Source organism: Balaenoptera borealis (assembly GCF_965194805.1).
Source record: "Balaenoptera borealis genome assembly, chromosome: 18".
Lineage (NCBI taxonomy): Eukaryota > Metazoa > Chordata > Mammalia > Artiodactyla > Balaenopteridae > Balaenoptera > Balaenoptera borealis.
The window spans coordinates 57575673-57647761 of record NC_138877.1 but is presented as its reverse complement, the minus strand read 5'-3'; the positions used below and the strand labels follow the sequence as shown (position 1 = coordinate 57647761).

At 33.2% G+C, this 72089-nt stretch overlaps 1 protein-coding gene and 1 long non-coding RNA gene across 2 annotated transcripts in view; both read left to right on the top strand.

The window, feature by feature from the left end:
• Window positions 1–11989, top strand: part of SLITRK6 (SLIT and NTRK like family member 6) — a 24291-nt gene extending 12302 nt beyond the window's left edge. The window contains exon 2 of the mRNA XM_082365855.1: window positions 1–11989. This exon is cut by the window's left edge and continues 3980 nt beyond it. The gene's annotated coding sequence lies outside the window, so the exon portion shown is untranslated.
• A 10261-nt stretch (window positions 11990–22250) lies between these two features.
• On the top strand, window positions 22251–38110 carry LOC309615504. Its single transcript, XR_014236885.1, has 2 exons — window positions 22251–23143; window positions 23461–38110. It is a non-coding gene; the product is annotated as an uncharacterized lncRNA (long non-coding RNA).
• Window positions 38111–72089: the final 33979 nt, after the last annotated feature.

Below are 72089 nucleotides of genomic sequence, written 5' to 3'. Positions count from 1 at the left end.
ATTTTCGCACTCAATACAAATAGAAATGATTTTATTTTCTTCTTTCTGATTATAGAATCAATCATACAGCAGATTTTCACAAGGCAAAATGGAATTAAGGTAATTTAGTTCTGTTTCCTGAACACCACTCAGATCCATGCACAAGGTTAGGAAGGAACATATTTCCTATGAGGAAGGATTTTTTCATTTACTTTACACTATTTTAGTGATTCATGAATATTCTATTAAATGTGTTGGTCTTCAACACTCAACTTTCTGCACTACTAGCTAAATATACATTGTTGCTTTGATTTTGAATGAGAAGACTTCCCTGTTAAAAACAGTAGGAGCCTGTGTGGCATGGTATGAAGAACAGTTATGAGTCCATTATGACATCATATCACTAAGTTTTAAAAAAATCATTGCATATATTAATATAAAGCAATAAAATATTATATATTAAAAGGTCCATTGAAAACCTAAATTTCTCCATTAACTTTTAAGGTTGGAAAGGACAAAGATGGAAATTCTTTTTTAAATTAACACTTACTAAAAGGAAATCTGGGTGCATATGTAATGCTTTACATGTTTATCCACTAAAAAATATTCAGCGCAATAATGAGTAGTAAACCCTCCAAAGCATAAATTTAAATGTTACATTCTAAAGAAAAGAACAAATCAAGAGCAGAATTCATGTTATTGCTCAGTAGAGTATCTGCCAATATTTCCTGATCCTAATCAAGTGCATAGAGGTATTAGAGAGACTTAAGAAATCCCCGTGCCTGCAGGATCTTTGGAATGGATCCATGAATGCAGACAGAGACATGTCCTCGGAACATTCTTCTCTTTTGAGTGACAGAAAGATTTTTTAAAAATCTTCGTTCATTGTATATATAATATTCACTTTTCAACTTAAAATCAAAGACAGAACAAAGTTGCTTATGGAGTCATGTAAAAATATCCTCCAAATTAGGTTCAACCCCAATACTGAAACCCTATAAGAGTCTGGATATTACTTACAATGATGTAGGAATAGTTATGGTTTCCAAAGAGTAAGAGATTTTAAGGGCTTAACTGTTTAATTCATGATGAAACTTTTCTTATGTAATTTGTTTCCCTACTACAAGTAGTTGAGAGTTGGGAACTCTAGTGATGGTCTTTACCTCTTAATGGGTCTTGTGACCTGTGATAATCACTCAGAACTTTGGTTATTTTACCTGTGTTTCATATGTCTTCTCCCTCCCACTACGGAATATTTTTTTATTATATTCCCTGTTTGATTATTTACTTACAAGGCCAAGGTGGTCTCTTTCTGCAACTAATTGTCAGATTCAGAGTCTTAAATCCTAATTCACTATCCTCAGCCTTATTTACATTGTACCTGGGCATTCAAAAAAAATTAGACTTTTCATTATCCAAGGGTTCTTTTTTTTTAAAATTTAAACAGAAGTTACATTTTGTTCACTGCACAACAGGGCAAGCTCTGATTCATGTCTGAATCTTGAATGTTTGTAGTACTGTGATAGTAGTGTATAATCATACTGGATGAAACCCTTTCAATTCTGTCAATCTGTTAGACACACATTGTATTAATGTGTATTTAACAAATTATTTTCACTAAATAACCATGAAAATACTTATTGGAAATTTATCAGTGTTCTTCAGATATCTTCCATTGATCTCCATACTGGGATGATAATTTTACAATCTATATAAAAATGGATTATATCAATAATGCTGATTCTCCCTCTTGAATCAATCTCATATCACAGAGGAAAGTTTTTCCTTGTTGTTCTAATAGTAAGTAAATGGAAGTATCAGTATCATCTAAGCTGCCCTCATGCTTTGATTCAATTACTTTAAAACGTTTAAACTTTAATCCAGGATTGAAAAAAGTGATATGACTATCCCCTTGTCATTAAAAAGCAAATTTTTAATATACTGGTTTATATCTTTACATATATTGGGTTGGCCAAAAAGTTCATTTGGGTTTTTCCGTAAGATGTTAGAGAAAAACCTGAATGAAATTTTTGGCAATACATACATAATTATATGTATAAATATATATGACTACATATATATATATTTTTTGGAGAACTACTAAAGATGAAATAGATAATGATAGTCTCATATGTGTAATTTATTTGTATTATTTATTATTCTATGATAACTAATAGAGGTATAATCAAAGGTACTTTTAAAAGAAGAAGAATACTAACAACTTGCAGAATTGTTGGACAATAATCTGTTTTTTTTTAACACAATCAAACAAATATATATCTAAGGGAAGATCACAATATTTATTATATATAAGACATTCTACATAATTATCTTTGGAGGAGGCTGATCTCTACGTGAAAAGGAGTATCCATGTTCAGAAAATCCTGACTATTTAGAGAAGTTTGGATCTCCTGGTAATTGGAAAATTGTTTTACAATGAATTTGAGGTTTCTTCTCTATTTCTTTTCCCTGAACACTTTGTTGGTTCAAGCATGAATGGCTGCAGTTTTCTTCCTGAGAAGATGGGATATCATACAAGCACAATCTTTTATAATAGGAAAGGAGACAGTTACAAGAAGGAGTGGTCCTATATATCTGGGCAGCCAAATCAAGAATGATCTCTTTGATGAGGAGCACACATGTGATTAAAAATACAATGTTTCTTTGTGACTTTTCAATTCCATACATGCTGAAACATAGATATTTGTCCAAATATTCCCTGAGACTTATAACTATAATAAATTATAGGACATAATAGTTGTTTATCATTGAATTATAAGATGATTATATTATTAAAATTATATTATTTAACAACTTTCTGTCTTATATGGAAATAAACTCCATTATCTATTTTCTAGAACCCATCTAGTTTTTTTAAGTTGAATTTATATTTATTATACACACATCTATTCTTATGTATATGGAACATAGAGGAGACTGCCAGATGTAGAATCCTTTCCTAGCTGCTTTGAAAGTATAAACAATTAGACAAATACTCTTCTGTTAGTGAATGTCTTTCAACAGATTAGTGAATAAAGAATGGAAACAATTCAAAACAACAAACTGCACACACATACACAGAATCATTCACGTATTTCCAATTAAAATGATTTGAAATTGCACAATTTTAAAATAGAGAATTATTTCAGAAATGTGAAATATGGAAAGCAGAAGACCTGACCTTCCACAAATAATTATTGCCTCTTACATCTCTAAGGCTCTACCAGTGAGAAAATCGATTCTCTGTAAATGGTAAGGTATTTTGAGTTGCCTGTGTAAATCTCCAGGCGTTTCATTGTCTTGTCATCATATTTGGTGTTATAAAGTTCTTGAACAGATGCTACACACAAAATGAATCATTTTGTTGCCAAGATGAACATGTTCAATTTTAAATTCGTGGTGTTATCAATGATGAAATTATCATTAGTGAATGGATGTTAAATGTATTTCCATCCCTTTATTTGGTGTTATGAGCAGTCTAAAGATATATAAGTCCCCATTACTTTGTTTTCATGACTCATACTGTTGTTAAGTTAATATACTGATACATGGTAGAATAAGAAAAGGAACAATAAAGTTCAGAGGAGTCATGATTCTGGAAGAATAATTTCAGTTTAAGTGCTACATATGATTTCATCAATTAAGGCTTTCAGGGACATGTTTTGGGCCTATTCCTAGCATTCTGAAGTATTTTGGCTTAGAAAATATATATCTGAAGACACTGTATTATGATGCAGGAAACACAATTCTGAGATATCAGCACATCATAAACGTCTAGAGTTTATTCTAATTTTCTCATTTTACAAATAAAGGAGTTTGCCTTACATTACATAACTAGTAAGAGTAAGAAGGCCAGAATTGGAATGCTTTCTTATTGTTGTTGTTTACTTTGTTTTGTTTCATTCTCAGGGCACTGGTCTTCACCAGACTGCCTGTCATGACAATTAATATTTACAGGCCATATAGAATCATAGAAAATGTATGTCTTACCCTTGCACATACTTTGCTTCTGTGTTTAGGTAGGACACTCAACATTTCATGGAAGAAAAAATAGATGTTTGAGTAACTTTAGACATAGGTTACATAATTCTAAATTGTTCAAAATGGTATAAAAGCACATTTTAGATACAGCTAGAAAAGTGCTCAATGAGTTAGTGAATTAGGACAACACACACATGTGGCATACAGAAACTTATTATGCAGTTTTTTATAAATTCAGAATTACTATTTATCAATATTCTTATATTTTCCAAACACAATTTTTTAAGAATGTAATTTCTGTCATATTTCTTAGAATCAAGCATAGACAAAAAATACAATGGGTATAGTTCTCGTGATATTTCATTGATTTAAAACTTCACGTACACACAATATGTAATATAAGTGTTGTTAGAATTTGATACATATAGAGATTACGGTATCGGGTATTGGTATTTTCACTATTCCATTTTCTAAGATCTCTGCCTGAAGTGACTACATCTACGTGGTAGTGCTTGTAAGTTAAAATAAAGATAATTATTTCAATGAATTTATCATTGGAATACTAGAAAGACAGCTTTATAACACTAAGGATTATATTTTTCTTTTTTAGTAAATTTTATTTTAGAGCAATTTTAGGTTCACAGCAAAATTGATCAGAAAATGCAGAGTTCCCATATACCTGCTGGTCCCACAAAAGCCAAGCCATCCCCAATGTAAACATTTTATACCAGAGTGGTACAGTTTTTATAATTGATTAATCTACATTAATACATTTTTATCACCCAAACTCATTAGCTTACATTAGGATTCACTGTATATGCTGTACATTCTATAGGTTTTGACAAATGCATAGTGATATGTATTCACTATAATGGTATCATACTGCATATTTTCACTCCCCCATAAATCCACTGTGCATTGTCTGTTCATCCCTCCTTGGCAACCACTGATCTTTGAACTGCTTCCAGAGTTTTGCCTTTTCCAGAATGTCATATAGTTGAAATCATACACTATGCAGACTTTTCAGATTGACTTCTTTCACTTAGTAATAAGCATTTACAATTCTTTCATATGTTTTTGTGGCTTGATTCCTCATTTTGTTATAGTGCTGAATAACACTCAATTGCCTGGATGTGCCACAGTTTATTTATCCATTCACCTACTGAAGGACATTACGGATGTTTACAAATTTTGGAAATTTTGAATAAAAATGCTATAAACATCCGTTTGCAGGTTTTCATGTGGACATAAGTCTTTGACTCATTTGGGTAATACCAAAGAGCATAAATCTCAGATCATAAGATAAGAGTATGTGTAGATTTGTAAGAAAACACCGAACTGTCTTCCAAAACGGCTGTGCCAATTTGGAGCCCCTCCAGCAGTGAATGGGAATTCCTGTTGCTCCACATGCTCACCAGCATTTGGTGTTGTTAGTGTTCCAGATTTTAGGAATTCTAATAGCTTTGTAGTGGTATCTCATTGTTTTAATTTGCCTTTTCCTGATGTCAAATGATTTGGACCATCTTTTCGTGTGCTGTTTTGCCATCTGTATATCTTCCTTGATGGGGTGTCTATTAAGCTCTTCAGCCCATTTTTAAAATAAGGTGGTTTCTTTTGTTGTTGTTGAATTTTAAGAGTTTTCTGTGTATTTTGGATAATGCATCGTTATCAGATGTCTTTTGTAAATATATTTCCTAGTCTGTGGCTTGTCTTCTCACTCTCTTGACAGTGTATGTCACAGAGCAGACATTTTTAATTTTAATGAAATCCAGCTTATCAATTATTTATTTTATGGATAATGCCTCTTGTGGTATCTATAAAGTCATTACCATATTCAAGGTCACCTAGATTTTCTCCCATGTTATTTTCTAAGAGGTTTTTGGTTTTGTGCATTATATTTAGGTCCATGATCCATTTCCATTTTGAGTGAATTTCCATGAAAGATGTAAGGTTTGAATTCAGATTCTTTCTTTTTTTTTGGCATGTGAATGCCCATTTGTTGAAATAACAATATGTTGGGTTTTTAAAATCACATGCAATTTAAAATGGATTGTTTCATTTTTTACAATATAATTTATTTTAGTCTCTATATTTTTAATTATTTATTTATTTAAAAAAAAATTTTACTGGAGTATAGGTGATTTACGATGTTGTATTAGCTTCTGCTATATAGCAAAGTAAATCAGTTATACATATACATATATCACTCTTTTTTAGATTCTTTTCTCATATAGGCCATTACAGAGTATTGAGTAGAGTCCCTTGTGCTATACAGTAGGTCCTTATTAGTTAACTATTTTATATATAATAGTGTGTATGTGTCAATCCCAAACTCCCAGTATATTCCCCCACCGTACCCCCTGGTAACCATAACTTGTTTTCTACATCTGTAGTCTCTATATTTAATCCTTGAGTGCCATTAACACTACATATTATGTCTGACAAGGCATAACATATAAGAGAGAAAAATGTCAAGTTATAAAGATTAGGATCATTGGGTCTGAATTTCCTGAAGCCACAGTGTTGAATGTGAATGTAAAACAGTGAGCTTAGCAGGACTCTTCTTAGCAGTGTCCTTTATAAGGTTTGTATTATACCCAGGAGTTTTTTAGTACAATTTTGTACCTTTTTGTTTCAGCTGGAATCATATGGCAAATATGTTTCTTTATGATTCATCTCTTTTGTATATATTCGGATGGAAACCAGGCAAAATATTCACAATTTGGAAGGAATATGAGAAATATATGAGAGTAATACGAGAAAAAATGTCACTCCTCAGGAATGCTACATTTAGTGAATTAGGAAAGTGTTTGCTCTCCGCTAGAAAGAGTGCCTGCACTATTGATGCTTAAGAGCTGTATGCCACTGCTGCATATAATACCAAAAAGCCTGGAAAGAACTGATCTCTAAATCACAGAAAATTATTTTCTTTCCAGCTCTCATATTGAGTTACATAATCATGGGAAAAGAAGCCATCAAAATAGGAATGTAATGATTCATAGTGCCAGTATTGGGTAAAAATGTTAGTCTCAGCATTTCTAGGGAAGACATTAAAAAATGAAGCAGCTAGCAATAATGCACATGCATATATGTGTTAATGTATAAAGACATGTAAAATAATCTCAAAATAAATTTTCAAAATTATATTTATGCAGTTCACAGGTCCAAAAACACATTACCAGTGATGCCTAAATGATTCAAGATGAGGTAATGTCCAAATCCATATCACATTACATATCCGGATGTGATTAGATTTCAGTTTTACTATAGGGTCATAGTTCACCAAACAATTTCCTGTTGCCTTTGTCAAAGTTAATACTGCCTTTTCTGTATTGCTACTACCCTTCTCTGAAAAATTCCAGATTAAAGGGGTACATTATATTTGAGTTTCTTTAGCTGATTTTTTTCCCTCTGCAATACATTTTTTTTTAACCCTAGAGGAATAGAATTCTAAAGGAAAATAATTACAAATGACCTTGACCTTTTCACTTGAAAATTAACTTCTCTGATAATCAGTCCTTTTGCTTTGGACTTCAGTAAAATAATAATGCAATGACACGCAATTGTGTAATTAGTATTAAGTTCAAAGGAAAGATGAATTGATCTAGGACTAGTGTTTCATCCTGGGATATTTATTCCTTTCAAAAGCACATTTTTGTTACCCTTTTCGCTAGTGTATGAGTCACACATAGTTACAGCAATAAAACTTCAAATAGAATTTTAAAAAAGCATTTAACTGTTGAAGCTCTCAAAAATTGTTGATGACTCAACCTTCTGTGTCTCAATTACAAGAAGAGAGGTTATTAACTGATATGTGAAGATATGTGAGGATCTTATTTGTAGATCTTGTTTAGAGAACAATTATTGTTTAGAAAGATTAGATGAATATAATGCAGCATTTTGGCTGGGAAGAAATATATGTATGTAATTCACAGAGGTGGCAGATTCTGAAGGATACTTCGTCAGTCATTGTGACTATGCTAATTAAAGATGAGAAATTTTTAAAAATCTAAAATAAAAAGCAAAAGAACAATAAAGTTTATTGTTTAAATTACACAGAAAGTTTCAGGAAAAATGATAATGAGAGTCAGAATTACCTGCAATCAATTCTGTGAAATTTTAGTGATTTTTTCATTGTCATTATTTGGAGCCAGACTTTAATTCACTGGATGTTTAAATTGCGGTAATAAAAGGAGTCTCACAAATTGATCGCAAGTGATCTGCAGAATAAAGGAATTTCCAATCTTTCATTATTCTTACGAGAAATATTATTGGATTAAGTGAATCTATTCCCTCAAACTTAATTTTAGTTCATAGCATCAATTTTATAAACAAAGACAAAATCTTAGCTGCTAATAAAACTGTCATTGACTGTTTTATGTTTGATCTCCTCTTATCCAGAGTTGAATATGCTATACAGATAAAAGGAGGTTGGCAAGAAAGAAAGTATAAACATACAGATATTAGCCTGTGAAGACTTTCAAATGAATCATCCTTTTTCTAAACAGTTTTGTCAAGATATCTGGTTAGTTTAAGAAAACAATATCTAGATATACTGAGTGGTAAAATGGAAAGTGTATATACTATCCAAGGAGAATTAATATTTGTAAAAGACAAGAAACACATTGTACCTCTATAAAATCCAAAATGATAATTTATACTGTTTTAATAACTTTGGAAATATTATAATTTTTTATAAAATAACAAAAGATATTCTAATCTAATATTAAAGAAAAATTAAAATTATCATACTTCTTAATTGGAGAGGAGCTAATAAAGAAATTGCCATTTTGACTATACCCACTGCTGTGATAAACAAGATTTAATGCCTCTTTATTTTATTCTTTTTAATTTTGAAATCAAAGCCAAACTCTTAAGTAATATGCATGTCAAATGCAAACTATCTCATTTACATTTCATTGAAGCAGTACTTTTCTCACTATTACATTGCTATTGCATTTGTCTGGACAGGTTTTTTCATTTCTGTTTCACTATTAAAGATGGTGCTTGGTCCACAGTGACTGAAGTAATGAGCACTTAAGAATGTGGACTTTGGACGGTGTCAAATGGTTAGCACCGCTGCTGGCAATAGTATGAGTAGATGACTGCATTTACTCACTTTTTGAGACATTCCTCACACATATATTGAAGCTGTTCTCTCCTGGGTACTTAGAACTTTATGCATACAACGTGGGTGAAAAGGAAGCCTCAGTGAGGCTGCTGGGAAGACTTGTTCATGGCAGGGTCACCAACGCAGCAAGAGCTGGGCTTTCTGACCTGGATTTCAAAATCAGCTTCCATTCAAGCAATTCCCTTTAACCTTGAATGACCTGAATTCTATTAAGAACCTAGGATCCTTCTAATATGTCCTTAGATCATGACTAAACTGAGAAAATAAATGCAATGCAACAGTTTGCTCCAAAAGGAACATGTCTTTACATAGCAGTAAGGCCAGTTGATCATAGAACATATTAGCTAGGAATACCTGGAAATTAGAAGAGTTTTTATGAAACAGAATTTATTTTTATGTAGGCATTTACTGACATTTAAGTATATCCAAGGGTATGGAAGTTTGATTTTAAAATGTAATTGAACTATATTAGTTCAATAAGTCCTACTCACCTTATTGAGTGCAAATTATAGGCTGAAGCACTATAGAGTATAAAATGTTTAAAAAAATAACAAGTTTTATTCTTCCAATAGCTTTTCATTTTATAAGAGAGACTTAGCACCCCATCCAAAATACATAACTAGCTATGATTAATTTTGTATGAGCAATTTACTCTATGCAAGTGTCTTTCAAACTTCAGTATTACAAAATTCCCCAACCACTTTTTGATCATTAATAGAAAATTGAAAATTAGATTATATATGTTTCAGCAGCTAATCCAAGTCTTTTCCACATTTCTCAAAATTTAAACACAGATTAATGAATAATTTATTTTGCACTGTATTCAGAAACTCAAAAACTGACTCTTCTTTAGCCAAAAGACCTATAGATTTTTTCTGAGCATTTTGCACATATTCCTATATTATATCTTTGGTTTATGCTATTCCTTCTGTTTCTAAAAGGCTCAGCCCATGACATCCCTTCTCAATGAGTCTTGCCTTAATAGCCTCAATAATTTTCATTAGACACTAGAATATATTGCCTTATATAGTTATCTTTCTTGTTATTATCCAATCTCTGTGTCTAGATTGCAAAGCCTTTGATGTCAGGAGGTATATTTTATACTTCTTTGTGTTTCCACATTTAGCTGAGGAGTATATACATGGCAGGAACTCAAACATATATCCATAATTATGTAATAGGTAATTTTTGTTCTTTGTCAAACTCCATCAACTGTTTGAGAAAAATGTTTTTTCTTTGGAATATCATCATTGTTGAAAATCTGTATTCGAAATATTCTTTAATCACTGAACCCATGTGTACTAATTCACTAGGAAATATTAATTTAATACTACCACTGTCATCTTCTAAGAAATGAAAGGAATAGGAATTTGTTCCTCTTAACATGTATATTCTATATTCCAAAATCTAATTATTGGACAAGAAAATTATAAATATTCTCTGGGAATGTTTGATTAGGTCATTAAAAAATTATTATAATGAGAACACTTAAGATGAAATTTACCCTCTTCACAGATTTTAAGTATATAACGTAATATTGTTAACTATAAGCAAAATATTGTACAGCAGAACTTATCCATCTTGCATAACTGAAACTTTATACCTCTTGATTAGCATCTCCCCATTTCCTCCTCCTTCCAACCCCTAGCAACCACCATTTTGCTCTCTGTTTGCTTCTATTAGTTTGACTATTTTAAATACCTCATATAAATGAAATCATGCAGAATTTGTCCTTCTGTGACTGTCTTATTTCCTAGCATAATATACTCAAGATTTGTGCATGTTGTAGCATACTGCAGGATTTTCTTTTTCAAAGGCTGAACAATATTTCATTGTGTGTATATATCATATTTCCTTTATCCTTTCATCTGTCATGGACAGGTAGGTTGTTTCCACACCTTGACTATTATGAATAGTGCTTCAATGAACATGGAGGCGCTAATGTTTTTTCAAAAATCTTGATTCCAATTCTTCTCGATAAATACCCAAAAGTGGGATTTCTGAATCATGTGGTAGCTCTATTTTTAGTTTTTGAGAAACCTTCATATTAGTGGTGGGAAAACTGTATATCCACATGCAAAAAAATTAAATTGAACACTTATCTTACATCATACAAGAAAAGCACTGTATAACAGATTAAAGACATTAAGGTAAGTCCCTGGAACTGTAGCACTCCTAGAAGAACACATAAGATAAAAGCTATATGCACTGGTCTTGGCAATGATTTCATAGTTGTGATGCCAAAAGCACAGGCAGCAAAAGCAAAAATAGACAAGTTGGATTTTTATCAAACTAGAATGCTTCTGCAAAGTAAAAGAAACAATCAAACAAATGAAAAAACCTATAGAATCGGAGAAAATATTTGTAAACCATACATCTGATGAGGGGTTAATTTCCAAAAATATACAAGGAACACCTACAACTCAATAGCAAAAATAGCTAATAACTCGATTAAAAAATGGGCTAAGTACTTGGATAGACATTTCTCCAAAGAAGACATACAAATGGCCAACATGTATATGAAAATGTGCTCAAAATCACTAATCATCAGAGAAATGCAACTTACAAACCACTATGAGATATCACCTCAAACTTTTTAAGATGGCTATCATTAAGAAAACAAAACCAAAAGGTCACAAGTGTTGATGAAGATGTTGAGAAATTGAAACACATCCACTATTGATGGGAATTCAAAAGGTGCAGCCATTTATAGAAAAGAAAACTATATTTAACTGAGAAATTTTAGCATCTTGGTGATGGTGATTTAAGACAATAGCAGAAGATAAAGTTACCTATAATTTTACTCTTTTTTCCTAAAATTCTTATATTGTGTGAGGATGGTGACTTATTGTCTTGCAACTTAGAATTGTCTATTTGGTCAATTGATTAAGAATGCGGGTGTTGGGGCTTCCCTGGTGGCGCAGTGGTTGAGAATCTGCCTGCCAGTGCCGGGCACATGGGTTCGAGCCCTGATCTGGGAGGATCCCACATGCCGCGGAGCGGCTGGGCCCGTGAGCCACAACTGCTGAGCCTGCGCGTCTGGAGCCTGTGCTCCGCCCGCGCACCGCGATGAAGAGTGGCCCCCGCTTGCCGGAACTGGAGAAAGCCCTCGCACAGAAACGAAGACCCAACACAGCCAAAAATAAATAAATAAATAAATTTATAAGAATGCGGGTGTTGCAATAGATTGGTTTTTAAAGAAATTGAGAAAAACAGTTTATTCTGTTATATTCCAGTCATATTATAGCATCAATCTTCTCATGTTAAAACACTAAGGGTTTTAATTTATTAGCATATTACCTTCAGATTATTATAGATTGTTAAAGATCATAGCAAGAAAGTATTTTTGAAGACAGTAGTCACATCAAGGATTGTGTTTTATTTATAAACTAGTTTTGGAGAATTTACAAAATAAGGATACACAGCAAGGAAGAAAAAACTTGTGAGAGTGTTTTAATTGAAGTTCTTTTAAAATGTTTGATTCAAATTTGCCAAATTGAACAAAGATGTCAATGGACAAATGCAGTGTAAATAGTTCTATACTTTAATGCATTCTGGAATTGTTGATGACACACCTGCCTTCCAGGGAAAGGTATAAAACATAAGAAAAATGAAAAATTATTCCAGAAATTGTTAAAGCTACTAGTCACTGATGTGTTAGGATCAGTATTAGTGAGAGGTCATAAGGTTATTGACAAAATATTTGGAATCAAAAGCTGAGAAATAACAATGAGTTGGAAGAGACTGAAGCAAATGTAGGAAAGGTATTTTTTCAGGTTACCCACAAGCAGTAAATACAAAATCTGATAAATAACTTTCAGCCACAAATAGTTAAGCCTACATGTAAAACAAAAGTAATTTACTGTATCCTAATATATTATATAATATTAATACTGTGTTGAATTAGCTTGCTATTAAATCATAAAAACATTGGAATATAAATATCTTTGTTTCTTACTTTATTATATAGTTATTCTGCACTTGAAGAGCATTAAATTTCTAAAAACCATGATATGAGAAGATTTTCATATATGTCTATTAAATTTGTTATAATTTGTCTTCTTAGTGTGTAAAGTCTTAATTTTAAGTTTTTTTTGGATTGATTTGCCTTGAGAATATTTTGAAATATTTTAACTTTCTAACTGGGTCCAAATATTTTGCATATTTCTAAGTGATAAATTATAATAGGCACTTAAGACATTTTTATTCACGATTTTTTTTTGCAGAATACAATGGGGTTTATTTTTATTTGTTTACTTTGAGTTTTTTCAAGTTTTTTAGTAATCATTTGATTATTTAGAGATGCCTCATAAATAATGTGATATGTTCTCAGAAAAAAAAATACAAAGTCTTGATAAAGTCACTTGATAAAGTCACCTGGGTTAAAATACATATTTGAAAGACTGTACAAAAAAAAGAAAATGGTCAGAAGAACCTAGGGGCAAGACGGGAATAAGTATGCAGACCTACTAGAGAATGGACTTGAGGATACGGGGAGGGGGAAGGGTAAGCTGGGACAAAGTGAGAGAGTGGCATGGACATATATACACTACCAAACGTAAAATAGATAGCTAGTGGGAAGCAGCCGCATAGCACAGGGAGATCAGCTCGGTGCTTTGTAACCACCTAGAGGGGTGGAATAGGGAGGGTGGGAGGGAGATGCAAGAGGGAAGAGATATGGGAACATATGTATATGTATAACTGATTCACTTTGTTATAAAGCAGAAACTGACACACCATTGTAAAGCAATTATACTCCAATAAAGATGTTTAAAAACAAACAAACAAACAAAAAACAACAACAAAACACAAAGTGCCAGTCAGTGAATGCAGAAAGATGCTAAAAATGATTGCACTGAATAAATATTATGATCATTATTTTGGACTCATTGAGCATGATGCCTCTTTTTCTGCAATTGATTTCTGTTTCCTACTAAAGTTGTTTCAATGTCCTTCTTTTATTTAAATATCCCATAATAAAAGCATCATATCTGCTGAACATTCTTGCTGTTATAAATTGAAACGTTCCTTGTATTCATCATATCATCGTAAGTTATGCTTATGATCCATGCTGACATGGATCTCAGGACATCATTAACACTCTTGATGGGTGATAATGGCTCTAAAGAGAAGCAGAGATACCTTTTGGTTTTTAAATTAAATTTTTATAGTAGCAGCTCCTTGTCTGTAAATTGTGTTCTTCTTGTAGGAGGTCTATTTTCAAGATTTATTTGACTTTATTCTAAGTTGATTTACATTTCATTTTCTTGGCTTTTTATGTTTTCTTGCTAACTGACAATTCATGTCTAGCCCTACTAGTACAGTTAAGAGGCACTGTTCATGAGTGATCATTTATGATTTAAATAGGTCAAATATACCTGAGATGCTGGAAGCGGTTAACAAAACTATTAAATACAATATGTGACATTTCCAAATTATTATTATTATTTTTTAAACATCTTTATTGGAGTATGATTGCTTTACAATGGTGTGTTAGTTTCTGCTTTATAACAAAGTGAATCAGCTATGCATATACATATATCCCCATGTCTCCTGCCTCTTGCATCTCCCTCCCACCCTCCCTATCTTACCCCTCTAGGTGGTCACAAAGCACCGAGCTGATCTCCCAGTACTTGGATTTAACTGGAGGTTTAGAGTCAGTATAATTTTAAATGTCTCAGTTAAAAGACTCTAAAATCTATACTTTTTCTATGCCTTTAAAATATATTTGCCAAAAAGGTTTTTTCAAATGTTATTATAGGTATTAAAATAAAACACCTTAATAATTAAATGTATTGTCCTTTTATTTTTTAACACGATAACTCTTTAAAAATAAGGCATCTTTGGTAGTTGGCCACAATCTGTTAAACATTCTCCAGGAGAAATTTCTGGAGTTAGATTTTTTTTTCAAAAAATGTTATTTCTGGTGTTCTCTACTCTCACTTTTTTTTCTGTTCTGTGACATTGGCCTGCCGATTGTTTTGTCTACATCACTGCTATTACACACAACATTTAAAATGAACTTTTAAAAAATGTCCTTGGACAACTGTGGTTCCAAAGGTTAATTGTTTTTTTTTTTTTTCAAGATGTAATAAATCAAAATAAACAAAGCCCCTCCTCCTTCCCCAGTCTGATCAGATCTGATCTTCAGACTTTTTACACTTGACTCTCTCTCTGCCAGAAAATACTTCTCTCTTCACTTTGAATGGACAATGCTACCTCATTTATTAGTTCTAACCTCAGACTTGCCCGAAGTTCCACCCTGGACAAAATCTTTGGGTGTATACACTCACTTAAGACTACATACCCCTTTTCAAGCACTAATAACACTTATACTTTTATACTTACTTGTGTATTTGCTTGATTAAAACCTCTTTTTCCCTAGTAGACTGTGAGCTCCAGAAAGTCATATTGTTTCTTTTCTTGCTCACTATTTTATTTCCAGAAGCCAATGCAAGATACAACATTTAACAGACACTGGATGAATGTGTGAAGAATGAAGGAACAAATGAAATTTAAATTTTTCAGAAAGCAGGTTTCATTAGGCATAGAAACCTGGCAAAAAAATATATCCAAAATACAGAAATTTTAAAACCCACAATTTTCGTATTACTGGAAAGACAGCTTTGGAACATAATTTATGGCTAAGATGAATTCATGTCTCCTGTGTGCTGGTTGAGTAATTCTGGTCAATGTGTTACTAGGTGGAAACTCTAGCTTCCTTATTTCTAAAATTGGAATAAAAAAACACACTCAGTGCTGAGTAGGAGGCTATTATGTGTGTTAAATGAACAATGTATGTAAATATTTAACATCATGTCTGCTGTATAGAACTTAATAGACATAATCTATTAACATTTTCACCAATGCTCATCAAATGTCAATATGAGCTAGCTACTATGTTATATGGATAATAAAGATTGCCTGTCTTTGACTTTAATGAGGAAGCTATGACTTAATGAATAGTTAAATAGTAATGAGATTATAAAAAATACAGTATAACCTCATTTCTTTGGGAAAAGAAAAAAAGTATCTATTAATCATGGAAAGTCAGCAAAGAATACAATGAATAAATAACACATATGACTTCCCTTAAAAGAGTAAAACAGTATTGTTCGCGTACTGAAAAGTGCCAAAATGTTTCACATAGTAGGAAAACAAGCGTATCTTAGAGAGAAATTATGAGCAACAGAAATCGATATTGTTAAGTGGGTTGAGCCCCAGCGTCATTATGCCATGTTAAGCCAAGTACAACTGTGATGAAGCACTAAGCGTGGACCAAATGCTCCTCACGTTATCACAGAAACGTGGTTAGCATAAACATATTAGAAAAATGTCAACAGAATTTAACAAACCAATAATTAGCTGGTTCACATGAAATAGAGAGTGAAGTCCCAGTTTACTATCATTTTCATGGAACTATTCACTAAAGGTCTGGTATTAGTTTTCTATTATTGTTCAACAAGTTATCCCCCAAATTAGAAGCTTAATACAGAAGGCATTAATTATTCACTGTTTCTGTGGGTCAGGAAATCATAAGCAGCTTTGGCTCTGGGTCTCTCATTAGGTGACCTCAAGATATTGACTGGGGTGCTGTCCTTTGAGGGTCTGACTGTGACTGGAGGGCCTGCTTCCTACATAGCTCACTCTACATAGCTCACCCTTGTGGATGTTGACAGGATGCCTCAGTTCTTTGCAATGTGTCCTTCTTCGTGGTCTATTGAAGGGTCCTCACACCAGCTGGCTTCCCCAGAACAAGTGATGCAAGAGAGAAAAGTGTACACCACAATGTCTTCTATAACCTCACCTTGGAAACCACACACTGCTATTTCCTCAATGCCCTAGCAGTTCCATAAGTCAGTCCTAGGTAATATGGGAGGAGAACAGAGAATGGTGTCAGTATTATGAAGCAGTAATCAATGGGAGTCACCACAGTCTTGGATCATTTAGCAGTTATAGTTACAATAAAATGCAATTAGTGATATAATTTTGGAGATTCTGAATTGCATTCTACTAAAATTACCTTATGAAATGAGATTCTATGGATTATTTTAACATTAACAGTAGGATAAATAATGTGTTTATTTGTACTCATATTTGGTAGTCTTAATTTATCAATATTCCATTCCATTCTCCACGGTCCACTGAGAATTATCTTCAAAGTTATAAAATAAACATTTTCACTTCCTTTTTGTGAAAATAAAATGCACTCAATGGCTTGCCATTCTCAGATGAACTAATTATGTATTATCAATTACCATCCATATAACTGAACTTGATAATATAAGGTAGTGAAGGGGATTCATGCTTTGTATTCCATACAACTCAATGTGTTCACATACTAGACTACTGAAAGATGTCTGTGGAGAGTTATAGCATGTGACCCTTCCTAACTCACTCAAGCCAATTACCAGTTGAATCTAAGGGTAGATTAATATCTTCCACTAAGAACACGTTTTATTCTAATTGGTTTAGAAATAAATGTGCTGCAAGTACAGGATAAGAATAATAGTGAATGAGATTGCCAGCTTCCAACCAGCCTAGCTAGCTAGATTCTTGGTATTTTTTGTTTGTTTCCTTCTTTTCCCTCATTATTTCAGAAAGCTAAAATTCAAATTGATTTCATTTCTTCCTAAGAAACAGCCTGAATGTGACGACAGCAAACACTTAAAATTTCGGTTGGTCAAGAAGCCTCAAAAAATCTCACCTAAACGATCATCATCATGTGTACCAGGGTATTCATCCCCATGTTGATCTGAAGTAGTGCAGCTTTGAATACAACTGCTTGAATTACAGGTCTTCCATTTCTAGGGAAAAAATGTGGCTTGCATGTATTCTTATTGACTTTCTCTATGCAATTTTCTTCAGAGGCATTTCATCAATACAGAACCTTTGCAGAGTAACAGTATATATCTCAGAGTTAGGCATCTCTTTAGGATCCATAAATATTAGAGTGCATGCTTCTGGGTGCAGGCATATTTGTTAAATGGTCCAGTTTCTTTGATCTAGAGGTCTGCTCTAATGCTCTGATGCCACAAGATGTGAAGCATCTGTTACTATTCATCAGTGGCTAAGAGGAATTATGGCTTTCCATTAATCAACTGGAAGAGAGGTCTATTTATTCACTTAGGTGGCAGGTCCTCTGTGATTACAAGAAGCACATGAAGAGAGGGAACACAGTTTCAAGAGAGCAAAGCACAAAGGCAAGTAAATGACTGACAAATAAGTAAGAGGGAAATCATGTAGCATTACATCCCAGGAGGCCTCCCAGATTTTTGCTTTTGTAATAACTTCTTTACATAAGGAAATATTCTTATAAGACAGTGATATATTAACTCTATCACTTTCAACTTTCATTTTTAAAGAGCTGCTACATATGTAATTCCTTAAAGTGTTTTCAACATTTAAAAAATAACTTTTTTGTTAAAAAAAGAGGAAGCCTGAAAGCCTTGCCTTTCCACTTAACATAACTACAGATTAATTTCTAGCTACTTCCTTTTTTATTTAAGAGTATAAGAAATTTGTTGAGAGGATACACACATGCATGCACATTTATTTGGTGGCTAAAAGTTAATACATTTTAAATATTAAAAAACAACAAGCTAATAATAAAATAGAGAAATCATAATATTATTTATTACTTTTTAAAAACAATCTCTACAAGTGGGATTTTTTTTCAGCTACACACAGCTGGTTAAGCATTCAGAAATCAATTAAGGTAATCCATCAAATGAAATGGGTAAAGAAGAAAACACATCATATGGTCGTATGAATAGATGCAAAAAACATCATTTGAAAAAATTCAAATTCCATTCATGATAAACAACCTCAAAAAACTAGGAAAAGGGAGAACTTCCCCAACTTGATAAAGAACAACTAAAAAATCTATAACTAACATCAAACTTAATGGTGAAAAACTAGAAGAAGGAAGAAGTAAAACTGCCTTTTTCACAGACTATATGATTTTCTATTTAGAAAATCCCAAATAATAGAAAACAAAAAACACACAAAATCCTCCTGGAACTAATAAGTAATTATTTCAGGTTGCAGGTTATAAAGATAATATACAAGAGTTAATAGCCCTGTATAAAGACAAGCAATGAACAGTAGGATTTAAAATTTAAAAAACACAACATCATTTACATTAGTAGAAATGATGGAAAGGAAGGAAGGAAGGAAGGAAGGAAGGAAGGAAGGAAGGAAGGAAGGAAGGAAGGAAGGAAGAAAGAAAGAAAGAAAGAAAGAGAAAGAGGGAGGGAGAAAGAAGGAAGGAAGGAAAGAAAGAAAGAAAGAGAGAGAGAAAGGGGGAGGGAGAAAGAAGGAAAGAAGGAAAGAAAGAAAGAAAGAAAGAGAGAAAGGGGGAGGGAGGGAGGAAGAAAGACCTAGGTATAAATTTAATAAATTATGTGCAAGGTCTATAAGAGGAAAATGGAAAACTCTGATGAAAAAAATCAAAGATGATCTAAATAAGTGCACAGCTACTACAGGTTCGTGCATGGAAAGATTCAATATTAAGATGCCAGTTATTCCATACCTGATCTATAGATCTGATGCAATCTCAATTAAAATTCCAGTAGGTTATCTTGTGGATTATCAACTGATTCTACAATATAGAGAAATAAAAAAGATCCCAAATAGCCACCAAAATGCTAAAGAGAAAAAAGCAGAGATTGGACACTACCTATCTTCAAGATTTAATAATAGGCTACAATAATTAAGACAGTGTGGAATTGGTGAGAATGAACATACAGATAAATGAAAGATAATAAAGAAGCCAGAAACAGATCCACACACATATAGTCAATTGCTTTTTGATAGATGAGTAAAAGAAATTTTATAATGAAAGAAAAATCTTTTCAACAAATGGTACTGGAACACCTAGACATCCAAATGTAAAACAGTGACTTTAGATACAGACCTTACAGCTTTCATGAAAATGAACTCAAAATGCATCACAGACATAAATGTAAAATGCAAAACTGTAGAACTTCTAGAAGATAACATAGAAGCAAATCTCAGTGAGCTTGCTTTTGGTGATAATTTTTTAGAGAGACAAAACCTAAAAAGCTCAGTCTATGAAAGAAAAAATTGATACTTCGGACTTCATTAAAATTTAAAAAAAACTGCTCTTCAGGACACTGTTAAGAGAATGAAAAGAGAAGTCACAGACAGGGAGAAAATCTTTGCAAAACACATATTTGATAAATACTGTTATTCAAAATATGCAAGTAACTCTTAAAACTGAACAATAAGAAAAACATTAAAATGGGCAAAGTTCAGAACAAACATTTCAGCAAAGAAGATATACAGATGGCAATAAGCATGCAAAAAAATGTTTACCATCGTATATTATTAGGGATTTTCAAATTGAAACAACATTGAGATACTACTATAAACCTATTAGAATGGCTGAAATCTAAAACAATGACCCTAAATCTTGATGAGGATGTGGAACAAAGGTACTCTCATTCACTGCAGATGGGAAGGCAGGATGGTCCAGCTACTTTGGAAAATAGTTTGGCAGTTTCATAGAAAGCTAAACATAAGTTTACTCTACAATCCAGAAATAATACTCCTTGATATTTGCTCAAGTGAGGTGACAATTTATGTCCACACATGAACCTGCACCTAAATATTTATAGGAGCTTTATCCACAATACACACACACAGCTTCTGAAAAAAGATAAATGTCTCTTCCATCTGAAAGAGCATAACCAAAACAACAGATAAAGAACTTAAAATATAAACAATGATATATTGAGCATTTATTTGTATTTTTTGTTGTAAGAGGTATAAAGCAAGAGGGATCAACTCTCTCCATTGCTGACTTCACAAAAATTAGAAGTAACCAAGATGTCCTTAAATAAGGGGATAAACACACTGTGGTACATGCATACAATGGAATATGTTTGGGGGGATTTCCCCCTACTTCTTTTGGTTCTTTTGGCTGCTCTAATAATTAAATGGGCACAAGGCAAGTTAACAGGAGAAAACAAACAAACAAATTTAATTTTGTACATACGGAGAGCCCATAGACATGGAACCTAAGACGTGATAAAAGCAGTCTGTTTATATACCTTTTAGACAAAGAAACAATACATTTGTGAATATCTGACAAGACAAAGAAACTTAGGCTTGGGTAACAATTAGTGAAGAAACTAAACAGTTTATTTCTACAGTCTTTTAGGCCTTGAATTCCTTCTCTTTGGCCATAAGGAGGTCTCTCTACCTCCTGGCACAGGGAGGGTACTTTTCATATGCGAGATTTATTTCCTGCTTTCAGGGGCACAGAGAGGAGGGTCAGAGTGTCCTGCTTGCATAAGCCATTTCCCAAGTAATTTTAACTTAAGATAATCAATATGCTTCTTTGACATATTTGGGGGTGGCCTGCTCTGAGTCCCATCAAATGTTATTCAGCAATAAAGAGAAATGAATTATCAAGTCACAAAAAGACATGAAGGAACTTCAAGTGCATATTGCTAAGTGAAAGAAGGCAGTCTGAAAAGGCTACATACAGAGTGATTCCAACTATATGACATTCTGGAAAAGGCAAGACTATAAAGACAGTAAAAAAAGCAGTGATCACCAGTGGTTCAGATGAAGGGGAAGGGATGAGTCAGTGGAGAACAGGACATTTTTTAGAACAGTATTATACTGTAATGGTAGATGCATGGTGTAATGAATTGGCCAAACCAAAACATTACAACATCAAGTGTAAATCCTAATATCAACTCTGAACTTTAATTAAAGTCATGCATTAATATTGGCTCATCAATTCCCATAAATGTACCACACTAATGCAAGATGTAAATAATAGTGGAAATGATGTGGAGAAAGAGAAGGAAGGATATGAGAACCCTCTGTTCTTTCTGCCCAATTTTTCTGTAAACTTGAAACTGCTCAAACAAATAGTCTATTAAATAGTCTATTAATAGTCTATTAAAAACACACTTTTATTACTCTCACTATTAAAACCATAAAATTATATTTGTAGGATATTATTATAAAATAAAATAGAAGATATCTATTTTTTCCTAGAAGTGTAAGACATTCTGAGACATTCTGAGCTAATTATTTACACATCAACTTCCAGAGGTAAGGTTTTGGGCTTCATCAGAGATTTTTAAAAATCTAATGTGATTTTAAACTATTGCCTTGGATTCTATTTTTATTGACATTATATTTATCATTTTAACTCTTTATAAAAGTATAAAAACCCTAAACCACACTGCAATGACACATATAATGCCTGAAAAAAGATGTGTCATTTTCATCTGAAAGAGCACAACCAAAATTTATATATACAGCCTAAAAGATAAACGATAATTTATTGAGTGTATATTCACATTTTTCATTGCAAGGTATAAAGAGGTACAAAGTAGGAGGAGCCCACTATTTCCATTAGTAAATAATTTAATTGGTTAGACTTAAAACAGGACATTCTGAAAATCATATTTATAATATATAAATATATTAAAATATATAGTTTATGTTCAATAACATTATGGTTTATGTTCAATAATGCTGTTGAACATTATTATTGAATATCTTTAATGATGTTATTGAACATAAACAATAACATTATTCATCCATTCACTCCTAATAGCCAACCCCAGTGCCTGACATACAAGAGGAAACTTCTAATTATTGATTAATAGATATATGTTTCAGTCCGTTCTAAAATGTCTCATGATCCGCTGAGGTTACACTCATTCCACTCTTCACTCAGGATCATGAAGTTGCTAATTCATTTTGAAACTTCAAATTTCAGGATCATTTCTGGATAAACATTTCTTTCTGCATTTCCTGATTCAAAATTTTCAAATCCTTCACAATGAAGAGAGTGTGGAGGGGGTAATTATGTCTCCCATAGACAATATTTTTTTAAATTAATTTTTATTGGAGTATAATTGCTTTACAATGTTGTGTTAGTTTCTGCTGTACAGCAAAGTGAATCAGTTATAGATATACATATATCCCCTCTTTTTTAGATTTCCTTCTTATTTAGGTCACCACAGAGCATTGAGTAGAGTTCCCTGTGCTATACAATAGGTTCTCATTAGTTATCTTTTTTTTTTTTTAATTATTTATTTATTTATTTATTTATTTATGGCTGTGTTGGGTCTTCATTTCTGTGCGAGGGCTTTCTCTACTTGTGGCAAGTGGGGGCCACTCTTCATCGCGGTGCGCGGGCCTCTCACTATCGCGGCCTCTCTTGTTGTGGACGGAGCACAAGCTCCAGACACGCAGGCTCAGCAACTGTGGCTCACGGGCCTAGTCTCTCCATGGTATGTGGGATCTTCCCAGACCAGGGCTCGAACCCGTGTCCCCTGCATTGGCAGGCAGATTCTCAACCACTGCACCACCAGGGAAGCCCTAGTTATCTATTTTATACATAGTAGTGTATATATGTCAATCCCAATCTCCCAGTTCATCCCACCCCCGCACCCCCTTGGTATCTATATATTTGTTCTCTACATCTGTGTCTCTATTTCTGCTTTGCAAATAAGTTCATCTGTACCACTTTTCTAGGTTCCACATATAAGCAATATTATACAATATTTGTTTTTCTCTTTCTGACTTACTTCACTCTGTAAGACAATCTCTAGGTCTATCCATGTCTCTGCAAATGGCATTATTTCGTTCCTTTTATGGCTGAGTAATATTGTATTGTATATATGTACCACAACTTCTTTATCCATTCCTCTGTTAATGGATATTTATGTTGCTTCCATGTCCTGGCTATTGTAAATATTGCTGCAATTAACATTGGGGTGCATGTACCTTTTTCAAATTATGGTTTTCTCCAGGTATATGCCCAGGAGTGGGATTGCTGGGTCATACGGTAGTTCTATTTTTAGTTTTTTGAGAAACCTCCATACTGTTCTCTATAGTGGCTGTACCAGTTTACATTCCCACCAACGGTGTAGGAGGGTAGCCTTTTCTCCACATCCTCTCCAGCATTTATTTTTTGTAGATATTTTAATGAGGGCCATTCTTTCTGGTGCGAGGTGATACCTCATTGTACTTTTGATTTGCATTCCTCTAATAATTAGTGATGTTGAGCATCTTTTCATGTGTTTGTTGGCCATCTGTATGTCTTCACTGGAGAAATGTCTATTTAGGTCTTCCACCCATTTTTTTCATTGGGTTGTTTGTTTTTTTGATATTGAGCTGCATGAGCTGTTTGTATATTTTGGAGATTAATCCCTTGTCAGTTGCTTCATTTGTAAATATTTTCTCCCATTCTGAGGGCTGTCTTTTCATTTTGTTTATGGTTTCCTTTGCTGTGCAAAAGCTTTTAAGTTTCATTAGGTCCCATTTGTTTAGTTTTGTTTTTATTTTCATTACTCTAGGAGGTGGGTCAAAAAAGATCTTGCTGCGATTAACGTCAAAGTGTGTTCTGCCTATGTTTTCCTCTAAGACTTTTATAGTGTCTGGCCTTACATTTTGGTCTTTAATCCATTTTGAGTTTATTTTTGTGTATGGTGTTAGAGAGCGTTCTAATGAAAGAAATCAAAGATGACACAAACATATGGAGAGACATACCATGTTCTTGGATTGGAAGAATCAATATTGTGAAAATGACTACACTACCCAAAGCAATCTACAGATTCAATGCAATCCCTATCAAATTACCAATGGCATTTTTCACAGAATTAGAACAAAAAATTTTTACAATTTGTATGGAAAGAAAAAAGACCCCAAATAGCCAAAACTATCTTGAGAAAGAAAAACGGAGCTGGAGGAATCAGGCTCCATGACTTCAGATATACTACAAAGCTATAGTAATCAACACAGTATGGTACTGGCACAAAAACAGAAATATAGATCAATGGAACAGGATAGAAAGCCCAGAGATAAACCCACGCACCTATGGTCACCTAATCTATGACAAAGGAGGCAAGAATATACAATGGAGAAAAGACAGTCTCTTCAATAAGTGGTTCTGGGAAAACTAGACAGCCACATATAAAAGAATGAAATTAGAACACTCCTTAACACCAAACACAAAAATAGACAATATTTTTTTTAATAACAACCCCTACTCCCTACAAATTGAGGTCCTGAATAATAATTACAAAGCAGGCTTGATTTCATGATTTATCTTCTTTTTTTCGTGTTTGCTTCATTGCCAATATACTTTTAGTTAGAAGGAAATTGTGATGTACAGAGCCATGGAAACATTAAAGTTCTTTATGACTTCCTATGTAACCTTGGAAAAAGTATTCTAGTTCTAAGAATACATCCATTTTTATGGACTATCGATATGTTTATCACTTAAACTTTACCAATTATCAAAGTGTAGTCATGTTAATTAAAGGGAAATATTGTGGGAATTTATTAAATTATTAAAATATTTTAATGCTATATGAAAACATTTGACTTTCTTTTGAGATCTATTAGTTTTATAGAACAGAAAAAAGAAAATAAAATATTAAATAAGTAGAATATTACCCAATTCTGGGTTAATAACATTATTGGGAGGGTATGTTGAAAGAAGAACATCTGTTTGTTCTAACTGTAATATATAGAATTCACTGAGTTAATGTATTTAATTCTATCATCCTTAAGAGGAAGATAAGCAAGCACCTGTGAAGTACAGTACAAAGATAAAAGAATATCTGGAGAAAGAGTTAGAGCAAGAACCAAATTGCAAATCAACTTCAAAAAAATCACGTTTGTTTAGATGATAAGACATACAAACTTTAAAGTAATAAACACAATGCAATCTTCAGAATATCACCTGGAAATAACAAAGACACAGACAAAATGGGAGAAGGTAAACATTATGAAAAGAAAAAAGAAAGTCATGTTTATAGGACCCAAACTTATAAATACCACATCAAAGAGATGAATGTCAATTTGGAAAAATAAAACAGAAATCAAGGAAAACTAAATGTTTCAAAAGGTTCCATTGTTTATTAACAGATTTATTTGACTAAACATCTAAAAGAACAAATACTTATGGTTAATCTGAAATCAGTATCTACATAACACTAAAAGCAGCCACCTTCCCATTGCCCAGGAACAAAATCTGCACTGGACTTGATCAGGAAAACCTCTGTGTTCCACAGAAGGGTTCAGGTTAAACAGTCAGTCACAGCTGTGGATGGATTCAGAGGAAGACTTAAAGCACAAAGCCAGCAGATTAACAGTGCAAATATTTCAAAATAGGATGGAAACCTGTCTTACTCTGCTCTCCTTTTAGGAGAATGAAAGGAAAAGTAGAGAATTCAGATGATATGGGATCATATTTTAGCAATGATAATAGCCTAGCAAGAGTCTGGTGAGAGGCATTGGGAGATCAAGCACACAGCATAATATTGCAAATATTAAAAGAGAAGACTATGACATTACTTGTAGCATGAATACAATTTTGTTTGTGTATTATGAACAGTGTAAGACATGTCAAAAGAAGTGAACTTGTAGTAGAGTCCCCTGTTGCTTTTTTATACTTTGTCCTCTTTCAACCTTTCTTCTAACCCAAACTTCTGGAAATACTCACTTTCCTCTTTCTTTTGCTCCAAAATTGTCTTCATTATCTTAATTTTCAATGGTATTCCCATAAGAATCAAAATTTTTAAAAAACACTTTTAACTTTTGAGTCTATATAGTGTCAAGATGTTAAAATACATTAATCACTAACAAGCATTAATTCCTCTTTTAAATGATACAATTGAAGCTCACAAAAGTTAAGATGTAACTTAATTAGGAGTAACAGCCCAGAAATTAAAAGACAAGTGTGCAAATTCAAGTCTGCCTTGGTCATGCTTCTAAATGATCCCTTTTTCTTCTCTCACTCTATCAGTGCTTGCATCATCTTTTTCTTCTTCTATAGCCCTGATAGATAAATAATATATTAATGTAATTCACTCCTATATATTAACTTATAATATTTGATACATAAAATTCTACCCTTTTATTGGAGAACAACATGAATTAAAAGGAATATTTGAAGAAACAGGAGTACTCTGAAAAAAATATCAACAAAAAGGCACGTAATAGGCTGAATGTGGTGAAACGGAATATTTTTTTCTTACAATCATGACGTCAAACAGGCCAAGCTCCTTGCTTGAGAAATCGTCCACATATGCTAAGGCTCTTTAAATAGCTCTTGGTGCAGAACAGTCTTGAGACACTGGGGCCATTGTCTTTTTGAAATCATAGTAAATAAGAATGGAATCCGAATTGAGTCATGCCCTCTAGAATCTTTGATACAAATATCTAAGAGTTCTCAATACACAGTTCAGTAGTTATTATTTATTGAATTTACTGAATGAATGTTTTTAATTACTATCCAGACTTCCCTTTACTTATTTCAGGGATATACCTCTATCAAAATTCTAAATCCGCATCCGACCTTATCCAAACCCTATACATATTGCAAGAATTGTATTACCATTATATATACTACGCATGCTCTAAAGGATTATTAGCTCTAATTTCTAATTTCTGTCTTGCTTCTGAGTCTATGATAGAAACGTTCCTCAACCACTTCATTCCTTAAATTTTAATTTGTAAAATAAAGCACATATGACCCAGGATCAAATTAAGAACTTTCATTTTCCTTCGACCTCAGGCCCATTGAATACAATACTTGTGAAACGAAGACAGTGCCTTTTATTATGTTAACATAATAGTCTTTGGAAGCTGAGCATGTTGGTCAAAGTCTGTATAACATCTCAAATTACTTAAGATTTACTTAGTACAGTTTTCCTTTTTGTAACATTCCATTATTATGAGTTCTTATTATGAGATAGAAGACGTGAATTATAAGCTACAGAATAGCAAACAAACAAAATAGGAATAAGAAAAAGATAAAAGATTTACAAAATAAAAGTCAAACAAGCCTCACCTGTTTTATTGTGGGTTTTATTAGCAGAGGGCACTCAAAATATGTCTTAATCTCTAACCATGTTTTCAATCTTAGATTTCAAAATAAAACCTTCTGCAAAGGAGCTTTTAAAAAAGGTTTGTAATAGCTCTTTTCTTATTAGGGAAAACAAATACAGTGCCAAATCAAATTTTAATGTCTTTTTCTGGCTATGTTCACATCAGCAAATGTCTAATCACTAAATGTTAAATTATTGCATAAATAGGTTTCATAAAACAATCACTAACTTATGACAAGTGTCAATAAGACTTAATGCAAGCCTTGCTGATAAAGTTCAATGTAAATTGTGAAGTGGTATAAAATCAAGTCTGCCTCTGTTAATAATGAATCACTGAAGTAACAGACTTTCTTCCCTACCAGCAGGATATATAATCAAGAGATAGAAAACTATCTTGATTAACATCTAATAATTAAGTTCAGACATTAAAAGATATAATACATGTTACTCACTAATTTTAATGATCATAAATTAGATGTGGCAGAGAAGTATACCAAAATAGTGATGATTATGTTATTATTAAAATTTTCAAGGAAATTACTTAAAAACTTAAAAAAATAGTCTCCCATTACGAAAACACTTAATAACACTATATAGAATGAGTAACTCAAGTCTTCCAAAAGATACCATGTGCATACTTCGTGAAAACACTAAAAAAGAGTCTCTATAGTCAAATCATCCTAATGTCTAACAAGGAAATAACATCATATTATTCCATTTTTCTGAAGATAAAGTTCCAGAAAATCAGGTTGACTTCTAGTTATCCTGAAAATTGATATTGCTGATGGAGATTCGATCTTCACTACACAAAATCAATCTACTCTATATATTCTATCCTCACTTTACTTCTATAACTTTGAATTCTTCAAGCAAATAAATTTCAAATTTTTCAAATAAATTTCAGCATTTTCTCTCCTGTGATTTCTATGCTGTGTGAGAACAATTCTCCCAGATTTGCTTAGTATTAACACTGTTAAATTAATTAGACAAAGAAGCCATTAAACTGAGGAACCTCTAATGCCATGACAGCCTACATAAGGAAACCAAAATATAAGCCTGTAAATGCCTCAAGGTTAAGAAACTGAAACCTAATGATAACCAGTCACAAACAGTCAACGAGGCTTAAGCTATAGCTACTCAATAATTTTCTTAATTTGCTTCCCGCTTTTCTCTATAAAAGTCTCTCCCAGAGCTCCTGTCTGTGGAGTGTCCCTAAATACTTCCAGTTTGGGGCTGCCTGATTTGAACTGATATTTGCTCAAATCAACTCTCGAAAATTTTTAATATGCCTTAGCTTACCTTTTTTTTAATTTATTTTTTATTGAGGAAACATTGGTTTAAAATGCCATAGTTTATCTTTTAACAATTCATTCTGTAGGAAGTATTGGAGTAGACACTTGATTTACAGACCAGCGTGTGTTTTGAATTTTGAATCACGGTGGTTGAAAAGTCATAAGGCATTAAGAAAAACTAGTGAAATTTCTTCAATGCCTCTCAATGTAGTGACCAAAACAATATTTGATACCAAATGCAGTTCCTCCAACCCTCTGCAAGGAGTGACGGACCAATAATCTAAAAGTCTATGCTCTCAAGCAGGTACTGCTAACTGGGTCACTGGGGAACAGATGCCAGGAAGTAGGAATTAAGAAAAAGGGAGAAATCAAGGATGGGAAGCTGTTTTACAGAGAAAAATGGGATGATATTTTAGATTACTTAAGTTACAAAGAATTGAGCCTAGAGACTTTTCACCATATTTGTCATTCTTCCACAAATATTTGTTAAGCTCCTATTAAGAACAAAGCACATTTCTATATTAATGAAAGGTAACATTTTAAAAAACGGAAAAAAATTCTTGTCTGCCAAGCAAAAAGGTAATCCATTCTTGGTGTTACTAAACCCTTTTTTAACCAAGGGACCATTAACTTATGATAGAGTTTATATCTTTCCCTGATGTATAAATTAAGAGTCAAGAGTCATGTTATAAATTGGCTATTTCAGGATACCTTGGAATGTTGTGAATTCAAATATATTAATGATTTAGAAGCAAAATTGTTGACAAGTTTTATTTAAGGAAATCACATTTTTATTCTTAAAAATTATCAAAGAATTTATTGTTCTTCATGGAAAGTCTCTTGAGAGTAAAGCAAGGGCATTGATAGGCAGAAATATGGAAAAGCCCAAAATATTTTTTTTTTAATCCATAAACCCATAGCAAGGCTTCATGTTTTTTATATATCTGTCTCTTTCTCTCTCTTTCTCATGTCTCTGTTTTTACCTTTGTCTATCTGTCTAAATTAAAATTTAAATACTCAATCCTTGTAAAAAAGCATGCTGGAATATATTAATGGGATATGAAGATTATGCTCTCTGAATTTTTCTCTTTGTCAGTGTTTTTTAAAGGGCTTAGTAATATAATTCATTCATATTACACTCTGTGTCTTAGCTGTATATTTTGCATAATTGCAAGGAAGAAGAGGGTGAAAATATGTTTACTTTTGACAAATCAACCTTATATTTTGAAAAAAAAACATATATTGAAAATATTGTTTTATATTTTCTTAAACAATAAATCAGACCCTTAACAAAAAATACTTTTATTAATATTTTCTTCAAATATTTGTATACTGGTAATCAATATACAGTGTTTTACTATGGCAAGGCTACTGATTATCACTGGTAGCAAACCACATTTCTACTAGTTTATTCATTCATAAAATTTACTTATCATATATTAAACAAACTGGAGGTTGTAGCTTCTATGAAAAAAAATGCAGTAACAAAATCATTAATATAGTTTTCCAAAGCCCTATATTTTCCAGTATCCCTTAAATGTTTCTCTTTTGTTGATGTTGTGGATGCTACTTTCCACAAGAGATTTGATACTTCAATCTTGGGGAGGAGGGAGTATTTATGCAACCATTAAAAGCAAAATGCAATCTTGTGTTTAATGTCTTGAACTTCAAAACTTCAGTTGCATTTAATTAGAATTAATTCTACTGTTTTTGATATTGCTCTGTTTTACTAATCCACTAAAATGCATAATTAAACTATTACTTATGTTCAACTATTAAATGTGGATATGTACCTCTCTGTATGTATTTACCAAATATATATAAATCTTTGTTCACAGCCAATTGATAACATCCTAAAATACAAAATGTCCAATTCTGTGAGGCTTTATTTTTACTCAATACTCATCTAACTTTGGTTCCATAAACAAGATATATTTAAGAAAAAGAGTAAAATCCATAATAAAAGTAATTTTATGTCAGTAAATACTCCTTGATACACTTCTGAGAAATCAAGCCAGTGAAATATTCTAATGACTAGGTAATAAATTCTTTGCAATTTTGTTTTAAGTGTGAAGGAAAGCTTAATTGAGGTCTCAGCTGATAGATCACTATAAATATTTTTGTTATGGGTAATGTTAAAGTACGATTTCTAAAATGTAAATTCTTAACCATCAGACAAATATAAAATGAACTTGTATCAAGAATTTATTTAACTCATTAAAGAGGAAACTGGTAAGATGCTATGACCAACTCCAAGAGAAACTAAGAAGCTAGTATATTTATAGGCCATTTAACAAAAAACAAGTTAGGATAATAATTCCAAGTTAGATATAAAACTGATAAATTCCCTGTAGGGTCATTAACTTTGGGTTATCTGTACCATTGGGCAGAAATAATTTACATTACTAGTAAATCAAATTAACGAAGTAACTTCATTCAATCTGAGTCCTTTAATAAATAGTAAACTGTGAGAGAAACTCAGTACCTTACCCTGATAATCTTTCTGAAGATTTTGCCCCCATAAGGCACTGAAAAGGTGTGCCTCCAACTTTCCTGCTTTATGTCCAAGCTTGGGATAATTTTTCCAACTGATTACTTAATAATTGGCGTATAACGCAGAATGCGTGCAGAGAACTGAGTGACTTTGCAAATTCTTATTAATACAATAATATTTCACACTGCTTAAATCTTAAAAAAATAAATAAAAATAGACATCTTTTTTTGAAGCTAACGGAATTAAATCATCCACTGAATGACTGAGACTCACAAACTCCATCTATTTTACCTTGAGATACATTTCCAATGAACTGATTATGGGAAATTAGTCAGTGAAACTTTCTTTTTAATCTGCATACAGATATTTTTCAGGTGTGTATAACATGGTCATAAATATAAGACTAGCATATTAAAATAATATTATATTAGGATAGCAATCTCTGGGAAAAATAGAATGGAAATGTGAGTTAAAATATAAGATGCAAGTATATATATATATATTTTTCCTATTTTACAAGTCTCGTTCATGTTGTTTTCAAAAGGATATTGCAGCATTTACGGGTATAACCTGTGTTAGCTTTGGAATTCTGTTGCTCATAATTTTTAAAAGAATGTCATGGATTTATTTGACAAATTTAGCAATATATTTATAGTTGCAATTTTGTCATTTCATCATTTTATATTAATTAAACTTAAAATTTTTAAATATTATAAACACAATCTAAAAAATGGTCAAGAAAATACTGTGGATTAAAGTTAGGTATTTAGTAAATATGTGACCCCAAATGTTTGAACAGTACTAATAACAGGCCGTGTTAAAGATTTTGGACTTATAATGAAAGCAACTGAAAGTCAGGCAAGAGTTTTAGTGGGTTACTTGTAATTACTGTGTCTAAATAAATTCTGTGCTAAAGAAATCATTCTCAGTTTTATAGCAACAGAAGATATGATGAAACATTCTTTGAAAAGTAAATTTTGGAGACTATGCTTCAATCAACAGTCTATCACTACAATTATGAAACTTCCTTGACAGGACACACACAAAATAGCATATTTTTTAAATGGTTAAAGCAAGCATATTGGAGTGTGTACATCTCTGTTTCTATTGTAGTTTTTACTTCTAATAAAGATAATGTATGTGATCCACTATCCAAAGTTAGGTAGCAGCATATGTTACTTCAATAAGCATAAAGCAATAATACAGTTCCCTCCATGATCTTGTCTGTGACTCTCATTTGAGTTCCCCATGTCCTAAAAGCCAATTGTCACAAGTTTGTCATACTTGACAAGTTCACAATCATGGGAAATTTATGTTTTAAACGTACAGAAAATTTTAATAAATCAATTACCAGTACCTCAGTATTTTAGAAGAACCAGACTAAGAAGGCTAAATAAAAACAGAAAGAAATTTCAGGTTAGCAGCTGAAACAAAGTAGAAGACTAAAAAGTTTAAAGTAAGCAGAAAAAATTCAGAAAGCATAGAAGTCTGAATCTAGTTTTAGAATATCACCCATCAGTAAAAACCTCAAAGATATTACTTAATTACACTGTATTTGGGTTTTCATAATGATGACTTCAAGTAATCATAAAACACAAATTATGGTCATTGTTCTCTTTTGAAGATAGCAAATCATTATAAAATAAGCTGTAAAAAATAATCAAAAGGATTATGTTTTTAAAATGTTTCTTGCTGAAAGTCTTAAATTTTTATTAGCTGGAAAGACCAAGCAGACAGTATTTTACTAGTTCCAGGATACATGGAGCTCATTACAACTTAAAACACTTGAATGGATATTTTTATTCCAAATTCATTTCAAGAAAACTGCAAGTTTCAGGAGCTTTCAAGAATTGCCTGCCAAGAAGGAGAGTGTTTGACATTTATAGCATTAAATAATTTCACTGCAAAAGATGCTCATTATCTGCTGTTTCTGAGATTGCACATTTTCTAAATTAGCCAATTCATCTGATGTGAAGTAAAGAATAATTTACATATATAATGAATATTTAATAGTATAAATTTAAGATAACTTTATGTTATCAGACTGTTTGGGCTAGTTCAATTGGCAATGAATCATTTTTTCCCCTACCATTTTACAATAATCACTTATTTTTTCTGTATATGACAGAATGCAGCATTAGAACTCACCATGTGTGTACCAGTAATACAACATTAAAACAAAAAAAACTCTTGCATTTATTTTTAATCAATTATATCTGATTTATGTTGAAGACAACCTATTTAAACACAGCAGTTTAACCAATAAACTCAATTACAACTTTATAAACTTACCATTAATTACACAAGTTAATGTAAACATGAGTATACAGGACATGAAGCAACATATACATCAGAAATCTCTCAATTTGTCATTTTACTTTACTTAATATTAAAATTAGATTAGCTTTTAGGCATTCTCTGTGGAGACTGAAAACCAAAATGGATAAAGTTTTGAAGACCTATTTTTACAATATTTAAAAAATATTCAACCTAAAGTAAATAATGACTCTCCTGACGTTAATCACATGAAATACTTTAAATGGCATCCTGAAAAGTCTTTGGAAGTAGTTGCACATTTGGTGAAGTAGCGTCTAAGAAACGAAACAAAATAGGAAACAGAAACAAAAGTTTTCATGAAATACAACCAAACCAGTTCCTCAAGAGAAACTTTACAAAGAGATATCAGAAAAATATGACTCATCAATCCTGATAAAAGAGAACATGATGTAATCTTGTGGACATATGGCTTTGCTAACATAATATAAATAGAGTAACATTTTTTGTATGAATGTTTCCTATAATGTCTCTCATCAAAGGCCAATGGCATAACCAAATTTCATCAAAGCAACTCTAAAAGCAGCCAAAACAGGGTAGTTACACTACTGTCTTAGTTCCAGATGATCATAGGTCATTATGTACGTAACTGAGAATAATGGTGCCACTGTACATGCTTCAGGAGACTCTTCAAGATGACTGACTCTTGCAATAAAACTTTAAATAAAGAATTAGGGGCTTCCCTGGTGGCGCAGTGGTTGAGAATCTGCCTGCTAATGCAGGGGACACGGGTTCGAGCCCTGGTCTGGGAAGATCCCACATGCCGCAGAGCAACTAGGCCCGTGAGCCACAACTACTGAGCCTGCGCATCTGGAGCCTGTGCTCCGCAACAAGAGAGACCGCGATAGTGAGAGGCCCGCGCACCGCGATGAAGAGTGGCCCCCACTTGCCGCAGCTAGAGGAAGCCCTCGCACAGAAACGAAGACCCAACACAGCCAAAAATAAATAAATAAATTAATTAAAAAAAAAAAAAAAGAGTTAGACAGCACAGAGTTTAGGGTTATATTATCTGATAAAAATCTGGAGTGCAAATATGATGCAGATTTAAGTCAGGTCCATATACTTTTCCAATTAATGAAGCAGGGTGCATGAAGATGCTGGTGCATAAACAGAGAATGAAGTGAACTAAGCAAGGGCCTGTGGGTGGAACTAAGACATTCTTGAAGAATGGAGTCCTTAAAGTGATAAATAAAGTGATGTTATTAGAATGTTGCATAGGCTCTAGTATTACAGAGAAACAGTCAGCTTATTCAAGATGTCATGAAATAACCAATGTACAAATGGACAATGGAGAACCAAATTAAGTACACCTGAAATTTTCCAGAACATGTTTACTTGCCAAGATCATAGTAGTTTGTTTTTGTTTGGTTTAGTTTTTCAGGACCACTGACCAGATGATATACAAGAAATATGTACAAGTTGGTCTATTTAAAATTCTTCCATAAAAACAAAGTTTAAGAAAATATCATTGAGACCATAAAGTATACAATTATATATGAATCCACGATTATTTCTCTATACATGGAGTGCCAGTGGAATATGAGTGGTAATTAGAAATGAGAATCCACTTGGGCTTATTTAGCTTAAAACTACTTAAAACTAGATTAAAATAGTGTACAATTTTCATGGAGAAAAATGGTACATGTTTAACATCATGATTATTAAATTAAGGTTTATAATTGGTTTTCATTTCAAAAATAATCCTTTCTGAATCAAGATAAAACCACAAACCCTGTATTAATAAAAAACTGTTAGAAATGCTGTTTTACTCATATTCTGACAAGAAAGCCAGATGTGCTTTAAAGTTTTCTCTATTTGTAACTTTGCCATCAATGACAATACATGAGAAATATTTTCTACATCCTAGACAATTGAATCTCATTATTTAAAACCTTTAGAGCTGTTGATTTTTGTATATAAAGCAAAGAATAATAAATCTTAATAAATAATAATCTCCCAAGTGTTAATCTGCATCGTGACTTCTATTAGTTTCTTCACAAAATGCAAGTCACAGGAAATATCCCTATCTTTTCTCATAAATTATTACCACCTGTCACTATTATAAGGACTCATCCCTGAATTTTGTGTGGAAATGAGAATTTTCTAATAAAAATTTAATTTCATTTTGAAAATCCAGGTATTCTTTATCTAAATTGCATGCTTGCATCTTGCATATTTTCTCTCTGACATGAAGATAGAGGGAGTGTGTGTGTTATTAAAGCTACTTCAAAATCCTTGTCAACACAGGTACAAGACAAATGAGCACCAGGTTTCCACAAACACAGACATGATGAAATTAGTTACTTCAACAAGGTTTTGATAGGGGCAGTAAGGCAGATATTGCTCCCAAAACATCCAAAATGTTTTAAGAAATACTTAGCTCTGCATTCATTAAAACTTGTTGTATAAGCATATTCATGCCATTTAAAAGATGCTATAATAACAAGTGAAAAAGCTGTTCACAAACCAAACTATCCATTATGATTATCGTTTTAAAATGATTATTTCTAAAGTATATCTGGTAAATTATAAAGCGAAATTATAAAAATAACTATGCATAGTAAAATTGCAAGTATTTTTCTGTTTTATTTAATTTCCTATATTTTCTAAACTATACTTAATAAGAATTTATTCATTATGAATAGAAGAGGAAATAAATAAATGTGAGGCATTTAAAATGTTACCAACAGTTAAGTTTTTTTTTACTTCATACATAATGCACCTCGTGCACAATCATGAGTACAAATGCCCATTAAGGTTGCTCTGATGAGTTAAGAAAAGAAAGAAATAGCAATCAGAAATGGATAATTTTAATTTAGTTTATGAGACCAGCCTAAAATACAAATTAGAGTATAATTTCTTCCCATTTGGTACTATATGGTGCAATTCTGTATCAACAGATTTTGCCTGTAAACATGGTGAGTTACAATTCTCATTCAGATTAACACACTGTAGTGTAGTTTTTAAGACTGTGGAGTTGACATGGGTTGAATCTAGATTCTGCCTTTACTACTTGTGTAACCTTAGCAGATCACTAAACTTTTCTTCCTACCTCTATTTCTTATTTATAAAATGGGAAATATCTCATAGTTGTGAGGATTACAGGAGTGAATACAAGTAAATCCCTCAACACACTGATTGGCAGGTTATGAGTGCACAGTTACATTAACAAATATTATTTTTGTTTTTTGTTTCTGTTGTTGTGTTTTATCTGCTCCTAGTGAAATGAACCAAAATTTAATTGTGCTTTCTTTACTGCAGTATCCAAGTATTCCTGGTAGGACTTCTTTTTAAATTTGACATTCAAATTCCCAAAATAATGAATTCCACACTGTGGGTTACAAGAAAAAATGAAATTAAAAAAAAAAAAACTAAAAGTAATCATTCATTCAATAAGATAGTATTGCTCTGCATTTAAAAAGAATGATAAATATGGATGTTTGTTTTTTATAAATGTATGTGTAATTCATTTATCAGATAGTTAGAACAGGATTTGAGATTAGAAGTAGGACCTGAAAACAATTCCTTTTATTAAAATTGGAGATTTCAAAAAATGATACCATGAGTTTGAAAAATTTAGTAATGTTTTGCAATAGTGATAATTCTTTGAAGGCTGATATTTAGCATAAGTAATATGATACAATTATAACATTAGCTAAGAAATGGTAAACATTTAGAGTGGTTTAAAAATTCTAGTTTAGGGGCTTCCCTGGTGGCGCAGTGGTTGAGAATCTGCCTGCCAATGCAGGGGACACGGGTTCGAGCCCTGGTCTGGGAAGATCCCACATGCCGCGGAGCAACTGGGCCCGTGAGCCACAACTACTGAGCCTGCGCGTCTGGAGCCTGTGCTCCGCAACAAGAGAGGCCGCGATAGTGAGAGGCCCGCGCACCGCGATGAAGAGTGGCCCCCGCTTGCCGCAACTAGAGAAAGCCCTCGCACAGAAACGAAGACCCAACACAGCCAAAAATAAATAAATAAGTAAATAAATTAAAAAAAAAACAATTCTAGTTTAAAATATTACACCCTGTTAATCATTAGTTTAACTAATGTTTCCTTTCTGTTAACTTCTAAATAAAATCTAACAGTTATGAGAGGTGCAGCAATTCCTAAATTACATGTATCAAGCTTTCAGCTCTTTAATAGTAATAGTGAATTTTTCTCTCTAAGGCTGTCAATCAAGATGATTTAACTTAAGGAAAAAGGTTCGGAATGATTAGAAAGCACTCATATCTTTCAAAAACCTGGCAATATAAAATTTAAAGTCAGCAATCTAAAATCCCAAGTATCTGTTTTTCCTAAAATGTAGATAGGTTGTAAGTAGAATTAAGTTTATATAGAAGAATAGAACATTGATGATCTTTTGTTTAAGATAAGGTTATATTACAAGATAATTATTTCAGCCAGTGGAGTGCCACTTCTCCTGTTATGGAAGGGGATTGGATGGGTGAGTTACAGGACACAACACATTGAATCATTTGTCATCTTCCTAAACATAAAAGTCTTTTTGGGCGCCACAGCACCAATTCAGAAATGACTGAATTGCTCCTTTCTTGTAGGTTAGACTCTAGAGCCCTTATTGAGCCAGGTAGATACTAACTGTATCAAAGACAATAAAAGCACAATTTGATTTTGGCAGCATTCTTTTGTGAGATATATTTTGCTTTCCTATTTTAACTTACAGAAAAATACTCAAGATGAAGAATAAAGAAACATAAACTTTGAGTTCATTGTTCAACAACTTAATTTACTTAAGTCAACATGTCCTCATTATCTGGATGTGCCACATAAGGCATCTCCGTAGTTAGCCTTGCTTTGTTGCCCATGCTTTTTAATGTTGATAATAGCAAACAAATGACATAACAATTAGACAATATCATTAAAGTCCACTAGCAAATCATCAGGATAAAAAAAAAAAAAAAACTCAACAGAAAAAAATGAACTGAATAGAAAAATAAATCCAAACGCATAGTTAACATGAAAAAATTCTCAGCTTTATTCGAAGTCTGAAAAAAAGTACATTCACAAAAGACATCTATCTCTGATCACTATAGGCCAGAAACTATACTGTAATTGTATTATCCCATTTAATCCTCACAATAATACCTTATGAGGGAGATAGTATTATCCCCACTTCACAGATGGGTAAATCGTGGCAATGACAGGATAGAACTTGCCTGATGTCAAATAGCTTATAATTGGCAGAACCAGGATTTATTTTCTTGAGGTTTATTTCTGTAGACACACACATGCACACACACACACACACACACACACACATCCCAAGGAAACAAACCAAAAAATAAAATCTACTATGCTTATTACAATGCTATTTGTGCTAGTAAACAATTGGAGCCAACCTAAGTATCCCATTACTAGAAGAATGATAATATAAATCATTGGACATGCATAATATGCAGTTACTCTGAACTTGTTAAAGAATAAAAGTCTGTATGGATTGTCATAAGTATCTATGATATATCTTTGGCTAAAATAGCATGTTGCTAAACAATATAGTAAAATATAAATAAAAAACTATAAATAAAAAGTATAAGTGTATGTATGTATACATGCATACACACATCTGTATACAACTATATACAATTATATGGAAAAATATCTAGAAGAATACAAGTTGTTAAGCTTGATAATGATTTTGAGGTGTGTTTTACATGAGGCAGAGCAAGAAAAGTGTGGTGGAGATTGGACTTCCTTTTTACACTTATGTAGAACATGCATTATTATGAACTTAAAAGAATGGCTTATTATTATTATATTTTACCAGATTACTCTTATACTATTAAGGTGTACACTTCTATGTGGCTTTGCTTATGGAATCCACACAGAATCTTAACTGAAAAGAACCAACTGTAATTCAACTCCACCCCATTTCTACTTTGAAGTTGCCAGGTAAATATATAAATGTCATATATAACTATATAAATGTCAACAAGAATTGCTATTAGCTAGGTCAGACTGGGTGTTAAAGTGCAAAGTACTCATCACTTCTTTACATGAAAATTCATTTTGGAGAGTAAAGCCAAGGTTGTGCTTTACCTTAGCAATGGTATGATGATGGGAGAGAAGACCCCACAATATATGAATGTTTATTTATGAGAATAAAACATCTTAAAGGACTTAAATGTGTTTATTTACTGTGTGAATTCATTTTATTCTGTTGGCATTCATTAGGAGATAAGGTGACATTTGATATTATTAATTTACTTGTAGGATTGTAGGAAAGCCCGTTAGTATGTTTCCTTTTTTTTTTTTTTCAAATCATAGCATCAGATTCAGGAGATGTTGAGCAATCTTGAGAACTGTAATCCTACTTCTTACAGTAATTTACATTTTTACATCAGATAAATTCATTTGGTCTTTTCATTCATAGCCTTAAATTGAAGAGTTTTAAATTACAGGTTTTTTTTTTACCTGGATATTTCATAAAGTGATTATGAAGCATTTTTATAGCATGATAAATTTGAATAACTGTTTTCATTATAATCATTTCACTCAGGTTACCTAACACATCACAGAGCAAATCAGTATCCTCACTCAGTTTCATTTTCCACTTTCACACAAGCCAAATGTTTATACAAGTGTTTATATTTTGACTTGCACGAAAGAAAAAATATTAGTTTCCTAGCATTATATATCCTTATTTGGAAAAGCAATTGTATATTTTTGCCACTATTTTTTCTTGACAAACGATAGCCATGAACTCTTTACCTTTTGGTTTGGTTTTTCTTTCTGAGGATACTTCGTAGTGACATATCAAGTACTTTTTTGGTGCACTCACATACTATCTATATTATTTCTTATTTAATTGTGTTTTTTTCTCTTGTTGGTTGTTTTTCATCTCAAAAATCTGTATTTATATTTGCAAAATATACTTATCTATGTATAGATAAGTATACATACATATACATACATATTTAATCATGACTGATTAAATATGTAATTTTAGATAAAGTGAATGTTCAAAAGTTGACATCAGAATGTACATGATATAAATGGACAAAAAATACAAGCTTTTAATAACTATATCAATTTTAAAGCATACTTAACCGAAATGATCTTGATATACCCTCAATCTCTACTATGAACTTCAATGTATGGTTATATGCATTACATATTATATATATGACATATATTTCAATATATTATCTAGTTTCATTTTAGTCTATATCCAAACTTAAACCTCATTTTAATAGTCCTTAATTTGAACTTAAGAAACGCTTACATTTTCATGTATAATCACCAAGTAATGCCATTACCCAAGTGTATTTATCATTCTAATAGTATTGAAAAAATTAAAACATTCAGTGTTGCTTGTTCCTCCAAAGTTCGTAAACTCAAGATTAGTATTATATTTCCTTAAACGATAAATAAGAAGTAATATTATCTATGAAATTTGCAAGCATACAATATCAAATTACCTTAATTAATTCTCAATGCAATACTGAATCACCAAATTTTTTAATTTTTAACCAAAATTTGAAGTAACTAACCATTTTGACTTTGAAATCACTAAACTAGTTCATAATTGTATCTAAAATGCAAGATTCTCATGTAATTATAGGTAATTTACATAATTCACATATTATCCAAATGATTACTAAACTTAAACTTAACATGAACTATTAATATCTGAGCTTGAAATATTTCATCTTTTTATTTATAGTCACATATGCAATTTGCCTACTCAAAATCCCCATTAGGATGTCTAATAAACAACTAAATGTCTTAGCAGATCCAAAAGTCAGCTTCTCCTCCCTCCCTTCAACCAAATCAGCACCTATATCAATATTACCCATCTCAGTAAATGGGCAAGCGTGTTCTTCTTCTACGTTCTTAGCCCCAAAACTTGGAGCATTTCTGTCTTTTCGTTCACAGTCTATTACCAAACCACAAACTACCTCTTCTTTTAGAATCTAACCACATTTCACCAACTTCATTTCTTTAATCTCTCATCTGTAGTATTATAATACTCTCCTAATTTGTCCTTTTCCCTCTTTATAAGACTACTCTCACATCATCTGAGTGGAGATGCTATTTCCTTGTTCCACGTACCCCACTTGCTTCCCCTTCTTAGAGTAAAAGCTTAACTATCTATGGCGGCTTCCCAGGACTTACATGATCTCTTTCTTAACTCTCAGCCCTCCTCTCCTATTTATTTCCCCATCAGGTATTACAGTCACACTAACTTCCAATCATACTAGTCTCCTTGCTATTTGCACTTGCTTTTCTACCTGGAATGTTTTCCCCTGGATTGCTAAGTAGGTCATTTCCTCAACTCCTTCATATTTTTGCTCAAATGTCAGTTGCCCCACTGAGGCAACCCATTCCCCAGGTCTCATTACACCCTAATTCTGGTAATTTTTCTCCATATTACTTATCTCTATCTTATATGTGTGTATTTCTTTCCTCACTGTCTGCATCACCTCCATAGATTGAAAGCTCAATAAGGACAAGAAAGTGTTTTGTTCTTTTTTTCTATTTATTCACTGCTGTATACTCAGTTCAAAGAAAAGTGACACATGTTGAGTTTCCAGAAAATACTATTTTATGGAATAAGTCATTTTGAAGTTCATCAGATGTACATCTAGTAATATACCTGAGTATAGGGATGAGGTGAACTAGAAACCTTGCACTAGAATTTTATTTGCACATGGTAACATTTAAAAATATGAATGTACTTTCTAGAGGATCACTAAGGTCAGGAGATGAAGATAGTTATGTTACAAATGATATAAAACATTCTACTTTCAGTTCATAATGTAGTAATTGTGACTGAAAATAAGGGTGTATGAACATACACACTCATTTTATGTAATAAAAATTAAAAATAAAATATCATTGAGTGAATACATAGTGAGAGGCTCATTTCATATAGAAAACAAGTATTAGAAAGCTTGTTTTCACAATATCTTTTAACTTACAGTAAATGAGGTGATAGTAAGTATTAAGTAAATAATTAGAAAACAATATGTATTTATTGAGGTATGAGCACATAAAAGGAAGTTAAGGTATTTATTCTCAACAGTAAAATTAGAAAAATTCTTAGAAAATCTACTCTTTAATATCATAAGTGTACTTTCTTGGTCAACTTTTATACAAAGAAGCTCCATATTATACCTCAAAGGAAGTCCAGGTAAGATCATTGTGAAAATGTTCAATATTAAGATATATATCTCACATCCATATACTATACAAACAATTTTGTTTCACTTGCCTATATTCAGGTCAGTTAAGAGCTATAAAACATTGAACTGGGCTTCCCTGGTGGCGCAGTGGTTGAGAGTCTGCCTGCCAATGCAGGGGACACGGGTTCGAGCCCTGGTCTGGGAGGATCCCACATGCCGCGGAGCAGCTAGGCCCGTGGGCCACGATTACTGAGCCTGCGCGTCTGGAGCCTGTGCTCCGCAACAGGAGAGGCCGCGATGGTGAGAGGCCCGCGCACCGCGATGAAGAGTGGCCCCCGCTTGCCACAGCTAGAGAAAGCCCTCGCACAGAAATGAAGACCCAACACAGCCAAAAATAAATAAATAAATAAATAAATTAAAACATTGAACTAAATGTTCTCTACTGTGAAGTGGAAAACATTATCAAGTCATAAATAATGTTATTGATAATGAGAAGGATTCTTTTTTTTTTTTTTTTTTTAAAGATTTATTGATTGACTGATTACTATGTTGGGTCTTCGTTTCTGTGCGAGGGCTTTCTCTAGTTGTGGCAAGCGGGGGCCACCCTTCATCGCAGTGCGCGGGCCTCTCACTATCGCGGCCTCTCTTGTTGCTGAGCACAGGCTCCAGACGCACAGGCTCAGTAGTTGTGGCTCACGGGCCCAGTTGCTCTGCGGCACGTGGGATCTTCCCAGACCAGGGCTCGAACCCGTGTCCCCTGCATTGGCAGGCAGATTCTCAACCACTGCGCCACCAGGGAAGCCCGAGAAGGATTCTTGACATAATATATTGAGGTTAAGTCTAAGTATGGATTTAATTTCTGGTTCCTGTTTACTTACTATTAAAGTTCACAATCAATCAATATGATAAATAGACACTTGGATATGGGATAGTATTTATAGTTTTAAATCTCCACCTTGGACCTGAATGTTGATGCTAACTGTATTATCTGAAACTCTGACTTGAAAATAGACCACATGGGATGAAATGATTGCTTAATAATAAATTAATAAATTGGAATTAAAATTAAATACATAAAAAAATACTCATTGTGATAGTTAATTTTACATGTTAAATGGGATAGGCTATGGTGCCCAGTTGTTTGCTCAAACATTTGTCTAGATCTTGATGTGAAGGTGGTTTTTTAGATATGATTAATTTTTAAATTAGTAGATTTTAAGTAAAATAGATATCCTTCATAATGTGTGTGGGCCTCACCCCATCAATAAGCATTTCAGGTCATGATAAGTGCTATAAAATACATTTTAAGAAAGTAAGGGGGTTGAGAGAATTAGTTGAATTGGAATGAGGTCTAACTTACATTATGGTTAGAGAAACTCTGTTGGGTGATACCAGAGTTATGAATAAAGTGAGAGTTATATATAATGTGTGAATATAGGAGAAAGGCTTCACGGGCTGAGACAAGGGCAGATGTAGAAAAACGGTTGTAGAAAGAGGCAAATGTAGAAAAAAAAAAGAAGGCTGGGACTTTTGGGGAATAAGAAGGCTGATGTGACTGAAGAAAGTAGTAAAGAGGAAAATTACAGGATCTGGTTTGGAGAGATATGCAGAGGCCAGTAGAATTGGCCTGCAGCCACAGTTAGATGTTTTGATTTTATTCTAAGCCTTTGGAGTCTCTTGAATAGGGGAATGATTTAATCTCAAAATGGAAAATCCCAGTATGACAGGCTAGCACAAATCAAATTGCAACTAATGAGCCCACTACATGCTGAAATTAATCATATGGTGAGTTGTTATGAAAAAAAAGGGGGGTGAAGTAACATCTGTGCAAAACAACTACTCCATCACAAAGAGGGGTATCCACACATTGTTACCTTTTCCCAGACCTTCAAGCCAGTGAATGCTGTCTGATTTGGTGAATCTATTTAGTAGTAGTCTGATCTCAAAAATATGTAACCTATCAAAGTTCAGAGGTTATTTCATGTGAACACTCATTTCTTTTTAATAGATACAGACACAAAATCCTGCCTTGTAAGCTTGTCACTTTATCTATGGATAGATGACACAATACTGCCGTTCTTGCAAGTATAAGTCTAGACTACTCCTATCTTTCCAACTGATACATCTCAACTGGACAAATCTCCTTCGCTGCTTCCCTTAGGATGATGACCAGAGGAATTCTGTTTATTTTCTTGCTTCTAATGGTTCTTCTCCTACTGCTTGAGAATCTTTCTCCTCTATACCCCATGTCCAAAGTTCCATCTTAATGATGGAAAATCTATTTCAACTTTTTTTAACACTGATGTGAGGAGTAACTGCTGAAATACCATGGACTGCAATGAGGAGAGATAAATAAGATGAAAAGAAAATTAAATTCCCATTACTCTATTATCTCCTGTCAACACTGGGCTTTACCCGCAGCTTTCTTCTCACCTACACTTCCTTCTCTTCCTCCTATTCCTTCTCTGAATACTCTATTTTTGTCCTTTCCTCAGAATTCTCATGCAATTTCTGTGGTAAAATGCCCAGTTGAGCCATCATTTTAAGGAGGAGGAAAAGGAGGGGAATTTGGATAGCTTTTTGAAATGCAAATGAGTCTTAATTTAGTTCTTTGTATTTAAAAACACCAATCACGATTACCTGCACGACTGTTATTTTAGACATACTGTCTCTGGGTTGCAGTCCCAGGCTGGGTTCTGCTAGAAGCTCAGAGGTAAAGATTACTAGGAAGCATGACTGCAGAAGGTTTACTAGGATTTACCCCTGGAATCAACACCTGTGAAGGGAGGGAAGAGGAAGAGCCTGGGTAGAGGGAGTTGATCTGTGAAACAATCCCAACCATGACTATGGCTGACCTCTCAGGGTACTCTGGAAATGGAGGGACCCTTCAGAAGTGTCATGAGTTTGATCTAGATGGCTTGGCCTCTATAACTCCCCATTGTCAACCACTGGATGTGGGCCACTCCAGGAAAGTGGACCTGATAGGGATCGCCTTTGTAGCTGAGGCATTTCAGAAAAGAACTGAAAATTAAAGGTAGTTTTATGACAACATTCTCAGGAGCTGAAGCAACAAGTTCTTCAGTCCTGAAAAGAGATCTGAGCACTGCATCATGACATCCACCAGAGAGGGGAAAGCGTCCCAGTGAAGAGGTGCAAGGTTACCTGTCCGGATGAACTGTGGCCATGATCCCTGGGAAGAAAGAGAATTGAAGGGACACTGATAGGAACAAAGAAGCGGCAGGGCCTGTATCTGTAGGATTAGGTGAAACCAAGACAGTTTTTTCTATGAGATTCTTTTTTTACTTTATATTCATTTTTTCTCCCTTCCTGGCTCTTTCCCAAATAATCAGCTATAATAGATAAGTCAGAAAACCACAAAAAAGGTTGTATGCTTGCCGTAGGCATAGGCAAGGAAGGTGGAAAGTGTGGGATATTATTATATTTTTGTATGTGTTTGGGCCTGGGGAGGAGAAAGACTGCTGGCAATGGAGGGAAAGGAGGTCAACCCCCCAGGTTCAGAGGGAGTCGGTGAATCGCTATGAAGCCTCTCAACATACTCAATATCCCCAGGAGGTTTACATTGTCAGAAATATGAAGTTTCTTACATGAAGAATCCTTGGGTTTTTGTCTCATCGCCACTCTTCTGATCAACTGAAAATTTTCAGAAACAATAGATGTGCTTTATAACTGAAGCCCCATCTGCTGGATTAAGGGTTATGGGACAGCATCCACTGTCCCTCCAGGTACTTCCTCACATCCTAAATTAAATCTATGCGAAGAAGCATTGTGACCTTTGTAATACAAACTATTATAATAGTTTTAAAATTATAGAGTACAAAAAAAGGAACCAAGGATCCTGAAAAATCAATGTAGGGAAGACACAGATGTTGAAATGTGTTAAAATATAATTCACATAATTGTCAAGAAGATCAGATTATAACTGTAACATATATATAAATCGAACACATATCAAGTATTTTAACATATTAATTTCTGGTTCAAAGAGCATGCAAGAAGCTAAAATTCTTATAAAATGGCAAAATTGGTAGGTTAGATTAAAAAAAAATAGCCGTTTAATGTCCAATAGGCCTATAAACTGCTACCTCTAGGGTTATTTGCTCCAATGGACACAAATTATTTGCATCTCTACTGGAGAAAAATCCACAAGTGAACCTGTGGGTCCTCTAAGTCTGAGCTCTTTAAGCAACAGTAAGTAGGGAATAGAACTAAAAATATTCCCCTGGAATCTGGATAATCCTAGGGAGATCTCAACTCCCACAAATATTGAAAGACGTTGGCCTGACTTTTTGTCTACGTTCAAGTTTCAGATACTTTTTTTTTTACAACAGTTCAATATAAAATATAGAGGAATACTTTATTTCAGGTTTCAAGAAGAGCTAGTTAAATGAGGAGTTAGGAAGCAACTGCGATCTAAAAAAAGAAGTACCAAAGTTGTATCTGAGTGATAAAATAAAGATTAGGAGAATTATCTTTTAGAATATACGTTCTCTAACTGAGCCTTTGAAGAATTCTAGTTAACAATTTACTTAATGTTTCCATTAAGTACCTACACACCTGTTCGCTTGTGCCCAGCAGCATTTAGAGTGCCATCATTCTGATAAGTATTTACCAAAGGGAACATGGTTACTGCTCAGTATTAAACCAGGAGATGAAGAAAAAAGAGGGCTGTGACTGGAAAAGAAAAAAACAGGTGTAGGGCGGTGCATGGGAAGGAAATAGCAACCAAGACATCTCTTAAAACAATGAAGAGCCAGGAGTGGAAAGCAGGATTGAAAGTAGAAGAAAGAATAATTTGAATATTAACTCATATTTTATGTCATTTTCACTCATTCAACTCTGCTAATTTTTCAGATATCACCTCAAATCTTTTCTCCAGAAAAAGTCCTTCACAGACCATGTCAGCCCAGAATGAATTTTAGATTTCATAAAAAATCAATTTGACTGGTTTTGTCTTTGTTATTCATTCAATTATATAAAGGTTGACATATTTAACCCTCTTTTAAACCATCCTAAAGCATATTTTTATTTCCTTGATTTGAGGAATGATATACTTTTGTATGTATATCAAAAAATTAACAGAGTAGAATTTAGATTAAAAAACTTGTTTAATTACTGGCATGTAAACAGTTTAGCTCCAAAGAGAGAGTTTCAGTGCCTGGGTATAATTTATGGAGAAAAATTGGAGTTGAATAAGAAAGTAAGGCCAGAATGTTCATGTAAAACATAGGAGAATACCAGACTAAACATATCTCAAAAATAAGTAATCAACAATGTTGATCTCTAAATAGCATTGCTTATTTTTTCTCATGCTTTATTTTCTGAATCTGACTCTCTCTATATATTTTTTCAATAATATGATATAATGATATAATATAGTTGTGAAATAGATTTGATGTTGTCCTTTAATGTCTTTATCTGATTTTGTTTGAGACCTTTGTGTAGATTCCTTTGCTATCTATAGAATGCCGTGTGTTTGGGAAAGGTTCAAACAAAATAGAACTAACTGGAAGAAGACATTGCCACACATTTTATGAAAATACAAGCATGTATGCTCTTGTCAGCATATGTACACATGCACACAGACCAACACATATACACACAAGCATGCACATATTTGTTTACATAGAACAATAAACTCAATGGCTAAAGAGTAATAAAATCCCTGATAAATAGAAAGATCAGAAAATAGTCACTTGCACAAATGATGTCCTTTCCTTTTTTCTTCTAAATGATAAAATGTTCTGTGTTCTATCACAAACTATTCCAATTCCAAGTCAGCTGGTGAGATAAATGAAAAAGATACACATTTCTAAACACTTGCATTGGGAACAAAAAAAAGTGTTTAAAGAATGTAATTTAAAAATGATTTAAGCTATGCTTTAAGGAAAGCTGATAGCAGCAAATTAAAATATTCTATATTCGAAGTGCACTGTAGATATCCAACCACAGAACAGTCATTCCTCAAATTTTTATTGACTTCATCTCAAAATAAATTCACTATTTTTAAAGGGATATTCTAAGCCAGTTTCTTTAGGTTTCCAGCTTCGTTTTTAGAAAAAGCTTACTCATGTGCATTTAAGATTTTTACCATTTCATCTCTATTAATAATAAGGAATTTTACTTTGACTATGTGCTACATAATAAAATATACAGCTTTTTGTGTTTGTTATTACATCTGATCATCACAACAGCCATATGAGAGAAGTTTCCTGAATTTTCATCAATTTATGGATAGATGGACCCATGTAAAATTGTTAAATAATTTGGCTAAGGCCATAAAGCTAGTAAATGAGAGAGAAATTTTTTGAAAAAAGTCAATTCCTAGGCCTGTTGTTACCATAATTGCCCCAACTCCAATGAATGGAATTTAAATGTTCCATATATGTTCTTTTTCATGTCGATTGGCTAGTTCACTGCTACAGTCATTATTCTATTCCTTTGAAAAATACCAACATATTGAACATGTCATTTTTTCATTGTCCATGATTGTCATCCTGTCCTTAATTCTTTCCTTATGAGATCCTCTCTTGCGTATACATGCTCAGCTCTTGTGGTTACTTGTGCTCACCAATACCTGGTTTTCCTCTCTTGTTAGCACATCAACTACTGCACTTCCCAGTGGTCTTTTGAGTGTGGTCTGGACAAATTAATTGTTCTAGTCAGTGGTTTGTAAATAGAAGTGACATGAATCATTTCCCTGTTGAAGCATTTCATGCCAGTGTGGGATTCCCTAGCAGCTCTTCTTCTTTGCTGTGGTGACAGAAAGGCTGTATCCCCAGATGGTATAGTCAAAGGATAATGGATGAAGCCCTGTTATCTTGAGTAGCTAAATGATGATTCATACGTTGTAACATAATTGAAAAGTACATAATTTTGTGTTAAGTCTGTGATTTTGGAATTGTATGCTTCTGCAGCATGATCTAGCCAATTCTAGTATAACACTTTTGTAGATCTCTCCTTTTTCTTGTCACTCCCTTAGAAAAACCTCTGTCTTCTCTGCTTACATGTACCCCAGTATTGCATGAGGTTTAAAGAAATACACACAGCCTCTGTGCCCGGCTCCCATCACTTTTCCTGCTTATTCTTCCATTATAACACACCGCTGGGGCCACTTTACCACATCCTGGTTCATACCAACTTTATCAACATTTCCATTAATGCCAAACTAAACTCAGTGCAGTCAATGATGGACTGTCTGTGTGCCAAGTGTATCCCTTGGATAATTGCTTGTGTAATGGCAGAAGTATCAAGTGGCTCTAAGTATTGCTCAGGATCAAAGATTTGAATGATTATGAAGCACACACAAAGGAACTTATGCAGATGACTGTTTAGTACAGAGTGTAACTCAGGACAAGTGTTACACTGTGGCCACAGTTGACCGTGACAATAAACAAAGAATCTGGAAGATCCCTGGAGTTCCCATCATGTACATTTTAACCTGAGGTAAAACACTGAGTGGATACCAGATGATTACAGAACCCCTTGGTTCTAATTCTTATAAGACAAAATTCTCTGCCATCCTACAACTGACTTTTTCTGTGGCCAATTGACTAAACATGCTATAGCATGAATTATTATTCCGCTCACCCATTTACTTTGTTGTAAGTAGAGTATGGTTAAATATATTCACTTTTGATACTGAAAAAATGCATACCCCACTTTGTAAACTTAAATCTCAAATAGGTCCTAAAAACTAACCATCTAATATATTACATGTCTTTTTCAACTTTATCTTCCATTCTCTGAAAAAGTTGGCTACATCTCCACCTCTCCTTGTAAAACTACTGCCCTCCCCATCTCCACATTTTCACCTGATGACTTTTCTTATTTCCAGAAATATAGGGACAATTTGACATAAACTACTTCAAATTCCTACAGTCACTTCTCATAATGGGTAAACTCATGTTTCAGGAAACTCCAATCCGCTTGATTGCTCCACTGAGTGTCCATTTTCCACCTCTTTGCTTCTTCTTCCTCTTCTTTCTCATCCTTAAATATTTGAGTTCCCTGGCATTAGTCTGTGCCTACTCACTATCTGTATTCACTTAAGAGGTGATCTCATTAGTTCTTTAAGTTTAAATGTTATCTTTCCATATACATATCTCTGGAACCCACCTGTGTGTGTCTGTATCACATATCCAGTTTATAAGGAACTACATCTATATTTCTCCATTTTGATGTAAAATAGATGTGTCAACCATAAATTATTGATCCTGTCCCTCCTCAGTATCTTCATATACATAAGCAGCACCTCCATTCATCTAGTTGTTTAGGACTAAAAATAGTGTTGTCTTCTTTCTTTAGACTTCATTTGTATTTTCAACCTCATTTGTTCTTTTGATGGCCAAACTATACTCCAAACTGGCCTAATTTTTGCCTCTTCTTCTTACCTCTTCTTCCTTTGTATGGAAATCTGAGCCAACATTATCTTTGGTTCCTAGACCATGAGAATGGATTTTATCCTAGCATCCAGTGTGGTCTCTGCTTATATAAATCATATCATACGTTCAACTAAGCAGAATCCTACAACAACTTTCTTTACAACTAGAATAAAACCAAACCTCCTTACCATTGACTACAAAAACCTATACGTTCTGGCCCCTGCTTACCTCTTCAACTAATTTTTCTACCATGGTCACCCATGCCCAGTCAGTTTCTTGAGTACATTATGCAAATTTCTACCTCTAAGTTCTTGAACATACTATTTATTTGACTAGAATACTCTTCCTCCAATTTTCTTATTGCTTTTTCCTATGCATTTTTAAGTCTCTGTTCAAAAATCTCATTCTGAAAAAGTATTTCCCAAGCACCCTGTCTAAAAGTCTTCCAAAAACACACCCTCAAATCCAATACCTCATCTCTCTCCATATTCTGATGCTGCTTCATTTTTCTTTGGAAAATGTATTCTTTTCAGAAATTATACACACACACACACACACACACACAAAGAAAGAGAATGTCCCAAATCCCTAATCCAGAGGTTTTTCCACTGAACTCTCTCTTGGTGGGCTTCTGTAAATTCCAGGACCATAACATCAAAGGAATTTTATGTGTATATATGATATTGGAGACGTGAAGGAAGGAACATGGGACAAAAGCTTTGCACAGCTGAGGGCAATAAAGTAGAGCTTGTTAACTTTTGAAAAACATATAATTTTCCCAGCAGAGCCTCAAAGTGCTATGAAAGTTTCATGGTGTATGACATCTGAAGATACTTAAGAATATTATCAGCCCACTGAGGGCTCTACCAGCCAGTAGTTCCTCGGCTCCTTCAGTTGTGGGTATTATCAATTTCCTAGAACAGAACCTTTAAGTAAGTTTCCTTTATTCGTCTATGTAGCACATTCTGATTTGCCTTTATGTTGATCTCTGCATATTTTGCTTTAATTATGAGCACCAAATAATTTTGAGTTTGGCAAACAAATTAGAATATAACTAACAGCTGTTTAATATATTTTAAATAGCACTGCATAGGTGAAAGTTCTTGAAAGCCTACATTTAAAAGTATCGTTTGCAACCTAAAATGTATACCAATGGGCACAACTAACAGAGAAATAAAATTCTCCTACTGTATTGCCTTAAATAAGTTTAAAGAAGCTGAATTAATTATTTTCTTCTTGCTAAACATATATTTCACTTTTAAAGTTTCATCGATTTAAATAAAATTAAACATAATGTGAATCATTCTTTTCTCTCCTATATCATGTATATCTATATTGGTACCTGCATCTATATCTCCTTATTTTTCAACAGCTTTCAGTTCTAAACAAACATAAAATGGAAAGATAGTTAAATTATAGTAGCAAAGAAAATTGATGAAGTTTAGAAAACAATATATCAGGGTCATACTTTTTTTTCCTTTTGAGGCTATATTATTATTATTATCATCATTATCATTATTATTATTATTGAATAACTGGTTCCTAGTATTTCCTCTATTTGGAAAAGAAATGCTATTTCATTAGTATGAAAATAAATGTTGCTTATGTAAGTGATATCATATGATATTTGTCTTTCTCTGTCTGACTTACTTCACTTAGACGATAATCTCTAGGTCCATCTATGGCAATGTTGCAAATGGCATTATTTCATTATTTTTTATGGCTGAGTAATATTCCATTGTATACATATATACCACATCATTATCCATTCATCTGTGGATAGACTTGTGGAATATAAAAAAATGATACAAATTAACTTATTTACAAAACAGGAATAGACTCACAAAGTAGGAATAGACTCACAGACATAGAAAACAAATTTATGATTACTAAAAGGGATAGTGGGGTGGAGGGGGTGATACATTAAGAATTGGGGGACTTCCCTGGTGGCGCAGTGGTTAAGAACCCGCCTGCCAATGCAGGGGACACAGGTTCGAGCCCTGGTCCGGGAAGATCCCACATGTCGCGGAGCAACTAAGCCCAGGCGCCACAACTACTGAGCCTGCGCTCTAGAGCCTGCGAGCCACAACTACTGAGCCTGTGTGGCACACCTACCAAAGCCCATGCGCCTAGAGCCCATGCTCTGCAATGAGAAGCCACCACAATGAGAAGCCCGCGCACTGCAATAAAGAGTAGTGCCCACTCGCTGCAACTAGAGAAAGCCCGCGCACAGCAACGAAGACCCAACAAAGCCAAAGATAAATTAAATAAATTAATTAATTAAAAAAAAAAAGAATTTGGGATTAACATATACGCACTACTATACATGAAATAGGTAAGCAACAAGGACCTACTGCGTAGTGTAGGGAACGATACTCAATATCTTGTAATAACCTATAATGGAAAAGAATCTGAAAAAGAACATATATATATCTGAATCACTTTGCTGTGCACTTGAAACTAACAACATTGTAAACTAACTATACTTCAATAAAAATAAATAAATAAATAAATGTTGCATGTCACATTTAGATGCACAATGTTTGAAAATATCTGAATGAGAAAAAGAGAACTAGAAAAACTACCTGGAAAATAGTAAATATATGTCAAACTATAGCAAGATTAATATGTGGAAATAAAGTTTATTTCTCTCTCTCTCTCTCTCTCTATATATATATATATATACATATATAGAGATAGAGAGATATCTTTCTTCCTCATTTTATTTACATATTTTTAAACTAAACTTAGAGTGGTTACAGAAGTCAGCTGTTGATTAAATTGTACCTCTCACCCAACCTCAGGTGAAACAAGACACCATTTTCTATTGATAATGAATTACATGGGCTTTTTAAAATCCCTGAATCTTTGTACATTTCATACATATTCTACATGTTCATACATATTCCAACATTAGAATAGAAACTCATATTTTTCAATATAACTAATACCACCTAGATAAAAGTTTAATATTTAAAGCTTAATTGAACATGAAAAAGATAAGAGATAACAGAATACTCATTTGTGATCACTTTTAATTATCTTAGTTCATCAAATGTACCAGTTTATTATAAACTAATCAGACTGACGATGTTAACAATATGTAATTATTTCATGTTTTATAATAGTTAAATAAATTTAAGAGAAAGTTGAAGAAATCTTTTTGCTATTAGAGTCAAAAGTTGTTATATTGTTATAAAATTAACAAATACTATAAGCAAAATTTATAGTAATTATCATTTTTAATGTTCCACAGACACACAAAATGATATTACAACCAAGGACATTTCATGGTAGACAAGAAACTTAATTATAATTTAAACATGTTTAGTGATAGATGAAAACACATCAATTATTGTGAAAGGTGACTTTTGATCCAAAGCATTTCTTAACTATTAGTGATTGTCAAAGAAGCATTAATTTATGCCCAGAATTCAGAATTCTAAATCATTGTTATATTGCACAATATATGAGAAATCAAGAAAAACATATAAATTAATGGAGCTGGAACAATGACTAAATCTAAATGAGTAGCCAAGAGAATCCTAATTCTGGAAGTCTTTTCAAAGGAACCAGAAATCTGAAATCCAGATGTTAGGGACATAATTCAAGTTTACTGAGTGTCCAGGGCACTGTGCTGAGGACTTTCTCTTTCTTTTACAATTTAATAGGTCTACCACTGCCAGAGATCATTACTCTCACTATCAGAGTAGTTAACCAACCAAGAATCTGGATAATTAAACTTTCTCTGATTTGCAAGAAAAGCCAGGACGCAGACCCAGGCCTGTATGTCTGTAAAAACTGAGTCCTATACAGACTAAATTCTTTCCCTAAGGGCTTCTTGGCAAAGCCACAGATGCAGATTCACACACTCATGGACTTTTGTGTATGTCATACACATTTATATAGTCCCAATATTTGTTGAGATATTCCAGGAAACTTCATAGTAGAGGTAGGTCGGTTTACTTGGAGGAAAAGTAATCAAACCAAAACAACAATAACAATAGCAGTAACAACAAAACAATTTGGGGAGAAGTACTCTACTATCTTATGTATTTTACTTTATTAAATGGAATCATTAATTTCTGTATATCAACTTTCTTGGAAACAGATCCATCAGGATTCCTAATGTTTAAAGAAAGGAAAAGTGAAAGCAACAATAGCATTTTAGGTCTTTATTTACAAATTGTAGAAAGAAACTAAAAGCTGATGTGTTTCAACACATTGTCAACTAAAAATCAAACAGATTAAGATACAGAAAATGTAATGCATAATGCTTAAATATTGAGCAATTAGTTATAACTTTAATTTTTTTTTATTTTACAGACAAGAAAATAAAAGATCATACTTCTAGATTCAAAGCCAACTATGGAAGAATCTTGGCTAAAAACTTGCAAGGATTTGCTAAGTATAGTTTTATACCTGATACAAGTATACACATAAGGCAGCGTTTTGTAACAATAATTAAATTGTTTGTAATGAGCCATACGCTATGGAGGTTGATAGTCTATAACTGAATTACATATTTAGATTTTTATGTACAGGTTCTTCCTGTGACTCTGGTATTAGGTTATACATTTACAAAACTACAATTGGAAGTTGATCTGATAAATCCACAAACCTGTTTTTTCAGAGCATCCATAATTAACTTTGATCTCAAACTAATTACTTTGCATTGCATGTGATTATGGAAGTATATTTGAAATATTTTTCTTGTCTCGGAACAAGTCATGAAGTAATTTGCAAAGAAATGGAAAACCCAACCGGTTCTCACAATTTTAGGTATCAAATGTCTACAACTGTCAAGATCCTTAGACACAAGCACGGATGTGCTTTATTAGGTTGGTGGGGAGGTACTGATGCTCGCTCAGGCAGGTTGCCAGAGTGGCTCAGGCAATGTGCGTCCTCCCACTGAGTAAGGACCATAAGACACTCTCACAGTGCCTGCAATATTTCAAAGATGGGAGAGAAGAATTTTTGAGATACCCTCCTCTGTTCACAAAACCTGCACATAAGATAAGCCACTTAATTTACTCATAAGAATATTAACATTCCAAGGATCTGAAAGGGTGAATGAAGCATGAAGCTTCCCCTGTCACTTATCTAGAGTTAAATGAAGGTGAGGACAAAAATTTCCCTTTCATTTTGATGGAGAAAAAAATACAACTGTTTTCCCTCCTTTTGTGCCTTCCCAACTTTCTGAATTCGACTGCTCCTGGAATTTGTAAGGGAGGAAAAATATCTTTTACTTCTACACTTCTAAGTTTACCCTTGGGCACCCTGTAAGAAAAGACATATTAACAAGTGAAAAGCACACAGATTTATTTAAAATAAGTGCTATGTGACACAGGAAACTTCATGAGGAAATGAGGACCTCCTAAGTAGTTAAACCTGATGGGTTTTAGGCTAGGTTTGATGAAGAGTGGCAAGTAGTGGGAAAATGCAATAGGATGAAAAGGGGTATGAGCTAAGTGTAGTAAACAGGAGAAATGTAGCAAGGCCTGTTCATTCAGATTCCTGTTGGTATCCCTTTGGTCTTGGAGATAAGAAAGTTCTTGTCCTCTGGGTATAAAGCGCCTCTCACATGATGGTCTTATGACCTCCTTCCTGAGAGTAGAGTGGGAGAAGGTCAGAGAGTCATCCTTGAACTTGCTTTTTTCCTCTAATTCCTTCAGCTTAAATATTCAATACGCCAAGGTGTTATATTTTGGGGGCAGCATGCTCTGAACCTCTTCAAGATCTAAATCTCTGGGGGAACATTTCAAACTCATTGTCTAATGAGTACCACATACACAAATCTAATTGTTTTGAAACAAAGTAAAGCAATATAAGTGTTATAAAACAAGTAATAAAGATGGCTATATTGAATCCATATCCTGCTTTCAGAACTGATGTAGATGATGAGAACAATGACTGTGAATTATACAACATGGCCTCACATCTTACCACCAGAGAATTCTAGATTATGTTGCATGGGTTTACTTTTTATGTTTTCCTAGATTATCTTCTGCCATGATCTTAAAATTTTAAGAATGTCTGATCTTTTAAAATTTAAAACAGTTTCAGGTGTACAGCACAATAGTTCAACATCTGTATACACTACAGAGTAATCACCACCACAAGTCTAGTTACCATCCATCACCACAGAGTTGACCCCCTTCACCCACTTTGCCCACACCCCAACCCCCAGCCCTCTGGTAACTGCTAATCTGTTCTCTGTACCTATGAACTTGATTTTGTTTTATTTTGTTTGTCAAGAACATCAGATCTTATAAACTAATAATACTTAATGTCTCCTAGGGATCACTCTATACAATTTAGAAAAATTTTAAGTAGATTTTCCTTTTAAGTATAAATATGAAATAACTTATTAGCATTGTGGGCAAAAGATCTTCCACATAAATATTTCATTGAGAAAGCCATGAATAAATATGTAAACACTTGTAAGAACACAGATTCTGAAAGTGCTTCATCTTTTTGTGCATTATATAAATTTTTCTCTTGATAATATGATCTAATAGGTTGTAATTATTCAACTAAGATTTATTTTGTTGCTACTAGTCTATGTAAAACAACATTTCATATCTTACAATTCAAAATGTTTTTTTCTTAGTAAAGAATTAATATTTCTATATATTTTGGCTTATAATAAGAAAGTTCAGATTTCTTATTTAAGTTGCCTGTCTAAAAAATGGAAACTTTTAAAAAGTCCTTTTTGAACTTAAAGATGGAAAGGCTGAAGCGTCTAGTGAAAAGTGCACATGCATTAGAGTGAGACTAACATCAATTTGAATACTAAATAGTAGGAGTGTGACACTGGAAAGGTCATCTCTGTAAGCCTCAGTTCCAACTGAGGAAGTGAAATTACATTAAACTGATCCTTCATGAAAAAATAGTGTGACAACTAAATGTAAATCATATAGCATTATAAAATAAAACAGCTAAATCATACTTGATAAATGAACTACTAAGTAACCATATAACTGATTATTGTCTTCGTTGCTGTAATTTTTAATTTATTGTTACATATTGTTTCATAATATCAAATTGACTTTTTGTAGAAAATGAATGCTAAATTAAAGCAGACAAAATAGAGTTTTAGACTGATAGTTAAAGTACAAAGTACACTAAAATCATTTATGTTGGTCATGCTGAAGGAAACTGAAGTAAACATTGCAAAGATAATGAACATTACAAGATTTTAAAGAAGAAAAATTATTCTCTACTACTATAGACTGAAAGTGTTTGTTCCTCCAAAATGTGTATGTTGAAACCTAGTTCCCAATGTGATGGTATTTGGAGGTGGGGCCTTTGGGAGATGATTAGTCCAGGAGATGGAGCCCTGATGAATGGGATTTGTACCATTACAAGAGATTCTAGAAAGCTCTTTTGCTGCTTCCTCCATATGAGGACAACAGTCTATAAACCAGGAAACGGGCTCTCACCAGATGCTGAATCTGCTAGTGCTTTGATCTTGGATTCCCCAGTCTTCAGAACTGTGAGAAATAAATTTCAGTTGTTCATGAGCCACCTGGTCTATTGCATTCTGTTATAGCAGCAGAAGAAAAACTAAGAATAGCCATCATTCTGGTCACGTTGATTGACAATTAGCCAGCTTTCACATTCTCTCCTTCTCAAGGATCAAAACCTTTAGAAATTTGAAATGAAAAAAAATCAAGATCAAACTAATTCTTCATACAAGTGTCCTGGAAGTTGGGCTTCTCAGGTTCTTAATAATGACAAATGTTCAGTTTTCCTTTTCAATGAATTTAGCCTTGTAATATAGTTTCTTCTGAGTGTCAGCAGATTTTCCTGTAATTGTTGTTTAGAACTCTTTCTTCCCAAAGATGCAGAGCCACTCTCCAGACATCTCTGTTCCTTGTTATTAGAGCCATTGTCTACCCAACAAAAGTGTACAAATGTGAACAAAGTTCAAAAGCCAATATATTTAAGTATTAGTCTCTCCTGTTTTGAAGTTGTCATTTATCTAGGGACCATCCAAATAGTAAGAATGCCAGTGTATTTTCAGAATCCAATTAATTTCTGAAAATTTTATTGATATTTTTGATGAAACATTAATTTATAAAGAAGAATAAAAGTTTACTAATGTACAATGTTGTTTATACCTTTCCAGTTATTGACACGTAAGTGTTTGCTATTCCAGGAACATTTTTCCAGATATGAAAGCCCCAGTGAAAGTGAATTAATAAGAGTCAATTTTAAGATAATTTGTCCTGCGTGTCCAAAATTATATTAATCAAGTTGGGGCAGATTCTGAAGTCTTATTTTTACGCCATTAAAGAACAGAGATCCCCAAGTGGATGGAATACTAGAGACTGACATATAAGGAAAACTGTTCTTTGGAAATGGTTGATAACAAATAACACACCCTAGTCCACCACACTGTAGTATGGCATTCAAAATAATTAGTTCAAAAATATTCAAAAATAATTAGTTCAATTGTTTATGTTGCATTCCTTACCATTTATTAGGTGAGATTTAAGATTGATGGTGCTTAATTTCACATATTTTAACTTATGTTTTCTTAAACCTAAACCCAAGTCATTTAATATGTTAAGGGTCAAGATACGAGGACTTTGCAGCTCACAGCCCCTACATGCAAGCTGTGCTGTATCTCAAATGCTGTAGCCTCTTCTAGTCAGACAAACCTGAGGGAAAGAATGTTGGCTTTCATAAACTTTGGAAGAATATCTTTTTTGATATGTATCAGAATTGTCTGATATTAAATTTTTAAAAATTGTGGTATGTGTGCATAATTTTCAACATATTTAGCATTTGTATAAATAATCTTGGAGACAAAAAAAAAAAAGATGTAGATTTACTCTTTGAATTCTGCTATAGAACATAATGGTTTCTCTAAAAATGCCTCAAATGTAACTTTTCTATATAACTGTCATTCAGCATTTAGAACTTTGAAATCAAACATGGGTATAGCCTAGGTCACCTCACCATGATTGCATTCTCTTGTCTTTAGGACCAATAAGGACATGGGAAATTTTGGGTTTTTTGTTTTGTTTTGTTTTGTTTGAGAAATGAAAAAACTGAAATCTTAAAACTAAAGGTCAAAGAAAAGCTCCCCTCAAGTGTGGAAGCATGTGGTGCTTCCTAGTATGGAAGGGGAAGGGAAGGGAGTGTGGAGATTGTTATAGCTGCTTCCAGCTGTCTGCAGCATTCCCTGACTTGAAAGCTGAAGTCTTACAAGCATTTCAGAATAGAATGCATTTCTTTTTCAAGTCAGCAGTTCATAACAAATATCCATCTATAGCCTTTAGGCTGCATCTAAATTATTGACAAGTCTACTAACTTGCTGATCAAGCAGAGCTTTTCTGTTCCCTGACTTCTGGTATGCAAATGCTCAACTGCTCCTTCTTGAGAGTAAACACTTTTTTTAATTGCCTTTGATAATTCATCAGTAGACAATTAAAGAAGAAAAGAAATGAAAAAGACAGAAAAAAGGGAAATTACTTCTCAAAATCTCTGTGGTATGAATCACATAGCCAGATCTATTTACTTATTTATTTATTTTTCCCAAACAAAAGACAGAGCTGGTAGTTACAGATTTCCTTTCTGGGTATAAAACTGTAGAAAGAATCATTTGGAAATAGCAATAAAATTATATACTTTTAAATGATGAGATGGAAGTTTTAGAGATAAACTGGGTAATAGAGCTTATTTCAGGTACTCATAATAATTAATATTTTCTCAAATATATTGTCTTAGTAAGGCAAATCACATGTTAATCCAGTGTTCTAGATTCAGCATTAGTATTATTTGGGCATGCAGCCAATTAGCCACTACTGTATGACCAAGGAACTACAGGCTTAATAATATCTGACAAGTTTTTAAAGATACAGCATGCCAAAGAGGTTTGGAAGATAGAATCACCCCTATTCTCTAGTTATTGGATGTCAGTCAAGAAGAGGATGGGAAGAGGAGAAATCATTGCATTAGTATTTCTGTTGCATTCTCTCTATTTCAAGGTTTATCAAAGTTGGCATTAGAGACTTTTGAGCCTCATAACTCTTGGTTGTGGTGGGCTGTCTTATGCTTTATAATTTGTTCCACATCATCCTTAGCTTCAACTCTCTGAAGGCCAGTAGCATCCCTCCCCAGGTGGTGACAACCAAAAATGTCTCAAATATTTTCAGACATTGCCAGATGTCCCCTGGGCAGGGTTGGGGGAATCAAAATTGCCCCCAGGTGAGAGTCATTGCTTTAGTGAGTGGAAACCTAATTGCCAATACTAGGTGAAAGTAGAAAACAACAGTTTCATGTCCCTAAATTACAGAACATACTGATTCTGTAATCCATTGACTAACAGACTGTAAAATAAAATTATTTTTAGAGTCTGAGTATGAAATATAAATAATCAAATTATAATCAATCACAGGACTTTTGAGCCAACTCTCAATTAAACAGGAATCATATATATAGATGAAATACATAAATGATCTCCACATTTTATTTTTGTTATTTGCCATCAATTACTGCCAAATGATTTTAATTGGAGCTCTCTTATCTTTATTATTCATTTTCTTACTGAAGTGCTTATGGAAGTGCCTGAAAGACTCAGTAGGAAAAGCCAGGATAATCCTTGAAGTAGATTCTTTAGTCAGTGAATGGTGGGCAGTTGCTTATGGTTTGAAATTTTCCATGAATTTTATTACACTTGTCATTGAGCAAATATAATTGACAACCTAAGAGGTAGCTGGTTAGGTTGCTTAATTAACACAGGGCTAAGTCCCATATTGATTGATAATTTAAAAAAATTTTTCTCCAATTTATTCATTTGTAAAAGATAATTAAATCTCTAAATATCTCTAAAAATAGTATTCTTAACATTTATTTTATGAACTCAAAGAGAACTATGGTAGGGCTTCAAGACATTTAAAGTTACTTATAAGTTGGTATACTGTATAAACTTTCCATGGGTTTAGGCAGAAACGTCTTATATGTGGTGAAGATACAAGATGGAAAAAGTTACTTTTGTTAGATTCTCAGAGCAATATGTAATGCCCCAAATTCAGAAACTCTTACAGGACAGCTGATTTTGTTTTTATGCAAGATCAAGATATGGCTATGTAGGAGAGTGGGGCAGAAAGATTTTATTCTGTTATTTTGGTTTTATATGATTTAAAATACTATAATTACAAAAAGAAAAAAAATGAGGTTAATAGTTTGGATGATTTCAACTTGTCTTAAGCATCCAGCCATGAGATTAATTGAAGACTTGTTATTTGAGTATTCTTTAAACATAACTTCTTACACGATTTTGCCTCAATGTCTAAAAAGTAATACATTAACAAGCACATTAAAATGTTGTATACCCTTCTATCATTCCTGCAAGATTTGTATTTAATTCCATCTCGATATTTTATGGCCTGTAGGGTATTTGAGGTCCTTGTTGCAGAGTCCCACTCTTTTCACTGACGTAAACGTCACTTGCAAATCTTTCTCTAACTTTTCCAACGAGATATTATTTTTCACAGGTTTAGAAACTCAGGTCTCCTTGATTGCCACGGCTAGTAATTTAGAGTATTTACCTGAAATAGGCAGTCACTCACATGTTGCTTACTTTTTCACTCTTTCCTTTTAACACTATGACAATTTTCTTAATGCTCATCATTTATGTCTAATATTTTGTTCACATTCTTTTCTCTAACATAATAAAATTGTCAGAAGTACCTGCCATCATATGTGTCTCCAACCAACTTTTATAATCTTATCTCCAGCTACTTCCAATCACACTGTCCTTGAATAGGTATATGTTTTCATTTTCCTGAGTTTTTCACATACTGTATCTTCTGGCAACTATAATCTCTTTCTCAGGGATGGTATTAAATACCACCTTCTCTACACAGAGTGAGTAACTCTTTCCTGATAGCCCCAAAGCCTCATCATCGTGCTTCTATTATATAACTCAATGAGGGGATCTTCTTATTAACTTTTCTAAAGTAGATACCATACCGAAATCATTTCTCCATGCTTAATCTGCAAAACACAATCCGGCACATACAGAGTCCTCATTAAATTTTAAATCAATGCCAGAATGAATAAATAACTATGGAAGTGGCTGCTAAAGTCACACAGAGGATATTTTCTGGGTGTTTAACTTACTCCTAAAAAGTAATAAAGAATCATTGTGATTAATGATATGAGTTAATCTTACCTGGGTGATTTGGGAGGTAGTTGCCAAGAAACTGAAGTCTGACTCAATAAAGAGAGCAAGGCAGAAAAATCAAACTGGAGGTTATAGCAAAAATCCAGGCAAAATATGAAAAATTGAATTAGTTCAATGACAGTAGCAATAAAAAAAGGGAATAGAAAATAGTGTGGATTTTTATTCCCATAATCTAGAAAGAGTGTAGTGTACATAAGAGTTAATTAATATATCCAGTTATTGCAAATGGTGATTAAAATCACAATTTTATCTATCTATACATTTATAGTTTAATAAAAGCCAAGTCAAGTACTAAATTAAATGGGTTACATACTTCATCTCATTTACTCTCTAAGCAATTTTACGTAGCAGGCATCAGTAATCTTATTTTATAAATAAATAAACTAATATTTGTAGGTGAAAAGCTAATCAATGTTAGAACCGAAATTTAAAAGCAAATCTATCTCTTCATCCGAAATACCTCTCGTGAGACATTCAGTAAGTTTTAAAAAAAGGAAATTGGACTTTGATTAGACATGAATAATGTTCAGAAAACAGATAATTTCCTGTTTTCTTAATCACCTGTTGCTATAGAATATCTCCTCTAAATCATCATTTCTTCTCTCACCCAGATCACATTTTTATACTCTAGTATTTCTGATGACTCTTGAACTTGCTATTTTCACTTTATTGGGAAACTGTAGTTCATTTAGAGTAATATTTCTCTAGGCCTGATGAATGAGCAAAGCACTAAAATTTAAGTGATAATGGTGGTGATTCACAGATGTTTGGAATTCAGGAAGCATATGAAATATATTGTATGAAAATTAGAAACAAGATGAAATACACAAAGGAAAATGCCCATATAAAGTATGATAATAATATAAGTTAAGATAATGTAAGTGAAAAACCACTAACTAACCATATGTATAATAATGAATATTAAGTCTGTGGCTACTATCAATTATAAGCCAATAATAGGGTGAATATATATCCCAGTTAGTTGAAGACAGTCCCTTTTTATGCCTGTTGTACTTTTGTGTTTTGTTCAGCTGAAACTTTGTACAAAATTTTTCAGTTTTTAATGAGGTGTTATTATTAAGTTGCATTAATATAATCCACCTGGATTTGAGAACCTCCCCTTTAAAGACAGTTTTCACGATGCTAACTATTAAGAGAAAGCTTCTTAGATGAGTTCAGTTAAAAAGCATTAACTCATTCTGGTCTATAATGTGAGTGGGAGCAGGTTTTAAACATAGCTGCCTCTACCCATCACTTGATGTATCAGCCCACTATGCATGGACCCACGCTGCAGTCTGTGAGTTGCATGAAGTTATCAGGCCACAGTAAATGGTTAGTTGGGAAACAGGATAAAGTATAGATTTGCTGTATATAAAATGTGTGTGGGAAATAGAAGCTGAGTAGTTCAGTTGTTGAGTATACAGGGGGAAGTCTCGATGTCTTGTATGGTGATTTAATCATTTATTATATGGTGTTAATCTATATCTATTTTTATAGTAACTTTTAAAATTTTGTAATAAAATATTTTTGACAGCACAGCAATAAACTGAAAAAGAAATGAAAGGGGATAGCATGTTTAATAAAAAACTGCCATTCGAATTTCTATTTCTGAAAGTTGATGCCATGTAGCCTACATCATACAGATATCAGAATATCACAGACCACGTGAAAAACAGACATCTGCTGAAGTTGCTTCAACATTTACCTCACAATTTATCACTTATAGTAAAAAGGCTGTGCAGAGCACAATAATTTAACATGTGAACTTGAAGAGAGTGCATTTATATATCACCATGTGAAGCATGGTTTTTCATGTAGATCAAATGAGCTCACTTATTTTCAATTCGCAATTAAAAGATTTGTTTATTCATTTATTTGTTTGTGTGTGTGTGTGTGTGTGTGTGTGTGTGTGTGCAGGTATTAAAAAAATAGATGTTAATGTGCTAGCTGTGTTACCAGAAGAACACTTCAAAGAGTTAAATTATACAAGGTTTACATCAATGTCATCAGAATATTCAAATGGAAAATCAGAGTTGTTTTTCTTCCTCATGAGGATTTCATTTTTCTCATCTAATTCATGGAGTGAAAATAAAGCTTTCAAAAGTTCACTCTATTGTAAATACAATCTCATAATATTATGAGTGTCATTGTAAATATAGTTAAAAGTCCAACGTGGAAAATACAACTATTTCTTTGAGGTTGATAAGGCAAATATGAGTTTTAGAAGACCACGTTATTTTTCTAAAAACAGTATTCTTACTAAATGCATGTATGGGACAAATATATACTTGGAATTTGTTTCGGTATACACACAAAATTGTGCTCAAACGAGATGCACAATCTTACCAGTTTAATAGAAGCAGAAATTGCCTGAAAAGTATAGACAATTTTATATGTAAACAGAATAAGTGAATCACAAAACTTTTTAATAATTTTGAATATTTAAAAGTACTTCAGCTGGTATTCTTTTTTGCCTTGTCACTTGTAATTCACTAAATTTTAGAACTGAGCTTTTGAAGAACTACACTGCAAATTAACTTTAGAGTAGTAAAGAATTGTAAGACAATTCTCCATTGGTCTCTTGCATTTTGCTAAGGAGAGACTGACTGCCATTTGTTCCAGAGGTTCTATTCAAGGATATTTTTATAGCAAATAGCGTTGCAAGGTAGAGATAGTGTCTTCCTCTAAGCAGAGGGAAGGCTTGTATACTGCCCGTTATAAAAGGTTCAGCTTCGATAAGCTCAAGCTTCATCTCTTGTAATTCAACCCACTGTAAACGGCTGTCATCTGTTCTTTTTATGTTGTCTTGTGGGAATTGGGATTTGGAGATCAGTTGAAAAGATGGTGCTCTGGCTACTGCTCTTGCTGTAAGCTGACATATTTGCACATTTTAATAGGAAGATAGATTTGAGAACAACCTTCATTAGAATGTATTCTGAGTTACCAGTCATCTCAGTTAAAGATATTACGTCAATAGAGAAAAGTCAGTTAAAGAGAAAAGTACCTTCAATTCAGTTAAGCATATATAAAAATTTAAATAAGATTGCAAGATATTTGTTAAAAACAACCTTAAAATAATAAGAACATATATTTTAAATTCTCAAAAAATAAGAGTAACACATATTAGACATTTAAGGCTGAAATTGATTAAAATACTTGAATATGTATCAAAACTGTCTACTCTGGTTATGTTTATATTAATCTGCAAATGATCAACATAAAAACTATAACTGCCAGCATAGATAGATATCTGTATATAGATGTGCATGTATATATGTATACAGATATGCATATATGTGTCATAGAATACTTTTATGTATGCCCCAAAGAGACACATTGGAACACATATAGAAGAGCATAAAGCAGGTCACCACATCTTATCCTGCAATTTATCCTTTTATTTATAGCAAGAGTATGTGATGGCCATGGTGAAGATGATGACATAGTCATAATTTAAATATATCTAGAATATGTCCAAAATGTTATGTGATCAGACTTAGGTGCAATTAAATTTAAAAAGTACTGGTAATATTTTTATAAAGTATTTTTAAGTCAACAGCTAATTGCATTTGGGTCTTCTCAGTTACACTGTATAAATGAGTCTCAAATCGTCAGATAAATCACACCAAATAATTTTAGTAAATCATCAGTTATGCTTCATACAAATTTCAGAGTTGATTTTTTTTAAACTATGATTTTTAGTTGACTTGTGCTTGAATATTATCCACTATCTAAATCTTTAGATGTGTTGAATAATTGATATGCTCTCATATATGATATTATTTGAATAACATACAAACAGACCCTATGCTAAATTACAAATTTATGTTAATCTCCCTTTCTCTATATGTAGATCATATTGACAGTTTAATATTTAACAAATTGTTTTATCAATGATATCAAAAGAAGTCACACTTCTTTTAACACAGTTATCTAAATCAAAAAATAACCATCGTTTTACACAAAGGTAAAAAGTTATTGAGAAGTTACCAACTATAGTTTCACTGATAATGTTTTTTAAAAAAGGATCAAATTAATTTCTGGGAAAAATGCAATCACAATTCCAATTTCCACTAACTAACTAAGGACACTAAATCTAAAACTGTGTTTATTTAACACATTAAACAAAAACTTAAAGAAAAGCAAAGAAATTTTTAATCTGATGAAATAAGTGGGATTACAAAAAGCATTATCCATTATAATAAATCATGTTTCCTAGAGTCAACTTTGTTCCTATTGTCTCAGAATGACAAGTCAGTTAATCATATACAGCTACAAACTGCTGTCAGCTGTCAACTTTCATATTGAATATTTTCAACATTCTTATTAAATATTTCATTTAATATTTAATTTAAAAATTAATATAATAATATTTTATATTAAGTACTTTCAATAGATATTAAACAATACAAACAAGTATACTTTTAGAAATTTAATTATAAATTACCCATTTAGAATTTGGAATTTCAACACCAATAAGAATAATTCGTTTTAAAATCTAACCGTAGTTCACCAAAGGATACACAGTGAAACAGTTATACATGATCTCCAGCAAAAACATATCATAATGTTATTTTCAGTGTCAGAAGCAATTTTCCATATCTGGTGGAGAAAAATAGAGGTACACTGTTCTATACATTTTGAATTACTCACTTTTGTGTGACTAGGGTACATGGCCCAGGATATAAAGAGGAAACTAGAGTATTTAATTTTTTAAAAGACTGATTTGAAGTAAAGTGCATTATGTAATTGAGGGCATGCATTTGGAGATGTAAAATTTGAAATCACTTTTTATAAACATTTTTTGTGAACGTAGATACTTCTAAAACAAGATTCATGGTGTGTGATTTTTTAAAAGACTACAGGATGTTTATAATACTTGTACTTGCTAAAGGCATAAATCACTCCTGACAAATGTAACCATATGTAGATGTTATTCCACTTAGCCTAATGATATCCAGAGAAACCAAGGTACAGACTACATGAACTTTTAGCTCCTTGAAGCAAGGATTTTCAAAAAAGAGAATATTTTAAAGTAACAGGAAGTAAACTTAAATAGGTAATTGCATTAAAAGTAAATTGGATGATTTAATGTTATAATTTACTGTACGGGTAAAACTATGATGAACATGAGGTAAATAATAAAATCCATGTGCCTACTTATAGTAGATTCAGACTATTGGCCAATAGGGAGCGAGTTAAAGGTAGAAATATTCACTGGCTTGTTTTCAATGCTGGATAATTATGATTTTTTTCTTATCTAAGAAAGTCTCTGTAGGTACATATAGTATACAGTAGGAAATGCCATGGTCAGTCAAAAATAATATAATCCATTAAAAATTATATGCTAAGAAAATATTTTAAATGAGTCTATATATTAAAAAGTGCATTAGGGCTTCCCTGGTGGCGCAGTGGTTGAGAATCTGCCTGCCAATGCAGGGGACGCGGGTTCGAGCCCTGGTCTGGGAGGATCCCACATGCCGCGGAGCAACTACGCCCGTGAGCCACAATTACTGAGCCTGCGCGTCTGGAGCCTGTGCTCCACAAGAAGAGAGGCCACGATAGTGAGAGGCCCGCACACAGCGATGAAGAGTGACCCCCACTTGCCGCAACTAGAGAAAGCCCTCGCACAGAAACGAAGACCCAACACAGCCATAAATAAATAAATAAATAGAACTAAAGTTAAAAAAAAAAAAAAAGTGCATTAATGGTTGCAGTGAATTGAGGATTCCTCAATGTATCAGTTACAACTAACAAATAATGTAGCTCCAAGTGGTGAAAAAGATGGACAATGACGAGGATGTTACCTGACTTGTATAAAATATTTTTATTAGTACATAATAAATATAATAATAGCTTTCAAGATAGAGCCTGATATCAGCCAGTGGCATAGAAAGTTGAGCAGGTATTGGAACTTTTTGAGAAGGACCAGGCAATCCTGCCATGTGTGTGTATACATTCTTCTGATCCTCTCCTTAAAAAAAGCTGGAGCCATTTACCAGGTTAATGTTCATTAGGCAAAAGAAAATACCCAGAAAATTTGAGTACCACTGGATATGATATCTGAATAGACATTAATAAGAGGAAATCTAGAAAATATTATTGTCCCCAATTAGAGAGAGGAATTACGAAGGCTAGATACAAAATAGTGTTCTATTTCACGTACATCTCACACTGTGTCTGAAAGGTGTTTGGAGATCAATTCAAGTACAGTTTCCCCCCTTAGTGTGTAACTAGGGTTGATATGCTCAGTAGTTGCCCACCCGCTCTTATTGGTCTCCTGACCTGTGGACTAAAAGCCATGAAGGGAACTTCCTAATGGCTAATTTCTGCTCCCTAGTCAATATCGCAAATCAGAAGCAGTATGGTACCGTAGCAGACATTGCAATAATGAGCAACAACATCGAAGACTTAAAAGATGCTGAGATGTTAGTCCCCATTACATCTTCTCTCTATTAATGTATTACTATTTAAAAAACAGAATCAGTCATGTTATAAAACAAATCATACATTTACTCTACTTTTCTAGGGTACAGAGCAAGTGAGAGCTCTGCAGCAGCTCCAGGATACAAGCATTCTTCTCTGTGATCTAGTGATGTCAGAGGTATCTGTGATGGATGAATGTGCTGTTTGGTGTATCTGTGAAGCCTCAGTAGGAGAACTGCTATGTAGATCCTTAAGTTATAAAAGCATGTCCATGCCTTCTGGAGCAGAGAATTGGTCTCAGTTTGAAAATGAAGTCCCTGGCATAATACCAGTCTTTGGAAGAGAATAACACTGGCCTGTGGACACCAAGTGACTGTGCAATCAAACCTTCCTATCATGAGCTGATTAACATAAAACCCACTGAATCATAAGTTATCCAGGTGCAGCAGTAATCCACTGTATGATGGAAATGTCAAAAAGAGGATCGGGCACAATCAACTCCAAAAAGCACAAATAAATTACATGAACATTTGGCACTGATTCCTTGACAAATATTCCTGTTGGACAAATACCTCTCTTTCAGACATATGGATTATGTGGAAATTACCTTTAACTGCATAATCAGGAAGAAAATGTCAAACCCGGTTCACAGAAGGGGCTGAGCAATATGTTGCTGATGCTAGCTGTAAATATGTTTCCACCATGTTATGATGGCACCTGTGCCACCCTGTGTCCCTTGAGCACTGTTCCCCAAATGTAATAGATACGCCAAATCAAACTGACATATAGGGCCAGATTCAGGAGACAAAAGTTGTAAGTAGGATTAGCACATCTCCAGATCACTCCCTGAGACCCATTTGCAGAATATATGCATCCCATCTTCACAGCCTTAGGAGCTCATATCAGAAGTTCTGTTCTTCGAGGAAAGAACACTTCTATGGAGAAATAGTAAAGGTTCCACTGAACTGGAAGAAGCAACCACTGCCTCACCACTTCGGTCTTCTGCCTGTAGACTAGTAGGTAAATGTAGGAGTTACTACAATGATGGCAAAAGTAATCCTGATTTCAATGGCATTCTAGAGTTGTTTCTATACAATAAGAGCATTTATTTATTTGTGGCATGCCTGAAATGAAGGGCATTAACTGGAGCATTTTGATATTTCATGACAAATGGTAATTGTGAACAGAAATTGCAACCCCTCAGACGTGACACAGATAGGGAAACTAAGGTTTAAGACATTCTGGGGATGACTTGTACACCGTTGGTGGGAATGTATGTAAAACAGTATAGAAGTTCCTTAAAAAACTAAAATTAGAACTACCATATGATCCAGCACTTCCATTCCTGGGTATATATCCAGAAAAAAACTAACTGAAAAAGAACCATGCACCCGAATGTTCATAGCAGCACTATTTACAATAGCCAAGACATGGAAGCAACCTGAGTGTAAGTGTCCATCAACTCACAATTGGTTTAAGAAGATGTGTATATATATATACATATATATATATGTATATATATACACATGCATACATATATATATATAAAGGAATATTACTCAGCCATAAAAAAGAATGAAATATTGCTATTTGCAGCAACAGGAATGGACCTAGAGGATATAGTACTAAGTCAAGTAAGTCAGAGAAAGACGAATGTTATATGATATCATTTATTTGTGGAATCTAAAAGATAATACAAATGAATCTATATACAAAACAGAAACAGACTCACAGATATAGAAAACAAATTTATGGTTACCAAAGGGGAAAGGGAGGGAAGGGTAGGATAAATTAGGAGTATGGGATTA